The 67,837-nt window shown below is 49.3% G+C and overlaps 1 protein-coding gene across 1 annotated transcript; it reads left to right on the top strand.

Annotated features, from left to right (window-relative positions):
- The first annotated feature begins 20,449 nt into the window (after positions 1-20,449).
- Igfn1 (immunoglobulin like and fibronectin type III domain containing 1) lies at positions 20,450-49,808 on the top strand. The gene is given in 26 exon segments (XM_075988078.1): positions 20,450-20,482; positions 20,484-20,528; positions 20,531-20,564; positions 20,972-21,094; positions 23,008-23,147; positions 24,835-24,934; positions 26,248-26,292; positions 26,476-26,521; positions 27,080-27,257; positions 28,225-28,338; positions 29,755-29,923; positions 31,083-31,355; positions 32,239-34,256; positions 34,647-37,140; positions 37,616-37,740; positions 38,344-38,485; positions 38,821-39,120; positions 39,729-40,028; positions 40,534-40,707; positions 41,678-41,806; positions 43,641-43,943; positions 44,726-44,814; positions 46,751-46,946; positions 47,719-48,018; positions 48,691-49,017; positions 49,520-49,808. Coding segments are annotated over 26 exon segments (8,211 nt in total). The 3' UTR covers positions 49,534-49,808.
- Positions 49,809-67,837: the final 18,029 nt, after the last annotated feature.

The following is a 67,837-nucleotide window of genomic DNA, read 5'->3' as shown; positions in this document are numbered from 1 at the left end:
AATAGCAACAGACAAAGACAGTATCACCAAATGCAAGACTTGTGTAATCCAGCAGAAGCCACTGGGGAAGTTGAGGCAGTCAGCTGGAGTTCCTGATTGAGCTTTCTGTCCACGGATGAACGTTACCAGGCTGCACCTGCTTCTCTCCTGCCTGCGGGCACGTTTATGTCATGGGATAAACAATAGAAACCTCTCCTGGAAATAGTTTACATTCCAGCTGCTCACCAAGGGCTCAATGCTTTTACTCTCGGACTATTTGGACTATTTTGCTGTTCTCTTCCCTCCCCATTACAGTCTGAGGGGGCATCCCCAGACTTGGGTCTGAAGTGGGGGTAGGAGGGCATTCCTGCTTCCAAAATCAGCCTCTCGGGGAGATCAAACAACAATTTAGGAATAGAATGCACATCACACAAGAAGGCAGCCATAGATACTGTGAAAATGGCATGGTTGGTCTATGAGCCATAGTTTTCTGGTCCCTGAGAGAAGGGAATTAGGGAGGGAAACTGTTGTGGGCACTCTAGCAGCAGAAGTGGCGTGCCAGCAATTCCCATGTATGATGCTAAATGGATAACGTGTACCCTGGACCTGTACCAACGGAGGACACTGCCTCTCCTACACACTGGAGACCACGGGTGGACAGAAACTGATGGATAGGATGCTGTCTTGAGAAAGGATCCCTGTAGGTGTTGTGGCCACCATGTTCACCCCTGACCTGCTCAGACAGCTGGCAAACACCTTATGTTCCCTGCTGGAGCTCACAGCCTCACTACCCCTTTTTCTGGTGCCCTCAGAAAGAAAGTCCAAAGTAAAGCCTCACTGGGTTATGTGTGGCTGCAGAGGGGCTCAGTGTCTGGGGCCTGATGCTAAGCAACACTTAGGACGTCCTTGCTGGAGAGGAGCCTCGAGGAATCATATCAGATGTGCTGGACTTACTTTGATTCCTTTGGGACGCCTTCTCTCTTCTACTCTGAAGCATCTACATCCTGTCTCTTTCGTCTTCGCCTTCCAGCTCCTCCAGGGAGCTTTCCCAGATTGATCCCTTTCTGAAGTGTAGTAGGAGGAGCAGCAGGCTGCGTCCTGCTGCCCGGCTAGCTTACACCCGAAATAACCACACAGAAATTGTATTAATTAAATCACTGCTTGGCCCCTAAGCTCTAGCCTCTTATTGGCTAACTCTCACATCTTGATTCAACCCATTTCTAATAATCTGTATGTCACCACGAGGTTGTGGCTTACCGGGAAAGATTCAGCATGTCTGATCTGGCAGCTCCATGGCGGCTCTGCTCTGTTTGCTGCTTTCTTCCTCCCAGAATACAGTTCTGTCTTCTCTGCCCTTTCGGGCCAAGCAGTTTCTTTATTGATTAACCAATGAAAGCAACACAAATACAGAAGGACCTCCTACACCACTGAAGTCTTGACTGGGGTCACTGTATCTTCTCCCAACTTATCTTCCTAGTCATCCACCACTGCCATGGCTACCCTCCCTTGGGATCACTGTCTTCTCTGAATACTCTCCAGAGGAGTAAATTAGAACCCAGACACAGTGAAAACAAGGACACCAGCCCTTATTAGCACAACACATGGCACATGAGAGTTGCTCAGAAAATGTTTATTAAACCAGTGTCACTGGGTAACTGTCTCCATAGCTACCTTATGCATCCGTTATGTTCCATACACCCTCTCTAAGAAGTGTGAAGAAGCAGAAGCCATTCCCTTTTAGCATGGGAAAGGCTACTTGTTTTCTCTGAATGGGGTGGGTTAGAACTTCCTGCGTCCTTCAGGTTCCATTTGTAGTTAGGGTTCAAAGTTTCGTGTTCCAGCAACTTAAAAGAAGCCTTCAGCCTTACCTACTGCCACTGGAGGGACATGGGCCAAGCTTGTTTGGAGTCTAGAAGTTCTGGTGACATCCCTAGGACATAGCAATTGTCTCCCACAGGAAAAGAAGAACGTTCCAGATACTGTCATTTAAATTTTTCTAGTGCTCCCAGATTGAGGGGATGGGCAGAGATGACTATTGTAAAACTAGGGAGATAGGTTGACAGTGACATTGAGGACTTAGTGACCCATCATGTCCCTGTGTAATGACCACCTATAAAGGGGATGGGGGACTGTACCGGCACAGAATAAAGGCAATGCAGATATCAAAGAATATTTACCAGTTTATTGTTAAACTTACTGAACCAAAGTTCCAGCGTAGCACAGGTAGCGAGGAACAAAAGGGGCCGAGCCGCCTCTCCGCGCACTCTTTATTGGCCGGGATTCGCCTGAGGCAAACCCCGCCCTCTAAAGGGAGCTGATTTAACCCCTTTATCTCCCCCTTTTGTCTAAATAAGACACAACTAAACCAAATATAACTATAACAATAATAACAAATGATAAATATAACAAACAATATTGAGAGCAAAAGTTTTGCTAAAGAGTAACTACAATTAAATAATCTTCAACTCCATCAAAGATCTGAGAAGGGAGTAAATATTACTTAACAAAAAAGAGATATCCAAAATGTGCAACAAATGACAGAGACAACTGACTGCCTGGGCAATCACCCAAAATCTCGTTTGCAATGTTGAGTCAACCAACTTTGGCTAAGGCCTAACATAACTGACATACCATTCTCAAATGCAAGGAACTTTCTTAGGATTATCCTACCCTGTCTTGGCAAGATAAGACAATCCTGTTTATATCTTAGTCAGTAGTTGAGGTATGGGTTTTTCTTAACCCAAAGGCCAGTTCTGCCAGGAAGACAAGCTCCCAGTGGAGTGTCTTTGGTGCTCAACGTTCTCTCGGGAGTAGAGTGGTGTTGCCAGGAGTAAATTGTGTCTCAATGGCACATAATTTTAGGTTAGATTAAAGGCCATTTTCTACAGCTCTTCAAAGAGGCTGAAGATTATACTATCTATACTGAAAATAATCTCTATGTATCTAAAAAACCTGATTAACCTAAAAATAATATGACAAACATGTAATTCTCAATACCTATCTAATTTGAAAACTAAGGGAATAAACAATTGTGCAATGTATGAAGACAATGATCTTCACTTGTAAACAATGTCATTACTTATCAAATGTAAACAATGTTATTACATAAATAGGACCAGAGGTAGAAATGTACATTGTGATATGATAGATGTATCCATACAATATAAGCATACTCTTATACCAAAATAGAGGTAGGAACACTCACATTCAATATTCAATATATCAATATACAAGAAACAGTACCAACATAATTTTCTAAAAACAGTAAGTCACAAATACCAATCATCCTATCAACCCAGTTAATCCCCCTTTTTTTTTTTATATATATCCCCAATTCCATACAATATCTCCCCATCCCCTCACCCCTAAACCAACCACTAAAAGATGTCCCTAACCCTGTGGGCAAACTCTGTTGGGAGAGGGGACGTCGTCCTCTTAGATTGCTTCTAGCTGACATGGGGGCGACGTTCTTCTTAGGGGCCCCTGTGAAAGCAAACGATGTTAAAATTCCCAAATTAACCTTTGACTTAAGAAGACTATAACTAGTCTCTGTGTGTTTCGAGAAGGTCCGGCCAGAGCGTTGTCAAAAATGTGCATCATATGAAATTGTCTCTTGCAATTGGTACCAAAAAACAGATCCAAAATTAGTGCTTAAAAAAAAAATTCATGACGTCATAAAAACCAGATTGAGTTGGTGTTGTGGGGCCCCATCTTCATCCTGGAAACTTCAAAAATTACTGTAGGAAAATATGTTGCTTGTTATGGGAAATTTAAACATTAACAACAAGGACTTATACTGACATATAAAGAAAGACACAGATGTGAGGGAAGGCAAAGAAAGTTTATCAAGTATAAAATTATTCTTATTCTGTCCCATTTCATGGCTCCTGACCTGAGACAGAAACTTTGAAATATCTCTTATCAACAGGCTTGGAATTGAAGAAGGACTGAGCCATAGTCCAACTCCAAAACCAGCTCTACACATTTATAAAGAAGTGTTCAATAAAACATATAAATATACATAAATATATATAAAACCAATACTTACTATACGTATAGAATTTTATTGTTGATGTTTAATGGGTCATATCTATTTTCCATCCATCAGTAATTAAATATTCAGGGTCCCTCAAATTCTTTGGAGATGAATATTTTCCTGTGGAGATAAGAAAAGAACCCTGCCCCCATCCTATTAGTAATCCTTACCATCTGTATGTCGGTCATCCTTGTGAATGAATTGTTATTTATCTTTTCCAAGTGACTTCTCTTCCTCAAACCGAACCTTTATTAATTTTGACGGTATCCATAATTTTTCCTCACCTGTGGAGATAAGAGCAAAACCCCTTCCCCAACGCAGCACATCTCCTGGCTTCCATTGTGAGGTTAGTACATCCTTGAAATAAACTGGTTGATTTAGTTCAGCAGACTTTTCCATTATCCAATGTCTTTCTGCAGCCGTCGTTCCCTTCTCGTTAGCGTTGAGAAAATTCAAGGTTAACAAAGCATTATGTAACCTATTTCTAGGGGTGTTTTCCACCCCTTTCTGTTTGTTCAACATATCCTTTATAGTTCGATTTGATCTTTCTATGACTGCTTGACCTGTAGGATTGTATGGTATACCTGTAACATGCTTGATATTGTAATGATCAAAAAACCGTTTCATCTTCCTAGAGACATAAGCAGGACCATTATCTGTCTTTATTTGTGTAGGTATACCCATGATAGCCATGACTTCTAATAAATGAGTGATTACTGAATCAGCTTTTTCTGAACTTAAAGCAGTTGCCCACTGAAAGCCTGAATAAGTGTCGATGGTGTGATGAACATACTTCAATTTGCCAAATTCTGGAAAGTGGAACACATCCATCTGCCAGATTTCATTTCTATGAGTGCCCTTTGGATTAACTCCTGCTGGCAGTGGCGTTTGGTTATAGAAAGAGCAGGTAGGGCATTTCTTCACAATCTCCTTAGCCTGTTGCCATGTAATAGAAAACTCTTTCTTCAAACCTTTGCTATTAACATGATGTTTTTTATGAAATTCAGAGGCTTGAAGCACACTACCAATCAATAATTGATCAATTTCTGCATTACCTTGTGCTAGAGGACCTGGCAGACCCGTATGGGATCGGATGTGTGTTATGTACATAGGGCAAAGCCTGTTCCTGATCAAATCTTGAACCTGTATAAACAATGAGGTTAGTTCTGTATCATCAGGTATAAATTCAGCAGTTTCAATATGTAAAATAACTCTTTCTGCATATTGTGAATCAGTAACTATATTAATAGGTTCTTTAAAATCTCTTAGTACCATAAGAATGGCATATAATTCTGCCTTCTGGACAGAATCATAAGGACTTTGTTCCACCTTACCCAAGTCTTCTGATTTGTAACCTGCCTTCCCTGATTTATTGGCATCAGTATAGAATGTACGGGCTCCAGTTATTGGAGCATCACGGACTATTCGAGGAAGGATCCAAGAAGTTCTCTTTATGAAGTTGAGCCGCTTGCTTTTTGGATAGTTGTTATTAATGTCTCCCAAAAAATTAGCACAAGCTCTTTGCCATGGTTCATTATCTTCCCATAATTTCTTTAGTTCATCAGCAGTGAAAGGCACTATAATTTCTGCTGGGTCTATGCCTGCTAGTTGACGAAGTCTCAGCTTGCCTTTTATAATTAACTCAGAGACTTTTTCCACATAAGTTTTCAGTTTCTTACTTGGTTTATGTGGTAAAAAGATCCATTCCAAGATAATATCATCTCTCTGCATTAAAATTCCTGTAGGAGAAATTTTCGATGGTAATATGACGAGAATACAATCGAGCTCTGGATTCACTCTGTCCACATGTGCCTGTTGTAATTTCTCCTCAATCATTGTCAGTTCCTTTTCTGCTTCAGCTGTTAATTCTCTGGGACTGTTTAAATCTTTATCACCATCCAAGGTCTTGTTCAAATGAATTATTAGATCAGGTGTTATCCCAATAGTTGGTCGTAAACTGGAAATGTCTCCTAACAGTCTTTGAAAGTCATTAAGAGTCCGTAAGCGATCCCTCCGAATTTGTGCCTTCTGTGTCTTAATTTTTTGCAAACCTATTCTATAACCTAAATAATTAACAGAATCTCCCTTCTGAATCTTTTCAGGAGCAATTTGCAATCCCCATTTAGGTAACAGTATCTGTATTTCTTCAAACAGCCTGTTCAAGGTATCTATGTTTGAATCAGATAACAATATGTCGCCCATGTAATGGTATACAATAGATTTGGGAAATTTCTTGCGTATTATTTGCAATGGTTGGTTCACAAAATATTGGCACAGGGAGGGGCTATTTAACATACCCTGGGGGAGGACGGTCCAGTGGTACCTCCTCGAAGGTTGAGAATTGTTATAAGTAGGCACTGTGAAGGCAAATTTTTCTCTATCTTCTTTTTGCAAAGGTATAGTGAAAAAACAATCCTTCAAATCAATAACTATGAGAGGCCATCCTTTTGGTAATAAAGAGGGCAACGGAATTCCAGATTGCAGAGGGCCCATAGGTTGAATAACCTTGTTGATGGCCCTGAGATCTGTCACCATTCTCCATTTACCTGATTTTTTCTTAACCACAAATACAGGAGAATTCCAAGGGCTGGTAGATTCTTCTATATGTCCAGCATCTAGTTGCTCTTGTACCAGCTGTTCTAAAGCCTGTAGCTTTTCCTCAGCTAAAGGCCATTGCTTTGTCCATATTGGTTTCTCAGTCAACCATTTTAGAGGCAAGGCTGTTGGTATTTCTGAAGGGACATCAATTGCTTGTTCCTGCACAGCCCTAATGGCCGGTTTTGTCCTTTTGTAATAACTTTTAATATTCCTTTCAGAAATATGGGCTCTAGAAGTAGCAGGAATGTTAATTTGAGTATTCCATTGTTGTAATAGGTCACGACCCCATAAATTCATTGCAATATTGGCTACATAAGGCCTTAATTTTCCTATTTGTCCCTCAGGCCCTATACATTCAACCCATCTCGTGCTCTGCCTTACTCGAGATAGGGTTCCAATTCCCAGGAGCTGAACATTTACATTCTGAAGAGGCCAATATGGATGCCAAGATTCTGGGGTAATGATACTTACATCAGCACCTGTGTCCAGTAGGCCAGTAATAAAAATGCCATTTACACACACTCTCAGCTTAGGTCTTTGATCATTTATAGAAGTTTGCCAAAACACACGTAACTCATCTTTCTGATTACTATTGCTTGTAACAGTAGGCATGTGGCTTTCTAATTGTCCTGACGAGGCATGTTCTCTGCAGAAACTGGGAATGTCTGAACCATGTTTGCCATGGGGGCCTGAGAGGCCCCCCCTCTCACGTTTCCCGTCTGTATCAGGTTGCCTTGTCTATCTCTTGTAGACCTGCATTCATTCGTCCAATGTCTGCCCTTCCCACATCTTCTACATAAACCTGAAGGCTGATTCCTTCTATTCCTGTTATTTCTAGAAGACGCATTATTATTATTTGTGAAAACCCGTTGTTTACAATTCCTTTTCATATGACCCATTTTGCCACAATTAAAACATTTGGTATTCTGGTGTCTCCTTTTACCATTGGAAATTGCTTCTTCTACCCATGCTTCAGTGCCATAGTCAAATGTGTCAACATCTAGTGTATGCAAGACCCATTCTTCCAAGGACGCTGATCTGAACATTAAAGGCCTCAAGATCCTTTTGCATTCCACATTAGCATTTTCATAGGCCAAAGACTCAATTATTATACGTCTTGCTTCTGGGTCAGGTATCCCCATTTGTACAGCTTTAGTTAATCTTTGTAAAAAGTCACTGAAGGGTTCTCTCTGACCCTGTTTAACTGTGACAAATGATTCCATTCTCTGTCCTGGGTCTTGTACTCTGTCCCAAGCCCTTAAGGCTGCTGTAGTACACATAGAAAGTATGTTTTCATCCAAATTAGCTTGTTCCTGAGGGTCTGAAAAGAGCCCTTCACCTAGAATTTTATCTAGGGAAACGTCAATTCCCTTCGCCTTTTCCTGCTGTTCTAAAAGTCTAGCCTCTTGCCTGAATAAGCATTTCCATTTTAAGTGCGGTCCACTCTCAAGGACCGCGGAGCTCAGCTGGAGCCAGTCCAAGGGGGTTGCTTTGCTTGTTGTGGCCCAAGATTTTAGCATCTCTTTAACAAAAGGGGAGTGCATCCCAAAAGACATGATGGCCTGTTTAATTTCTTTGAGATCATTCATACGGACAGGCTCCCATGTATCTTCCTTGATGACCCTAGGGTTTCTGGAACCAACCACCTTTTCTGTTGTTACTACAGGAAAGGCATGTAGAGTTGTAGGTAGAGCTTTGTGAAAATTGTCCCGGAGGGATTTATCCACAGATGTAGTTAAAATTTGCCTCTCTACCCTTTGCTCTTCTTCATCAGAATTTAGAAATTCCTCAATCTTTTCAATTCTATTCACCATTGCTTTTTGTAATGTCTGAATCTCCTGCCCAGAATTATGTTCTAAAGCCTTCATTGAGGATTCTAGAGTATGAAATTTGTCCAGTAGAGATAACTTGTCATCTTTGGACATAATTTTTATGGCATAAACCGTGCCTTCTTGTATTGACAATCTTTCCGCCAATCTGTCATACGCTTTAGACAAAATTCGATTGTCACATTCAGCAGTTTTGATTCTCTCAGTTAACGTTTCAGTTCCTACAGAAAGGGACTGCTGAAACTTACGATCTAATTCAGCTGTTCCTTCTTCCATAGTAATGAATTTCTCCTTAACATCAGAAAGGGACTGCTGAAACTTACGATCTAATTCAGCTGTTCCTTCTTCCATAGTAATGAATTTCTCCTTAACATCAACCTGTACTTTTTTTAGATTTTGCTCAGTTAACCGAGTCATTTTAAACAAAGATTTGTTTTCTTCCTGGAGAACTTCAAACTGATTCTTGAGAAGATTGTTGTCACTCTCAATAGTTTTTAAACGTTCAACCTCTGCCTTAAGAGATTTGATCATTTTCCTATTATCAAACCAAATAGTGCTAAGGAAAATTAAGAATCCCAGGAATATCCATATATGTGGTGTGGTAGACACCTCTTGTAAGATCTCCCAAATGGTGCATTCAAAAGAACTATTGAAATAGGCTGCGGTCACGTTGTCAGACATTATTTAGAAAAGAAAAAGTTCTCTTACCTGTAATAACTGGTTCCTGCCAGTGGTGGCGAAAGAGCCCAGTTGAATCCACGTGTCCTAAATCTGAAATAAAAGGACTCAAAAACAAAATTGAAACAGACACCAAGCTGATAAGTATTTTTTGCCGGGGCTCTCAGGCCGCTGTCACGTGACCTGAGCGCTGGCGGCGGTGGGGGTGGTGGGAGGGGGAGCAGACACAGGCAGCGCGCGCGCCGGCAGGCGGTTGCGCACGGGAAATCTGGCCGCTCAGAATCTCAGCCGTTTCAGCGTGCGCCCAGAGAGACCGCTGCAGCGGCTCGGGGTGCAAGAGACTCCAATTCGGGGCCGGTTCTCGGCAAAGCCCCACGGGGGAGGCGCCAGATGTACCGGCACAGAATAAAGGCAATGCAGATATCAAAGAATATTTACCAGTTTATTGTTAAACTTACTGAACCAAAGTTCCAGCGTAGCACAGGTAGCGAGGAACAAAAGGGGCCGAGCCGCCTCTCCGCGCACTCTTTATTGGCCGGGATTCGCCTGAGGCAAACCCCGCCCTCTAAAGGGAGCTGATTTAACCCCTTTAGGGGACAAGAAGGAGACACGTGTCCTCAGTATGCTCTGACCACTTCTCACCAAGTCCATCTCTCATCCCTTTGGGAACCAGCTCTGATCTTTTTTTACCCTTCTTTTTGAGACCTGCCATCAATGCCCAGAAGTCCGTCCCTTGTGCAGCGCCAGGCTTGTTGCCAGGAGTTATGGCCTTTGATGAGAGGACCTATGAGGTATCCTTGGGGACAACCAGAATGAACCATTCTGGCAGCCCAGCCAGATTCTGGTTATGAGCAAAGCAAGCCTTGGTTACAATCAAAGCATGTTTATGGGGCATTAAAATAGATAGCAAACAAGAGCGTCGTTCTCTTTCCACCCCAGACCTCTCTCTGCCTCCTTGAGAGGCTCTTGGGACAGTGTCTTGATTTTGATTTTTCCAGGTTTTCTTTATCTTCAGAGTCTCCACACCTCCGTGCCATGGAAGACACCCCCCACCCTCTGCCCAATCCCGGATGATTCTTTTTTCTCCTTACCTTGCAGGTCATCCCTAGCAGACACGCTGAGCAATCGCCTCAGCACCCAGACAGCTCATTCATGGCCAGAGTAAGAGGCGCTAAATCTGTAGCCAGTCAATGACAGCTGCTGTGGCCAGTCAGTAGGGACAGTCTGCCTCAAGTTCTGAGTCAGCTGTGCTGGGCAGTGAGCTTAGCCCCAGCACCCATCGTCCTGCGGCGTCCATGCTCACAACCCTGCTCTGCCTCCCCTTGCTATTCCTCGGCGCTGTCATTTGGTAAGCATGTGATATGCTTACAGTGCACTGATCTCTGCCCCTAAGGATTATGCTTACAGTGCACTGAGCTCTGCCCCTAAGGATCCAATCTCCTGGTACCAGAACTGCCAGGCTACAGACAGAAGGTTGGTGTGGAACTTTGACCCCCAGGGCCTCTGGAGAGTACATCCCCCAACTGCACAGCTTTTAGGTTTCTGATGGAGTCTGTCCCCACCGTCCCAGTGAACCCGTGTGGCTCTTCTCAGCGGAGCAGCTGCACCCGTGTCAGGCGTGAGTTGTCATGTAGGAGAGCCCAGGCTCTACGTTCTCACTGTTGGGCCTCAGCCTTGTGACTTACTGCCCCGTCACACCTTCCTGTTGTTAACACGTGATTTTTCAGGCCACTGGCTAAGCATGTCTTCCTCACTGTCCTGACAAGTTTTGTGTCAACTTAACACAAGACAGGGCCATGTAGGAAGAGGTAATTTCAAGTGGGAAAATACCTGCATCCAATTGGACCATAGGCAAGCCTGTACGACATTTTCTTGATTAGTGTCTGATGTGGGAAGGCCCAGCCCACTGTGGGCAGTGCTACCCGAGCTGGGCTGTATAAGAAAGCAGGCTGAGCAGGCCATGTGGAACAGGGCAATAAGAAGCACTCTCCATGGTCTCTGCTTTAGTCCTTCCTTCCAGGTTCACGCCTTGGGTTCTTGCCTTACTCCTCTTCACGATGGACTGTGATTGGGGACTAAGCCAAACAAACCCATTTCTTCCCAAGCGTGCTTGTTCATGGTGTTTATTACAGCAATAGAAACCTAACTAAGACAATTCTCACCTCTCCTTTCCCTCTGCTCCTGTCTCTACCTCTATCTCATTCTCTGTCCCTTTGTTTCCAGTGGCTACAGCCCCATCCAGCTGACCCTAGCTGGCCTTCACTTGCTGTGGAGTCAGGCCAATTGAGCAGAAGGGAGGATGGGGGAAGAGTCTTTGGAGCCAAATGAGCACCAAGAAGATGCTCAGCTGCATCTTGCTTCACTACGGTGCTGAGTTAGGTTCAGTGCAGGAAATGCACCGTCGATCCTTGCCCCAGAGAACTGTCCATCAGTGGGTTAGACAACCCCTCCCAACAACTACTTAACTGTAGAACAAGAAGCCTGGCATGGCAGCAGAGCCTGTGGCCCGCACGTACACATCCAGCCCTGGGCTTGCTCACCACTTGCACCCATGCTGGTCGTCTCTCTCCTAGATCGTGTGGGTGAGTGACAGGCCTGCCCTACCTCCGTCTACCTTCCTTCCCTTCAGTCTGACTTCCATCCAGAAGCCGGAGAGCTCCTTTAGTGTTGTGCTGTGTCTCATCATCTTTCTGCTCAGAACCCTACAGTGACTTTCCATTCAGGGTCAAAGCCAAAGTCACTTTCATATCAGACCTACAGTCCAGCATGAGTGCCACCGCTTGCCGCTCCCATGAGCAACTCCTTCCATGTTGTCCTCTGACCTCACACAAGCACTGAAGCACACCTCCCAAAGTAATAAACAAGTAAGCAGATACATGTGGTTTTAAGTGCCCCGAGTGCCAGCATCACGTAAGGGTGGCACATCCCCTGTGAGGTGGGATTCTTATTTTGTTGGTAGGGAATTGAGAATGAGAGGAGGTGAAGGTAGGGAGAGCACCAGCTGATGATGCAGGATCATTGGGAGTGGAGCCAGGTGGACAGCCTTCTCCTCTCTAGACGGGGCCTTGACCATGTATAGAATGAGAGAGAGAGAGAGAGAGAGAGAGAGAGAGAGAGAGAGAGAGAGAGACAGAGACAGAGACAGAGACAGAGACAGACAGAGAAGAGAGACAAGAGAGAGACAGACAGACAGACAGACACACACACACACACACACACAGAGAGAGAGAGAGAGAGAGAGAGAGAGAGAGAGAGAGAGGCTCTCTCATGAGCAGAGGACTCCTGCTAGGGCCAGTTGTCAAAGGTGGGAAGTCCTTATTTGGCTCTGAACCCTTTGCTGCTCTGCTGCCCAGCTGCCCAGCCTGCCCCGGCTGATTCAGACCCCCACCATGTTCTCCTCTCTTAGGCTCCTTTTCCTGAAACACTCCTATCTCCCACCTCCCAGCATTTAATTCTGGAAAGTGCCCAGGGAATCCCCCAACTAACTTGGAGTGGCCCCAGGGACTACCTGTCTGTTAGATGCCTGTCCCTGGGACTGACAGGAGCCAGCTGAGTCTCACCAATGCCCATAATGGAAAAGGACTTTGGCGTCTGGTGGCTGATTTGTGCCTCTGATTGGAACTCACTTGACAGTGCGTCCACACAGTGGCTTCACAAAACTGAGAGTCTGAAGAACTGAAGAACCACGACTGTTTGTGGTTTCTTAGGCCATGAAGAACCAGCCAGTAAACAGGCCCCCTCCATAGCCTATGCTTCAGTTCCTGCCTCCTGGTTCCTGTCTTGAGCTCTTGCCCTGGCTTCCCTTCATAATAGACTGTGACTTTTAAGCCCAACAAACCCTTTGTTCCTCCATGTTGATTTTGGTCAGAATTTTAAGACAGCCAGAGAAACCTAACTAAGACAGAAATGCTCTTAGGTGCCAACCGTTCAAAAAACAAAACAAAACAAACAAAATGAATACCAAGAACTATTTTCAATTCAATAAACAAGAGCAGATCCTCTTTTCAGGGCTTTTACCTTAAAGTGAGAAGAGGAGCAATCGGCACTCGCCCTCATGTAATCATCACACATGGATAACATGGTTTGAATGGCAAGAGCATTGCTATGTTGCCCTGGCGATCAAAGTCCACACTGAAGATCTGAAAATGATCGGGCTAAGCAGAGACGATGCTGTGCAAGCATCTTGCCTGTGACCCATAGGGGAGAACAATTAAAGGAGGCACCAACAAGAGGCCGGAACACCGAATGCCTGGCACAGTTACACACAGCGCAGGCTTTAGGCACGCTAGCTTCCATCTCGGCTTCAGAGAGTAGCTGTTGGAGTCCATCACAGCAGCAACAGATGCTACCCACTGGTGACCTGACAGTGTCCCCTCAGGCAGCAGCTGTCTGCCTCTGCCATCACACATGGGAACTAGGGGCGATCAAGGAAGGGGCCTCCTGTCTTCCAGCTCTATGGGAAGGGTCCTAGCCTATCTCCCAAGGGCAAACTTTCCCAAGAACTAAAGGGGTGCAGTCCTCCCAGGCCAGCCCCCTGCTGAGTCCTCAGCCTAGCCCATCTCTGGTACCCAACACTAGCCAGAGCTCCAGGGCCAAGCCACTGACCGGAGATAGGGTTTCAGCTGATCTTTACAACCAGCTGCAGGCAGCTAGGCTGCTGGGAATCTGGGAAGTTGGTGCCAGAAGGGGAACAGCTGATGCTAAGGAAGAAGCCATACTCGGGACAGAGGCATTAGGTCATAGGATCTCTCCCCCATGATCCTGGGTCCCACCTGGCCAGCAGGGGTGAAGATCCCCAAGGACAACTCATGCCCCCTCTAGGCCTCAGCTTCTACACCAGGCCCATCAGGCCACAAGCTTGAAACCATCTCTGAGTGTGCGTTCAGGCTTAAGCACGGGAGTTGAGAGTCCTTGCCCTTGGTGCCCCCAGTCTGATATAGAAGACACCGCCTCTATCTTCAGGAGTGTCAAGCTAATGGATGGAGACAGGGCAATACCTGGGAGCTCTTTCTAAAGCAGTATATTTTATCTCTCTACTTATGCACCTCCCATCGCTCCCCAGCCGTTCTCAAGTGAACACCAAACGCCGCAGGAAAGTACAGAGGACACGTCAGCCTTGCTCCTGGAGCCCATAGGATGGGTGCTCTTGCTGGGCTCTTTCCTGTTTTGTCAAAGAACAGGGCGGGAGGCCCCTATATGGTGTCTGCTAAGCGAGTGGTTGACCAGGACTCTCTTCATAAAGGGAGCTCCTCAGTGTAGAGTGGGAAGGGGGAGGGTGGATAGCTTCTCCACATCCCGGGGCTCCGGCCTCGGGGAAACAGTAAGTGAAGACGGCCTGGGTGGAGGCTCTGTGGAGAAAAGTGTCATGGAAGGAGAGGTACTGTCTGTCCCTTGGGAAATTTTCAGGACCGAGGGAGACAGAGCATGCCTCTAGGACAGTCCTGAGACACAAAACTGCAGTCTTGTGGAAATGCCACTGAATGGGGGGGGGGGGTCATGTGGCAAGGCCAGCATTTCGGACAGGAGGGCGAATGAAGTCAAGGGAGAGGGCAGCTTGTTGAGCTGGAGAGCAAGTCAGGTGAGGAGGTGTCAGTGGGCAGGAAGGCTTTGAATGCTATAAAAAGCTTATATTAGTGGTATACGAGCTCCTTGTGTGGGCGGGAGAGCCAGGAAGAGAGAATCCCCGCCAGCCTACCCCAGACAGAGTCTGTTTCTAATAACAAGTGCTGTGATTTTATAGGAACCGGCAGAGGTCTCATGAAATGCCCAACTGTACATCAGCAATGATGTCCAGCCGAGCTGGCTAGTGTCCTGTGCAGCAGAAGGGGGACAGTTACCCCGTCAGTCTGATGGAGATGGAGGGAACAGGTTTCCAGAGTGATCTGACGCTTGGTGCCTCTCCCCAACCATGGACTTGAACCTGGCTGCTTAGCGCTTCTCCCTGCCATGTCCTGGTACTTGGCTCAGAAAAGGAGGGAGCTGCACTGGATCCACAGAATGCCACTCAAGGGTGCAGGGTTGGCTGAGGTCCAGACCCACTCACTAGCTGTGTGAGCTTTGTGTCTTAGCTTCCCCTTCTGTAAATGGGGTTAGCAATTATTTTACTTTAAGGGTTTGTTGTAAACAATTACATTGGCTAATAAGATTTTTAAGACTTTATTTGTATTTATGTGTGTATGTGTTGTATATCTGTACATCTATGTGAAGGAGAAGGTGACCAGAGACCAGAAAAGGGCATTGGATGCCTTAGAGCTGAAGTTATAGGTAGTTATGATCTCAGGTTGGGTACTGGGATTCCAACTCTGATCCTCTTCAAAAGCAGCAAACACTCTTAACCACTGAGCCTGTCTCTCCATCCCCTAGATAATATATTTAAAGACTCAAAAAACAGTCTAGCATATAGCAAGAGTTCTATAAAGGTCAAAAACTGTCCTTTTATTGTTGTTAGATGCCCCATGAGGCCCTGTCCAGCTCTGATCTTTGATGAGAACCTTCACTGAGCTAATAAACTGTACCTATAAGTGGCTTCACACCTCCTACAAACTACGCAGGGACCCTGTCCCAGCCTCTCCTTTTTGGGAGTGAAGAGAGTCCCCATTTACAGCCCTGAGGCCAGCAGGGCTTGCTTGGCGAGACCTTTCCAGTTTCTGTACTGCTGAAAGCGGCTTTGTAAGGGTGAAAGTGCCCTTGGGGGTCTCCGAGATCCCCATTCCTTTGAGGCTTCACTACCCTGAGGTTGTGAGATACACAGTCTGATGATGACCCATTGGCTGGATTGAGACCAGGAGGCGCAACTTCCTGAAATGGAGCTGGGAGTCTGGGAAGGGTGGATGGTTCTATGGAAGTAGTAGCCCTAAAACATCCTGGACAATGACCAAGGGAGGACAGGCGTGAGACACCGGGAAAGATGTCTTCATCAGGCCTCACAACTCAGATGTTCTGGGTGAAGGCTGTGGTGAGCAGAGTCTTGCGTATGGGCTCCCTGACGTCATCTTCTCGGGGAACACATGGTTTTCTACTTCTCATGAGAATCCAACAACTACCCTCCATGGTGTGTGTGTGGTGTGGTGTGTGGTATGGTGTATGTGGTGTATTGTGTTGTGTGGTGTGGCACGTGGCATGGCATATGTGTTGTGTTGTGCGGTGTGTGATATGGTGTATGTGGTGTATGATATGATGTATGTGGTGTGTTGTGTGGTATGGTGTATGTGTTGTATTGTGTGGTATGGTGTATGTGTGGTGTAGAGTGGTGTGTGGTATGGTGTATATGGTGTGTTGTGTGGTGTGTTGTAGTGTGATGTGTGGTATGGTGTATATGGTGTGTTGTGTGGTATGGTGTATGTGTGGTGTAGTGTGGTATGTGGTATGGTGTATATGGTGTGTTGTGTGGTGTAGTATGTGGTGGTGTAGTATATGTGTGTGTGTGTGTGTGTGTGGTACATGACATGCGGCGTACATGCTTCCAGGCCTTTTACTAGAACTTTGCTTTTTAAAAAAACCCATCTCCTTGGACCCATGGGGCTGAGAGGAAGATATGGAGCATCCTGGGTTGTCTCATCCAGCTGAGCAAAAACATTTTACACCACAGCATGGAGCAATAGTGGCCCGTGAATCAAGTTACATGGAATCACCTGCTTTTCAAGCCTGTGAAACTCAGGCAGCAAACCCAGGACTATTGGATGCTAGCACTGGGAAGTCAGAGACCCTATCAGCCATTCTATGCTGTGTGGAGGTTAGAGGGCCCCAGAGGGGAACCTTCATGGTGCCTGGGCCTCCTGCTGCTTACCATAACTGGGACGGGCTGGGCACTATGTCCTCTCCCTCCTGGCTGCCCCAACAGGGAACACTATCAATCTCTTGCACAGGGCCTCCTGCACAGTTGGAGGTTCTCACTTTGACATGGCTCACTAAATGTTACTGAGTATCATATTTGAGAATAGGCTATGAGGTCAGGGGCGTGACTTGACTCCTGTTGTTCCATGGAGACCCAAACTTCCCTTCTTACTGCAATGAGTGATGCCATGCACAGAACAGAAACACCCTTAACATGGCTACTCTTAAAACATAGGGCATAGATGTTAGCCTGTAGTAAAAATCAACTCATGGCCATCCCTAGACCTTGGAGAAGAGGGCATCACCTCCCCGAGAACCAGCAGACATCTGAAATACTATGGGTCGCTTGGAGGCCATGTTCATAGCCTCTCTCCCACCTCCTACCATAAGCAGGGATGCTTGGCGGCTCCATGACTGGCCTCCTGGAGACCAGATTCTGTATCTATCTTTTATCGTCCTCCAGTTCTTTCTTTATGCAGCCAGGGTAAACGTTGTTAGAACCCAGTTGGATTCCGTCATCACTCAACAGTCTTTCCCAGAAAAGTCAGAATCCTACAGCGGCTTCCAGACCCTATCTGTCCAAACTCAGCCAGGGCTGCCCTTTCTTAGCTTTCTATCCTCAGGCATACTTGGCTTGCTCTTTCAGAGACTGTTCACAGTTTGTAACTGGCTGGTCAACATCTCTCTGTCCCATTAGACTTCATGAGCAGAGGACCCGATGTTTGCTTAAGCTTGTATACCCAGGGCCTAACAGTACCTGAGTCTGGGGTTTAGCCTTTGGGTTCCGCACTTTAGTCTCTCTGGGTCTTGTGACTCAATCTCAAAGTTTGTTGACTGTTTAGTACCCTTATGGGATACAATTATCAAAAGGACAGTGGCTTTATGTATCAGTGAGACTTACTGTGTCAAGGGTCCCATGGGATGAGCTTAACTGAAAATTGGAGGCTGAGCATGTTGAAAACGCCCCCACTCAAAGGGGTCAGATAAATGAGGAATTGTGGAGCAAATGTACCCCAGCTGATCTGGTGAAGAGCTTAAGACTCTGCAAACATGAGCTGGACCAGTCGATGCCACGGGACCCTTCTATCTCTGGCCTCCCCCCAAGCTGGTCCCTTAGCCCTGGGGGCCTTGCCCTGCCAATCCTGGGCCAGAGGAGGAGGAGATGGGATGAGTGGGAGGGGCACAGAGAGCAAGCAAGGCTCCTGCCATGACCTACATCTGTTCCTGCTCTGCCTGTCCACCACCAGACGCCAGCCGGCTCAAAGTCTCTGGCAGCCAGCAGCAGCTGGAAAGAGGGAGGAAGGAGTGTGAGGAGGCTGGAGGCTGGTGGGCCATTCAGGTGAGTGAGCGTTGTGTCCCTGTACCTGGCCTTGCAGCTGGCCTGGGAAGGGCAGGGAGGGAGGCGCTGAACTCTGCTCAGGAAAGAGCAGACAGTAGTCATGAGACAAGCCCCAAAGATATCTGGTTGACTAACCACAGGCTGGGGTGCATTTTGAACACCTCTTAGGGGACCCCAGGACACCCTGGAGGAGGGAATTTCAGTGGGTTCTGTCTGTGTGGCTCTGCCCTGGGTCTGGTTTTCCCAGGCACTGCCTGGTGGAGAATGCACTATGATAACCAAGTTAAACAACTTGTTTTTAAAAAATTTATTTATTTTCATTTTATGTGCATTGGTGTTTTGTCATGGGTGTTGGCTCCCTGGAACTGGGGTCACAGACAGCTGTGAGCTGCCACATGGTTGCTGGGAATCGAACCCAGGTCCTCTGGAAGAACAGCCAGTGCTCTTCAGCACTGAGCCATCTCTCCAGCCCCTAAGTTAAAAATCTTACTAGCAGTTCAGAGTAGCAACCTTAAGGCCAAAGCAGTCGAAAGGAACCCTATTTGGTTCTTTCTTTCTCTTGAGAAGTTTGAGGTAGCAGGGACCTAGGCTGGCAGAATGGAGCAGGTTCTGGGGCAGCGTATGAGATCATGAGAAAGATCTGGGAAGAGTTAAGGGAGACGCAGCTCGGCCCCAAACTCAGTGTCTGGTTGGGATAGGCTGAAATGAGTGCATTTGTTGGTAATAGTATGGAGTCTTCCCAAATGTAGAAATAAATCATGGAGGGAAGAATTAATCCCCTGTCCCATCCCATCTAAATAAGTCTACATCCCTCTGTTCTCTAGGCAAACACTTCTCTCATTAGTCATTGGGTTTGTACTTCTTCTAGATTATTCCCAAAGTAGCAGGATACTGGACCTTTGAGGACCACAGGCTCCTATTTCTTTGCTTCTTACCTGGACCTGCAGGAGGCAAAGGTAAGGGGCTGGTATCTGGATTATTCTTGACATGTGACAAATAGCTTCAAGATCTACTGGAGCTAATGGTGATGGTGATAAGGAAGGTGGCTGTGCCAAACTCCACCTCTAGTGTGGCTGGGGCCAGTGCTTCCCTTTGTCAGATACTGACCTGAGGGAGGGAGGAATGGGAATCTTGGGGTATCTTCCCACACTTAGCCATCTGAGCCTGATTGTCCAAGTTGTCCCCTCTCCTGTCTACCCCTGTGACCCTTTTCAGTGCAGTGGCTATGGCTCCTGTGGTGTCTGTGACCGCTCCAGAACGCAGTTGGCACACTGTGGCATTCCTGCACATGGGGAGGCCATGACTGGGCTGGAGTGGGGGCCAGAAGTGGCAGCAAGTGGGCAGTTGTGGAAGAAAGCATATCAGTTGGAGTGTGGAATCTGCTCGGTCATGTGTGGTTCTGTACTGATGGCTGGGTTCTTTGGGCAGGAAGTACCTTGGACCACTTGGCCATGCATCAACCTCTCAGGAGGTGGGATTGATGGAGGATTCTCGCAAGTCTCCCTTTAACTCATTCATAGGTCTCATCCTTCCCCAGAGCCAACCCTGCTCCTTCCCTATGGACGGTAACCGATGGGTGCAGTAAAAGGAAGCTGAGGGGAGTGGATGGGGGGCCTGTTTGGAAGAAGAGGACACACTCCTGTTCATCTGACGCTGTAGTTCACAGGGAAGAGGATGGGTTTCTGATGATCTTATTGGCTTGGGGAGAGTGGATCTCCAGAGTCACTAAATCAGGGTCTTAGCTCCACAGACCTGGAGAGCTGAAGGATTCCACATTGGTTACGATGGGAGGTAAAAGGCTCTGGGACTCCAGTAAAAAACTCAAGAGCTTGGTGGGGAATCTGCTTTCCAAAGTTGAGGGGGCACTGCTGTTGAACGAGTCTCCTGAATGAGGTTGGTCTTACTCTCTGAATGGTGAAGAGCTTGGGTCCCACCAGGCCATCAGTACAGTGTGCAGTCCAGACACCATGGTTCTCTTTCCTCAGACACTGGGCAGCACCTACTTCTTCCCTGGAAACGTCCCCAGGAAATCGGTCTAATGGAGCTGTTTCTAGGGGGTGGGGAAAGTGATCATTTTCATTTGGGGTGTTAGACAAGCTCTTAGGGGCATCACCTATTCCCAACATCCATCTTAGATCCTGGCTGGAACCCGTGATGATGTAGCAGAGGTAGGCTGACATTAACCCAGGCCTTTCACGAGCAATTCATCTGCCACCCTCAGGAGATCAGTTTCCACCCTCAGAAGAGCAAGGAGAAGCTGGAAGTATGGCAGGTAAGAGAGCTAGCTGCCCCTCCACCCCTCACTGTTCTTCCTCACACGGGTAGAAGGCAGGGAGGAAGTCCAGCCCAGGGTTCTTTGAGAAAGCACCATCTCCGCTCCTTCAGTGTGGACTTTGCTCGGCTTTACTGAGCCTCCACACAAACTGACCTTCTGCTTTCTGAAGCGTGGCCCTTTCCTATGCTCCTTTCCCTGGTTTATCTCTACTGACATACCCAGAGTGTTCCAAGGGGCACACAACCAGAGAGGAACTACCAGATTCCCACTAGAAAGCTTAAAGGCATCCTTTGCAGACAACGGGTGGGAGGGAAAAGTCTGCCTCGACAGCTAGAGGAATGGGGGACCTGGTTACCTGACTGGGTGGGAGGAAGAACAAGATGGACTCCTCCTCCCCTCTCCAGGAAAGCCCCCTAAGAAGTCCTCCATCCCTGGGGTGAGCATCCGGCAGCTGGTGGATGAGATCCCCGAGGGCTGCAGCACACCAGATTTCAAGCAGAAACCTGTCACCTTGGCTCTCCCAGAGGGTGAGATTGTAGTGGATATTGCCGAGGGTGTCATGGTCCCTGCTCTCCCACTCTCCAGAAAGCACAAGGAAGAAGGCTTGGCCACCTAACCTTTCTATCCCTCCTACGTCCATTATCTGTGCCTCCATCCTTCCTATATTCAGTGGTGTATGTTTTCCTGCATCCCTAGGAGGGACAGAAGCCCGAGGAGACTATGGGGGAAAGGGAGCAAGGAAAGTTCACACTATGTAGGGGAACAAGGGCTGGCTGATACTAGCTGGGGAGCAGGCCCCCAGGTTCTTTTCTCTCCTTTTCCTGCCTCAAAGTCATCTACAGGAAGAGGCTATGTAAAAACCTCTTCTCCCAGGGCAGAGAGGGCGACTGTCAGTAAAGTCCCTGCTATGCAATCCTGAGGACCTGAGCTTGGGTTCCTAGGACCTACATAAAAAGCTGGACACTGAGCCGGGCAGTGGTGGCACACGCCTTTAATCCCAGTACTTGGGAGACAGATCTCTGTGAGTTCGAGGCCAGCCTGGTCTACAGAGTGAGTTCCAGGACAGCCAGGCCTGTTACACAGAGAAACCCTGTCTGGACGCTGGGTTGCACACAACTGTGCCTGTGGTCCCCATATTGGAAAGGAAAAGTGAGCAGGATTCCAGGGCCTTGTTGGACAGTCAGTCTGGCCAACTGATAAGTTTAAGGTCTTCAGACCCTGTCCCAAAAAATTAGATGGAAGGGCTGGAGAGATGGCTCAGCAGTTAAGACTACTGGCTGCTCTTCTAAAGGACCAAGGTTTGATTCTCAGGACCTACATGGCAGCTGATATCTGTAAGATCTGTTCCAGAGGATCCAATGCCCTCTCCTGGTCTCTGAGGGCATCACACACACATGGTGCACAGACATACATGAAGGCAGAACACCCGCACACATAAAAGTGAAGGAAAAATGCTGAAAAAAAAGTGGAATATGAGCAAGGAAGACACCTTGGCTTCTGGTCTCTAGACACACATACACATATGTATATACACATGACTGTGAATGCATGTGTGAACACACACACTCACACATACACTCACCACACACACACGCGCGCACATCACACACACACACACACACACACACACACACACACACACACACACACACACACCTTTTCTTCCAACCTAAAGAGTCACATGTCTAGTGGTCCACAGGCTAGGCTCAGGAGTGCCATTTTAAAAGGCCACACACACAGTAGCACCCAGGGAAGTGGTGTTCCTTCCCTGGCCATAAATCCTTGCCGTAAATTTTAGTTAACGTTCTGGTATAAGAAAAATAATGGTATGGTATTTTACTTTTCTAAATCTGAAACAAAGTCAAGAGACACAAGAGAGGGCCCTGGGACCTTCAGATTCTTCTGCTGAGATGTCCCTAGCAGGAGGCAGCCGGGCTTTGTGAGAGTGAAGTAGCTCCCACACCATCTGGCCCTGCATGGAACTGCAGGTCTCTTCTGAAGCTGGAGTCCTACATCTCAGGACCAGCTCCACTGAGTACCAAACCTTGCCAAGTTTGCCTTGCCCATCCTCTTAGCAACCTAACCCACAAATTCACACACACTTCCTTGGTTTGGGAGACTTCTTAGCCTCCTGATGCACCCACTCTCAAAGGAATCTGCCTCCCACTCCAGCCTTGCTTACTTCCCTCACCACAGACCACACAGCCACATCCTTCTCTTAGGGACACCAGGCCTCTGCATGGCCAGTAATGCTTCTGGATACCTGGAAACTGTTTCTACCTGACATCATGAGTCCTGAGTCAAGGGGATCAAAGTTGGGTACTTCTGAATCAAAGTCGGATTCAGAATAGGGAGCTGGGATGCCTGCAACAGGGAGGATGTTTAAATCTAAACAACACCTATTCCCACTCTACCCCCAAGCTGCTTCCTCCTGCCACAGGAAAGAATGCCATTTTTCGGGCGGTGGTCTGTGGGGAACCCAGGCCTGAAGTGCACTGGCAAAGCACCAAAGGGGACCTCCGCAACTCCAGCAAGTACAGGATCTCCTCTGCCCCTGGCGGCGAGGAACACGTGCTGCAGGTGAGCGCTGCAGCCATTCCCACCCAGGGTTCATAGATCACTTCTTAGTACTTTGAATTCTTTTTTTCTTTAAAAGTTTCTTTTTATTTATATAGCAGCCTCAATTCCCCCTCCTTCCCCTTCGACCACCCCACCTCCTCCCATCCTCTCCTCAGAGGGGGTAAGACCTCCCTTGGGAGAGTCAAGAAAGTCTGGCATACCAAGTTGAGGCAGAACCAAGCACCTCCCCCTTGTATCAAAAATGCACAAGATATCCTACCATAGGGAATGGGCTCCAAAAATACAGTTCATGAATTCAGGATAAGTCCTGTCCCACTGCCAAGCACCCCTCCCCCAACCCTCAACAGATCAAGCACATAACTGTCACCGACATTCAGAGGGCCTAGTTTGGTCCCAGGCAGGTTCCCCAGTTGCCAGTCCAGAGTCTGTGAGCTCCCACGGTCCCTTAAGTTCTTAAGAGCGTCCAGTCCCCAGGGGAGGAAGAGATCATTCCTCAGTTGGGTCTATTCGACTTTGACCCATGCTTCAAGGTCTCCCGAGTCAGGAGATGCCCTGGTAGGTTTACTGAAACCTCTGCTAGCACACCTGAACCACACCTGGGTCACAGTTGCAGGCTCCTTACCTTGACTTTGGAAAGCTAGCTTCTTGCCTCTTTTTGCCTCTATTTCCTCACCTATGGAACAGCAGAATCACAGTCCATAGTCTAAGGAGTTGTAAAAATGAAAAGTTCATATAAAGGGGTTAGCCAGTGTCCCACCTTAAACCGAGCACAGTCCTGATATCAGCACAGTTCCACTCACAGCTTTTGATCCTATGTTGCTGGAAAAGCAATGTGCATCGAGCAGAAACGACACACTGAGTTTTTAATTTTTCAGTTAGATCTTTTCATGGGTTAGAAATACACAGGTGCGAGCCACCCACTCTGAGCAACGACAGCAACCTGCAGCCTCCATCAGTCAGAGAATAACTGTATTCTATAGCATATTGCGTTCACCGAATTACATGAAGCATTTACCCCCCCCCCCCTTTTTTAAATGGTCTTAATCATCTTGCCCAACCACAGGCTCAGGGAAGCGCTAGTTCATGTTAAGGCTAGGGCGAAATTTGTAGGTTAGCTGTACTAAATGCATTTTCAACTGATATTATTTTCAGCTTACAGGAGGTATACTGGAATGTGTCCATCTTGTCACCAAACAAGCAGCATCTGCCCTCTCAATCAATTAGGGTTAATATTAGTGACATTGGAGACACTAACTGTGAAACACAAGTGTCAGGCCCTGGGCCAAACATTTATCACAGAGGACATGAGTTAATCATGACCATTCACTACTTTTTGAGCTACTATTATCCCCATCTCACAAGCTCAGAAATTAAAATTCATAGAGATCAGGGAACTTGCCCAAGGTCCCATAGCTAGTAATGCGGGACAGAGACAGTCTCCAGTGCCAGGTTCATCTGACACACAAAGCAAGCTCTTCCTGCGACTCATATTGCCTCCAATGGCAAGAACATCCTCTCTCTACCCTGATCCAGAATTTGTTCTGATGTCTGCATTTCCTGATGAAGACTGTGAGCTCCATGGGGAAAGAGTACATCTTCATACTTCATACTTCCAACACACAACCGTGTGTAGTGCACGGAGGAAGGGAGTGTTAGCCCTATTCCCTTGCCCTTGGCCTCTCCACAGATCAACAAGCTGACTGGAGAGGACTCAGATCTGTACCGCTGCAGAGCCGTGAATGCCTACGGAGAAGCCACGTGCTCAGTGAGGCTCACCGTCATCGAAGGTGGGCTTGTCCCTTGAGCCCATCAGCCTGCAGGGCATCAGCTTTCTCCAGAGAACGCTCACAGAGGACCCGCAGGGTGGCGGGAGGAGAGGGAGCACCCGGAGGCTGTGCTGCTATTTTCCCCACCGCTTGCTGGAGCCCTGGCTCCACCCAGCGGCACTCAGTTTGTAAATTCCTGAAAGGCACGCCTTCAGCCACACCCTGTGGGAGTTGCTCTGAACAGGGCCACACCCCAGGTGTTGGTTTCTAGTCCTGCGTCTTCTACTCGGTCATTTTCTTTTCCCTCCTGGGTCTCAGTTTTCCCACTCTACACCAGATATTTTGTATGGGTCTACATCAGAGGGAACAAACAGGCAGCCTGAAGACTAAGTCCTATCTCACAGATGATTTTTGTTTTGTTTGCATGCTGTTTGAAGACCCTTGCACTTTTTGGTTTGTAATAACTGGAAGGTTGATACCTCTTGAGGAAGCAAACCTAGGCTCTCAAGTAAGCTGACATATTCATCTTGCCTCTAAGTACCAGAACAACCCAAGAGAAGTCCAAGAAGTAAAGATATGGAATTGCTTCACAGAGTAAGAAATTCTGAGATTAAAGTCCAGGGCTCACTCTACCGCTCTGACTGTCCTAGGAGAGCAGACTCTTTTTGTCTCACTGCTCTGCATCCTTAGCAGGCTGACTGAGCACTGCAGATCCAAATTTAATCCACACTTGAATAGGAAGAGAGGGAAAGGGGTGGGGGCAAGGACGCTTGCCTCTCTCCTCAAGGAAGCGAAAGCTCCAGACTCAAAAACTAGGCACGTTGGTGTACATGTCATCGTCTAGAACTATGCCACATGGTAACTGTGATTTGCACGAGGAAAGCATGTTGAGTTTCCCCAGACCTTCCTTTGGAAGCAGGTGGCAAAGAAGAGGATTACAAATGGCCAAGGGATTAGTCAAAAAGCAGAGTCTGATGTGTTTGGCAGTTCGGGTCCCATCATCTGAACTGGCAACTCTCAGCTGCTCTTTGGATGCCCTTGAATTTGCTGTGGTTGCCAGTGGCAACTTCCTGTATCCCTGCCACTTCCCTGTAGACATGTGAGTTTCCGCCTTGTCCAATGATTCTCACAGTGAAGCTTTGATGTATCAAAGCTCATGGAAGGCCCTCACTCTCATCTCTCCCTTCTGCTGAGATGTTGTGTCTTAAAGGACAGAACAGGTGGGAGCCAGGGCTTTGGGACTTGGCTCATTTCCCAGAGAGACCATCCAAGTGTCTTGCTTCTCTCCCTGTCTGTGCACACCACCTCTCTCCTCTCCTCCTTGGATGGTCCAGTGGGTTTTCGGAAGAACCGAAAAAGGCAAATGGAACCTCAGGAGGGTACGTAGATTGGTCAAAACACGCCCCTGTGGCCTTTGCATGCTGCTCCCCATCTGGTATAACCACACACACCTTGTGGGCATTAACGATTTATGGAAAAATAAATCTCAGATCACCAGCCCTGGACCAGATAGCCTGCTTTGAACCCTACTTGGAACTCAAGACGTATTCCTTATTTTCTAGACCTCAAGCAAGAGCTGATAGACTTTCGGAAGATGCTGAAAAAGAGGTGGGTGTTGGGCTGCCTGGAGGATTTGGAAGCTCACAGGGTACTCACTTCAGCTCCTTCCATAAGCAAACTGGGTTCACCCTCCACTTCTGATAAAAGGAAGGAACCAGACTGCCACTAGTAGAAGGGGGGCCTGAAGAGCACAGATCTGGGCATTCTGGATCTGGCCACTTTAAAGCTTTGTACCCTTGAGTCAATATTCTTTTCCCTCAGCCCCCTTTGCAAATGGAAGGTACTGCATGAACAGTGATTAAAAAATATGAGCTAAAGCAGTAGAACAATTCAGTCCTAACCACACTGCCACCCAAAGACATCCTACTCAGAAATCAACACCACCGGTTGTTAGGAGCCCAGAGTCTCCTATAAGCTGAGCCACAGGGTAAGGCTTGCCTTATCCAATGTCTAGGTCCTTCCATAGTCTACCCCAGAGATTTCAGCCTCTGGGCCTGCTCTTCAAGTATACACAGGACAGCTTCCCTAGACCACCCAGATTGCCAGGGTCAGCTGGTCAATACCTGGGACTCCTCTAGCCTCTGACGCACCAGCCTTGATCCCCAGGACCCCATCTCCAGCCCCTGATAAAAAGACGGAGTCTGCGCAGGTGTGGCAGCTGCTCATGACTGCAGACCGTAAGGACTATGAGAAGATCTGTATGCAGTACGGCATCGTTGACTTCCGCGGCATGCTGCGCAAGCTGCAGGAGATGAAGAAGGAACAGGAAGACAGAATGGCACAGGTATTCTGACCCTGCTCCCACCTCCTGCCCAGAACACAAGGCCTGGAGGACCCTCACACACCAGGAGCTGGCTTTGGAAGCTCAGAATGGTAGACAATCATGTAGCCCCACTGAGAGGTTCTGCTAAAGATCCAGCCTTCTAAGCTAGATCTGGGTTTGATACCAGGGTCTGATACTTACTACACTCTGGACTTTAGAAAAGTTAGGGCTTTGTTATCTTTATTTACTCGTATGTATAACAGTGTTTATAGCAAAATCTACCTTGTAGGGTTGAGAGGATAAATGAGAGAATGTACTTATATCAATTAGCCTCGAGCCTAACACATAGTAAGATTCTAACGAATGCCCCATCACTGCTGTCTTCATTATTATTATTGCCAGACATGGGGCCTTATTTCTTGAGGACTCTAATACTCTGATTCCAGTATCTTATAAACTACACAGGAAGTTCCTTCTTGCGTCTAACTTGACATAAGTCTGTTATTTCCTTCTGGGGTTGGAAAACAACTTATTTTCATTGTTCTGTACGTAGCATTTTGAAGGTGGCTTCTCCAGCCTCTCAACTAGGGTCTTAGCTTTTCTTTCAATCCTTCTTACCTGTATCAACCAGGGCCTAGCACATGGCTTTGCCTAGTGATGGCCCCATAAAGTCTATCAGCAGGTGGGCCAGATGGATGGACAACCAGAGCCTAGTACCTGGCTTTGTCTGGTGAGGGTCACCTAATGGCTATCAGCAGGTAGACCAGATGGATGGATACCCAGAGCCCTCTCCTGATTTCCTTCCTCGCCTGACTTTTTATCTTTGAATTTTCTTCCTTGAGGGTCTAAGTATCCTCACTTGAGAACCAAAAATTCCTGCTCTTCAGGGCCATTTTGTAGGCCAGGACTGAGACCAGACCTGCAGAGATTTGCAGTGCCCCATAGAGACTGCTTTGGAGCCCCCCTCATAGGTTTGTCTGCCCTCTAGTATGTCCACGCCATTGCCAACTTGAGACACATCAGGGTCACCAAGGAAGGGGTCGCCACGTTTGACCTGGAGCTGGATCTCAAGGACTTTGGGAGCAAGATTTACCTGTACAAGGTGAGGCTAGAGGACCTGATGGGGTTGTGAGTCCTGGGAGGGAAATGATGGATCCCATAAAACCATGTAGAAGACCAAGGGGTAAGCACTCACCCGTGAGGTTTCCGGTTGGAGTTAGGTCACACTTTGCGTTGGACAGTCTCCAGACACCTCTTACCTCTCCTTGAGCCAGACTTGTCACTCTATACAGTGTCTAATGCAGAGTGGGGTAAAGACAGAGAAGCCAGTACAGGTATGTAGGATTGGGGGATGCAACGCCTATGGTCCTTCTGCAGCCAAACTCACCCTGGATTCCTACTAGTCAGGATACTTTCCCTCCAGGGCTGAGCAGCTCTACCCCTCCAGAGCTTCCTAGTGCGGCTCTAGGTATAGCCTGGCTTTCTCATAAGTCAGGATACCTTTGCAGCTCCAGGGCTGTAACACTCACACTCGCTTAAACCTCAGACTACATATCTTTCCTGGGCTTCAGTCTCCTCATCCACAAAGTAAGGGATCAGAAGAGCTGTCTTATAGAATACCGCAATGCCCAAATGACACTGTGCACCCTTGTCTGGCCTGCGACCTCGCTTCTCCCACCTTTCTCTCTTCTTCCCTGATGCCCTGTTCCTGCTCCTTGGCCTTGTCCCTGTTCCTTCTCTGTAACCGCCCCCTGTGCCTAGCGTGCTCACCTCTGACATCCATGTGGTTAGTTTTCCTCATCCCCCTAAGTGCTTCTGCTGTGTTCCCAGCTCCTCCCTGGTGCTTCTGAGCCCCTTACCCTCTTAGCTTGCTTTGTTCTCTTAGTTCTGTTTTTCCGTATACAAACCACTTACTTATTTACGGTGCTTATAATTTGTCTTTCTCTCCCATGGGGTTTTAGCTCCCCAGGGCAGGAATCTTTGTTCTTTTTATTAGAATGTCTCAAGTACCTGAAATAGTGCCTGGTACACAGCAGGCGTCTGATAAGTGTTAGCTATTGCTAATTCTCAGCGAGTAGAAAAACTGTGTATGGCTAAGCAAGGATGAGCACATGTATAAATGACTATGTTTTGTGCAGCCATGAAGATATTTTCCAAACATTCCCCTCGGTGAATGAAAGAACTGGTCCCAGGTCATAGGGTCAGCTCTCCCGCTAACACACAGGGCTGTAAAGCAACCCAGCACAATCTGGACCAGCAATCTCAGATGTCTCCGCATCCACTCATGGAAAGAGGCCTGGACATTCTTAGAACATACATTTCCACCTACTTCATGACCCATGCCTCCACATCCAGGCTCTGCTCTGTGCCCCGATCCTGCAACCCACACATCTCTTATGGATCATGTTGTCTTTGACTCTGACCAGTAGAGAAAACTGTTGGCGGCTCGCCAGAGTGAGGCTAGGCTAGGAGGATCTTTGTACCCATGGAGGCCCTGAACCATCCTTTCTGACTTCAGGATGGTGAGATGATCCCCTATGGCTTCGATAACCAGACCAAGCACTGTCTGAGACGACTGGGAAAACGCTACCACTTCCAGATCCAGGACCTGCGGCCCGAGGATGCTGGCCTTTACCAGGTCATGGTGGAGGATGCTGTGGTCTTCTCCACAGAGCTAGAGGCCAGCAGTGAGTATTCTTTGCCACAGAAATTTGCACAGAGGAGAGGAGAAGGCCCATACTGGTGCTCTGGAGGGGGGTGGTACATGTGACGTGGCTGCCTTGCAAGGGCAACTAGGAGGAAGATGCACTCAGATGTGTCTGCTTTGGTACCCAGCGGGGCTCTACAGAATGGGTCAGGGGTACAGGCATACATGACATTTCCCACAGACCTTCTGTCACAGCCGAATTTTTTTCAAACCAGACCCAGGTCATGGCCTTTTGTGATAGCATCACCCCTTCTGATAAATGTCCTCCTTTCTCACAACTCCCGAGCAAGGATTTCCACCTGGGCTCGCCAGACTTGTGCAGCTCAGGTTGCTTCCATTCCTGCTTCCTGTGTTCCTTTTCCACCTGGGAGTGCCCCTCCTTGAACTCTGTCCTGTGCCCACGAGGACCTGTGTCTGCTTCATTTATAGAGCACACAACCAGGGGCCTCTTGGAAGGATAAGAGGAGGCCAGAGGAGGAAGCTTTGGGCAGGTCATAAAGAATAGAGCTGAACCAAGGATGGAGAACAAGAAAAGGGCATCCAGCAGGCCTGGGAGGTTGGGATGGGCTTCAAAAGCCCAGTAACAATGTGCCACGGGCAGAAGAACATGGGCGTGAAGTGTCCGACTCTTAGGATGGGACAAGTCATTTTTTTCATTTTTGGGCCTAGCTCATTCTAGGCAAATGCCAGTCCCTCAGCTCTTCATTCTATTTTGAGACAGGATCTCTCCAAAGCAGTCCAGGCTGGTCACAAACCCCCTATGTTGCAGATTGGCCTTGAACTGGGTAGTGCCCCTGCCACAGCCTCTCCAGTAGCTGGGATTGTCAATGAATAATAGTATATCAGTGAATAACCTAGATCGGCACATTCCATAAGCATCAGTCTCCTCGTTTGTAAGAAAGGAATTTAAGATCACCCAGTTATCATAATATGATTACAGTGCCATGTTTTATGTGTGTATGGGCATACTGATGCCTTCAGTAAGGATCTGGTGGCGGTTGCAGAAGCTGGGGTAAGGGAGTAACCCAGCCAAGGTGACAAACTGGTGTGAACTAGATTTCTTAATTCCTAGCCCTGGTGCTCAGACCTCCCTGTGTTGGGTTGCAAAGCTAATGCCCCCCCTCTTGTTTCCATGGCAGCCATTCCCCCGAGAGTGGTGGTCCCTTTGGCAGAGGCCCGCTGTGAGGAACAGGGTGATGCTGTCTTTGAATGCACACTCTCCAATCCGTGTCCCAATGCTGCCTGGCATTTCCAGCACCGAACACTGAGGCTCAGTGACAGATATGAAGTCTCTGTGTCCCCTGATGGGCTAACCCACCGGCTGGTTGTGAAGGGGGCCAGTTGCTCAGATATGGGCCTCTACTCGCTGAACACAGGACTCCACGCCTCCAGCGCCTGGCTGGTGGTTGAAGGTGAGTAGCCACACTTCTGAATTCCCTGGCCTTTGCTGGGGACCCAACAAGGTCTCAGACTGCGGACAGGAGATTTCCTCTGCTTTGTCATTTGCTTCTGCATGCTCCTCTCACTCAGAGAGAACGAGGAAAGCTCCTTTGATTAACTCTTGATCTAGAACAACACAGCCTCTTCATGCCCAACCAAACCCAGCTGTGTGTTTGCTATTAGATCTTTTAGGGTTACCCTGGGGCCTCAGATACAGGATGACCTCCAGGTCATGGGATAGTGCTTGTGACAGTGATCTAGTTGTGATGTGGATGAGAAGCTCCTGGACCAGGAGATACCCTAGTCCCCCTAAGCATTATCATCTGGGAGCAACGACCCCAGGAGACTGTGAATTGGTATAGGTGAGGGAGAGGGTAGGACGAGTGGGTCTTCAAAACTAGGGAATCTGGACTGCTCTTCAGTCTTGAAAGGGAGGGGGGAGGGGAATGGGGGAGGGAGAGAGGAGGGGGAGGAGGGAAATGGGAAACAGGTAGGAGGGATTTTTTTCAACAATAAAATAAATAAATAAATAGAAACAAAACAAAACAAACAAACAAACAAAAAACCCACAACAGCCCGAGAAGTTGACAGCTTGACATATGTGTCAAAACCACATGACCCATGTGGCAGCATGGGGTGGGCTGCAGATAACAGGCCTGGGGGAGGAGGTGGCAGGATGCTATCTACCAAACTGCTGGGGCAGCCTTGTCTTTTCCTCCCATGGGCAGCTTCTCCACTGGGGAGGGTAGGGACTAGGCAAAGCCGTCATATTAGACAAGGACCTCCTTTAACAAGGCCTTTTCTCTTGTCTCTCTATGGGCTAATGACCTCTGTGTAACTAACACCTCACCGAAGGTGGGAAGGATAAAGGCCCACAGACCACAGATACTGACCACCGACTGCAAACTCCAGACGCTCTGGCCTCAGAAGCAGAAGACTCTGGGGGCATCAGCGACAAGGGAGGGCAAAGCAGAGAGCTGGGCTCCCTCAAGGAGACTAGTGGGGCACAGCTCACAGCAGGCCCAGATAGGGGTGCCTTTGACAAGCAGGTGGGAGGTGAAGGATTAGCTGATTCAGCCTGGGGCCCTGGCCAGAACACAAAAGGCTTTCTGGAAAGAGACCCAGGCAGGGTCGCTTTTCCTGGGGACAGTCAGTCCCACAGAGAGGGAGACTGTGGTGGTCGCCCCCCTGAAAGGGGAGGGGACACAGAATTGGGTGTGGGCTTTGTGGAAAGACAACAAGATCATGGGAGAAGTGACAATGGGAATAGCAGATGGGGGACAGCGGGAGGTTGGGAGGCCGGCTCCAGTCACCCTCAGGATGGGAGGCTTGAGAGCAACAGAGAAGGAAGCAAGCCCAGAGAGGGTTCTGGCAGTGAGCTGGACATCCATGTCCAGGGACAGCTCCGTGACCCTCACGTGGGAGCTGGGGTAGGCCAGACGGTGTTGTGGGGATCCCACTCTGATGCTGAGGGGTTTCCACTGAAAAAGGAAGGGACAAAAATGTGGGGTGATCATATGGATGAGATGGAAGGAAGGGGTTACCTGAGCAGGGAGAAAGGAGCAGAGGCAGGATGGACTAGTGGGGCCTGCCTGGGGGACGTGAGAAGCCACAGTAGGCCAGGAAGTTCTTGCGACCCTGAGTTTCCTAGAGGAAAAGGTCACAGCCCCGAGGTGGGCATGGACCGTGAGTGCTGGGGCATTCAGGCAGGTGGAGATACCAGCCATGGAGAAGCTGGGGTGTATAGGGAGGCAGGGGGGTATCCAGGACAGACAACGGCTGGCAATGACACCCAGAAACCGTCACTATCTGGAGCCAGGAAACTTCTGGGGTGTAGGAGTGGTGAGGCCAAGGATGAGGGCTCTTTGCAAGGGGCAGGCGGTCATGGTTTTGTGGAGAAAGGCTATGAAACTGTCCCCGAGGGTCTAGAAGATCCCAGGGACTGGAGAGGTGGCCTCCAAGAGCTCCAGGGAAGCAATGGTCAAGGCACAGCTGGAGCCTTGGGCAGGACGGAGGAAAGCTCCAGAAATCTCCAGTTTCCTCAGGACTGGATGGTGGGTCAGAGGGACACAGGGGATCCAGGCAGAACGGAGTATGAAAAGGTGGGTCCTCAGGATGACACGTGGCCTAATCTCAGAAGAACTGGGGCCCACTTTGGGTCCAGAGTGCTGGGGTCTGGTGGGAAGGAAGGGAGCATGGGTGGTTCCCAAGTAGCTGGACTGATGGTGTCTAGTCAGAAGGTAGATGCTGGAAACCACAGGCTTGTTACATCTCCAGGCCTGGGTGTCCAGGGCTCTGGGGGAACAATGGGGGACATGGAAGGATTAGGAGACCCAGGAGCCGTAGGATCCAAACCAGATTTCTGGAATGGGTTAGAGAGATCCAGAGAAAAGGGGTCCAGAGGAGGGATGGACTGCAAGGAGGGCTTGGGTGGTCCAGGGTGGGCAGAGTCTAGGTACCAGGACAGTTCCAGGTACTCTGAAGGCATGGGTTTTAGGAATGGAGCTGCCTATCATGACAGTTCAGGCGTGCTAGGTGGAACAGGAGCTGGCCTTGGCATCGATTGCAGAGCTACCTGTGAGACACCTGCGGAGACAGAGTCTGGGGAATGGGGTACTCACAGGCGCAGTTCTGGGGTGTCTAGGGGACTGTGGTCTGGAAACAAAGATCAGTGTAGTCCTGTAGGAAAGATGTCTGGGAGAGATGCCAGCCTCAGAAATGGCTCCGGTGGCCTTCGTGGAGCTCAGCACTGGGACATATTTCAAGGTCAGGGTCAAGCAGGCCCTGGTGGAGAACACTGCTTGGATGGTGACTTAGGGAGTCCTAGGATGGTGGGCTTTGTGGGCGGAGATGGTGTGAAGTCCCCTGGCACAGTGGGGGCTGTGGGTGGAGGTGGTGTGAAGGCCCCAGGGACAGTGGGATCTCTGGGTGGAGATGGTGTGAAGGCCCCTGGGACAGTGGGATCTCTGGGTGTGAAGGCCCCAGGGACAGTGGGGTCTGTGGGTGGAGATGGTGTGAAGGCCCCTGGGACAGTGGGATCTCTGGGTGTGAAGGCCCCAGGGACAGTGGGGTCTGTGGGCGGAGATGGTGTGAAGGCCCCTGGGACAGTGGGATCTCTGGGTGGAGGTGGTGTGAAGGCCCCTGGGACAGTGGGATCTATGGGTAGAGAAGGTGTGAAGGCCCCTGGGACAGTGGGGTCTGTGGGTGGAGGTGGTGTGAAGGCCCCAGGGACAGTGGGATCTCTGGATGGAGACAGTGTGAAGGCCCCTGGGACAGTGGGAAACGTTGGGGACAGACACACGGAAGAAGAATCAGGGAACTTTGGAAGAATACATTCTTTGGGTCACCCTGGAGATTATGAGGGCTTCAAAGTCCTGGGAGCATCTAGAGAAGGAGACTTTGAAGATGACACTGGGGTTCCATTACCCATGGAACCAGGATCTCTGGTGAGAGGAAACAAGGAAGGAGATGGGGAAAGGATCAGGATCAGAGGTGCCAGGACCTCTGGAGCTGGGTCTGGGAATTTGGACAAGGCCAGGCACCCTGAGGCACTATCTCCTCAGGCTGAGGCTGGCTCTGAAGGCCACTGGGTTCACGTGCCTGGCAATGAATTTGGTTACAGGGATGGATCGGGAATTCCAGAGCCTTGGGGGCCTGGGGACAGAATAGCTTATGGAGATGGGTCAAGGGGTCTTGGTTTTGAGAGAACAGAACTAGATGGTGAAGCAATATTTAGAGATGGCTCAGAAGGCCTCAGAGGAATGGGACCAGCAGGTGGGGCCAATTATAAAAATGCAGCCGGGGGCTCTGGGGCCGTGGGATCAGGGTGCCAGGTAGATTATAGGAACGATATTGGGTGTTCTGGACTTGCGGGGTCAGGGAGTGAGGCAGGTTATAAGGATGACTTCCAGGGTCATAGGGTCAGGGAACTCAGGAGTATAGCAGGTCACAAGAATTGTTTAGGAGTTTCTGAAATTATTTCATCAAGGGACTCGGCCAGTTATCGAGGTGGTTCAGAACATTCTGGAGAGATTTTGTCATGGAATGAAGCAGATTTAAAGGATGGTTTGAGGGAAACAGGAAGAGCAGAATCCAAGAATGAGGTTGGCGATAGCGGAAGCTCAGTGGGGCCTGGGAAGAGGAGACCAGAGAGTAAAATGCACTATGCAGATGGTTCAGAAAGGCAGGGAGGGCCAGGGCCACTGGCTGCACCCTGCGAATGTGAATCCATGGGTCTTGGGTCAGGATTCGGGGTAGCAGCAGAGGTAGGCACGAGCTCCAAGAATGAAGCAGAAAAGGGCAGAGGGATGGGGCTTGCAGATGAGACAAGGCCTGGGGTAGGCTCTGGGGTGACTGGGGTGACTGGGGTGCTGGATACCACAGGTGGCATCGCACACAGGGACGATGCTATGGGCCATGGGAAACTGGGGACACCAGGGAGGTCATGTATCTTTTCAGGTGGGCAGAATATCAACAACAGTCTTGGGGGCTGTGAACTCTCAGGAATCCCTGAAGACTTGGGTGCTATTGTTTCTGTGGGGAAATCAAGTATCAGGGAATGGAAAGATGGTTCTGTGTTTCTGGGATCTCCTAAAAATAGTGGGACTCCCAGTGGGGAGGGAGGATCTGTAGACCAAGCAGGAGCTTTGGGGACTCCTAGGAGAGGTGGAGGGACAGTGGGGGCTGAGGGTGGGTCCGAGGTAGCTACTCTGGAGTCAGGAAATGATTCAGACTTTAGTAAATTAGGCTTGGGGACAACAGGCAGGTGTAGAGTTGCTGGCCAGGGGGAAGCAACACCTCAGGGATGTGGAGACTCCCTGAAAAGCAGGAGGAGGGGAACCAGTTCTCGGGGCTTGTCAGGGCCAGGTCAGGTGATAGACAACAGCTCTGCTCCTGGGAGAGAGACCAAGTCAATGTTGGGACCTGACAGTGGACAAGATATGGGCCACATTCGGGCTCCAGGCTGGGAAGACCAGGTTCAAGGCAGCTTCGGGACTTCTAGCTCACTGGGGGAGAATTACACAATTTCCAGGCAAACCCAGGAGGAACAAGGAGTCTCTAAAGGCAGGGGATACGCAACAGGCCAGGAGGCTGCTGCTGCATGTGAAGGTCCGTGCTCTTTGGAGAGCAGAGGCTCGGGTTATAGAAGGGGCGGGGTTAGTTGGACAGAGGACTCAAGTGTCCTAGGCGGAAGGAATTCTCCTATGGGTGGAGATGGTGTCATTTCAATACCCCAGGGGCCCCAGGATGAACTGGATAGTCCATTAGGCAGAAGGGACTTCAGACATGTATCAGGAGGAATCCAGGAGCCAGGTTGTCAACTAGCAACAGGACAGGGAGATGGACGAGGGTCCCTCCAGGAGTGGGGGTCCTGGGAGGCTAAGAATGGCAAAGTCCAAGGATCCAGGGCCTCAAAGAAGTATGACGGGCATGGGGGGAAAGGCCCTGGTGGGTTAGGCAGGAGGTCTGGTCCCTGCGGAAGCAGGTATCAGGCACAATTTGGAACTGAAGTTGAATCAGCCAAGAGAGGGGCTATAGAGAGGTCCAGAGGCCTGGGACATTGGACTAGCATTGAGGACAGAGGATCTCTGGGAGAAGCTTGGAGTGAAGATGGGAGGCCAGACCCCCACAGGCATCTTGGCAGCAGGAGAGATACCCAAGAGGGCAGGTCGGATGTCTGTGGCCAGCGACAAGACGCTACCCAGAGCCCCAGATCCAGATACAAGCCTGGCCCTGGCTCTTCTACAGAGGCCCGAGGTAGGTACCCCAGCTGGTGGTTCTCTTAGGGTGGAGCCAGAGGGCAAGGTTGCTTGGTACTGGGCTTCCCATGTGCCATTTCTCCCTTCAGCACAGGAACTCGTCCCAACCACAGTCTCCATTTCCTAGAACCCCTTGCAAATTCAGACAGCAGCCTCTCCTTTCCCTCCCCATGCAAAAGGAATCCAAGTTGAGTGACACTCAAAGTTAATCTTGGAACCCTTTGTCCAAAGTCCCAGAGAATTAGCCTGCCTCTGTGACTCAGAATTCCTATCTGTGGGACCCAGGGGTGGGGGATGCTCTTCATCTACCTTACAATTATCTCTGCATCAGCGTCAGCCCAGGTACTGGGGAAAACAGGAGACTGGGCACTGGTTCAGGCTGAGCCCCGTGGGCAGGACCATGGAGGCCTTCCAGAATTCAATGCAGGCCAGGGCGTAAGAGGCTGGACTTTGGGGACTTTGTGTCTCTCCAGGCTCCATGGACCACTTCTCTCAGGGTCTGGTTGATACAGAGGTGCAGCTGGGAGAAGCTGCTGTACTTTCCTGTACCCTCACTAGTGACCTGGGACCTGGCACCTGGTTCAAGGATGGAGTCAAGGTACTGACGCCTCATCCCTCCATCTTTTCTTTCCTAACTAATGTGGGTGGGGGCAAGGAGCGTGGCAGAGCAGAGACGCAGAAGGAAGAGACTAGGTAGGGTTTTCACTCTCCAATTACTAACATTTCTACTCCGAGAGGTGTTTAAACAGCTGGAGTGTGGTGTGTTCAAAATAAACACATTATAAATGTGTTACTTGTTCCAGCCTTGACCCAGCCCCTGCTGGCCTCCCCCCAGCCCAAATGCCCCTCTCATGAATTCCACACACCCTTGAAGGCTTTGCACAAGTGCATCGTCTCATCCTGACCAGCTGGGCTTACTGGTCTCCTAGAGTAGCCTCTCTGCCCCACCAACACGGTACAGTGATGTCAGTGAACTCTGACCCCTGATCCCTGCTCTGCTGTTACCTCGGACGAGTTCCTCAGCTATAAAATGGAACTTCTAACAGCACTGATCTCGAAAGGTGCTCTGGAGAGTTAGAGGGGGTGCAAGGCACAGCAGCCAGTGGTGATGATCATTTAGTGCCCAGGGCAGCTGTTAGGAGGTTAGGAGCAAACTGGACAGGGTGGGAGCGGCTGTCTCCATGGTGATCCTTGTCTCCAGCTCCCTGCTGGCGATGGAGTCGTGTTTGAACAAGATGGGCTCACACACAGGCTGATCCTCACCCACGTGGAGGGGACCCAGGCTGGGAGATACACGTTTGTGGCCGGCAGACAGCACACTGAGGCCAGCCTGGCTGTGCAGGGTGAGGCCCAGCCCTTCCCTGCCCCATAGTCACTGCATCAGCTTAAAATGACCCTCTGTGGAAGCCTGGAATTTGTGACTTGTCTCCAATATCCTCAGATTTTTTTTTTTTAATGAAGCCAACCCAAGTCTTTCCCAACCCAATATCTTATCTCCTTCTTTACCAGGAAGTTCTTGGTGAGGTCTGACCCTGGTCCCTCCTGCTGCAGACAGCCCATTCCCTTTGCTAGTGCTCATGAGGTGGGGTAGGGAATTCCTTCTCTGGGCTCTTTCCGAGATTCCCAGGGTCCCAGGGCTTGGTTTTCTCTGATTCTTTTGTTCTGTTTTTTTTTCCAGATCCCCCCACCATTGCCCCAGATGTGACAGAGACACTGAGAGAGCCCCTGGTGTTCAAGGCTGGGAAGCCAGTGGTTGTGAAGATCCCCTTCCAGAGCCACCTCCCTGTTCAGGCTGTGTGGAGGAAGGACGGGGATGAGGTGGTGGGCAGCAACCGCAGGGGCATCCAGGTGGCTCTGGGGGATGGCTACACGCGACTGTGCCTCCCCAGTGCGAGCCGGAAGGACAGTGGTCTGTACAGCGTGACACTGAGCAGCGAGGGAGGCTGCGTGCGGGCTGAGTTCACCCTGCAAGTTATAGGTGCTAACCCTGCCTGTTCTCCACCTGAGGCCACAGGGCTCTGTGGTCCCAGGCCCTCCCCGGTACTTGGTGCAGGCCTGGGGGTGGCCCTGCTATCCTGACCCTCATTTGCATGGTAGTTAAGATTCAAACCTCTGCTTGCTTACATTGCTGTCCCCAGATAGCCCAGGAAGAATAGTTTAGATAAGCCAGTGCCAGGTTGGTGGAGTTCCTTGTTGAGCCTCTGTGAGCTCTCATATTCCAAGTTCTGGGGAAGATGCTCGGTGGAATAATGGCCTCCAGCTTGTACCAGTAAAGTTGGATCGCCTATAACAGAGTGCTAAGCAGGAGCCTGTGCTGCTCACTGAATGGGGCTGGGTACAGGTTGAAGGTTCCATGGTATCTCCTAGGGCAGGACTGGGGAAATAGAGACCAGGGACACCGTGAGACATTTGGAACCTCCTCGTGAGCTGGCTCCTCACCTCTGCCTCTGGCTATGTCAGAAACCATGCATATTCTGGGGAGTCCACCCCTTTGCAGACTTATCCACCAAGGAGGGGTTAGTAACATGCCCCCCCCCCAGTTTCTCTGACTCCTTTTTCCTTCTCTTCCTCTCCATGGGTCCTCAGACAAGCCTCAGCCCCCGCAGGGACCCCTGGAGGTACAGGATTGCCACAGAGCAGGCGTCTGTCTCTGCTGGCGGCCCCCAAAGGATGACGGGGGCCAAGCCATACAACACTACGTGGTGGAGAAGCGACAGGCTGGAAGGAGCACTTGGCTGAAGGTGGGCGAACCCCCGCCGGACAGTACCAGCTTCACCGACACCAGCGTGGAGCAGGGCAGGAAGTATGCCTTCCGTGTACGGACTGTGACCTCAGAAGGAGCTGGGGATGCCCTGGAATCTGAGGAGGTGTTGGTGGCTCCTGAGGGTGAGAGACCAGGCGGCACTTGGACAGAGGACTCCCTTGCCCTCTCTACTGTGCCCAGAATACAGGCTGAGGGGTTGCCAGTTGTGCTTGGGGGCGGGAGGGCTTGAGGCCTTCGTAGAGCACAGTAGATACTCTTTACTACAGCTGATTTTGGGATCTAGTAGCCTTTTAGAGCTCTTTCAAATTGAGACACACAGCCACCCCCGCCCCCCAGGACTGCATATTAACCAACATCTCTATCACACACCCCTGTACTGGAACAAGCTATCAGTGGGTGAGGTTAGGAATCTCGTAAGTGGCTCTAGACTCCAAGACCAGAGAGCGTGCTGTTTCATCGTCTCTCTCCCGGAGCAGCCAGAACAGTGTCCTAGGGAAAGCTGGCTCAGCACTGGAACTCCTGGAGAGTGGCTGTACCACCAGACTCCCCATGCCTTCTCCAGCACTATGACCTTCCATGGGCTGGTGCTTGCCTCAATCTCTGCTCATTGGCACCCTCTGCCGTCAGCTCTCCCAGGGCCCCCGTCTGCCCCAGACATCTTGTCGGCCTCCAGCAAGAGCATCACTCTAACATGGGTGGCACCGCGGGGCCCCGGCAGTGCCCACATCTTGGGTTACCTGGTTGAGAAACGCAAGAAGGGGAGCAACACCTGGATGACTGTGAACGAGCAGCCTGTGGCAGGTGAGATGACCTGGGGGCCTCTTCTCACTGACCCCAAGTTGCCTTAAAGCCCCTCCTGGTTCCAGACGGGATCCCTCTGCATTGCTGGTGCAGATCAGTTTAACGCAGTTGCTTTTCAGCTAGGGTGGTTTTGTCTCCATAGGGGACATTTAGTGATGTCTAGAGCTATCTATGATAGTCACAGTTGGGGGGAGAATATATAGTCCTGACAACTTGTATGAAGAGGCCAAGGATGCTACTGAACATCCCACCCCCAAACCCCAGAGAATCATCCAGAAAAGTCTCTCAACAGTGCCGAGCTTGGGATCCTCTGGGGTAGAAGTCTCAGACTGGAATCCAAGGTGAAGTTGTCCTCCCTGGCCCCTTCACTTCAGGCCTTGGCCATGGGCAGCCCACTTCCTCTGCAGAGCTCAGCTTCCTCACTGATAACACAGATGGACGTGCCCTGACCTTGTAGTTAGCATCCCAGAAACTAGCTGCTCCCTGAGATAAGGAAGAACCTGGAAAAGACTTAGGGTGGGACAGGTGTGAAGGACGTTTCCAGAACCCTGTGCTTGTCTGTGTTCTGTGTGTACCAAGACCGGGCTAGGAATAGATTGTCAGGAGTCCTGCAATGTCCATGATGAGTAGGAGTTAAAACCCCTTGGAGCGCATGTCTTCACATCTCTAGAGCACCATTTAGTATTTATGTATTACAAGTCTGAAGCAGCTTGAATCAGAAACAACAAAACAACATCAAGGATCACCCAGCAAGGCTGTGGCAGGGACCGACAGGACGGGGATGAAAACTCCCTGACCACTGCTCTGTTCACCTTGGAAGCAGCTCTGTCACACCTGGCTGGTGCAATGCTACGCAGGAGGGTTGTCTTAGACCCCATGCTTGGTCCTCTTCTGAATTTGGAGGTGCTGAGCTACGGCCCCATTTCCTCATCCCACCATGGGTGACTAAAATGGGGTGTGGTCTCTGCAGAAAGGAGGTGCACCGTGGTGGATCTGCGGCAGGGCTGCCAGTATGAGTTCCGGGTTAGGGCTGTGGCTCCCTCAGGCCCCGGAGAGCCTGGGCCTCCGTCGGATGCTGTGTTTGCTCGAGATCCCAAGAGTAAGTAAGGAACCAATCGAGGATATGGGGGAGGGGTGTGCAAGGTATAGCTCTGAAACTGTGAGACAGAAGTTCACAGGGCAGAGGCAGTCCAGAGGGAGACGGTGAAGAGGGCTGGGAGTCAGGGTCGAAAGTCCACTAGGATGAGATGTATCTTAAAGGGTCTAAACTGAATTCAGATAGGTCCAGAGGCCAGACACGAGGACTTTCCAAGATCATGGTATCTGCTGTGTGATATAGAGAAGGTCAGTTTCCGAGTTAGCCCAAAGGTGTCCCCCACCCACTAGTGGGTGGTCTCATGCCTGGGAAATGGGTGGCAGGAAGCTTCCGTTTTCTACCGAATTCATGCTGTTCACCCCTTGTAAGTTGGCAAGCATTGCTCCAAGAGCTAGGTGCCCCATCCCAGTCTCTGTCTTCGGTGGACAGACAGCTTCCACCCTATCTGTGGTCTCAGTAGCATCAGAGATGCCAAGAAACATTCTCTGGACAACAGAAATACCAAAGGGTCTGACATTAAAGACAGGTATGAGGCCAACCTCTCACGCGTCCATCCCCACAAGAAAGACACCTTGGTTCAATCCCTTCAGCTTCAAGTAGAGAATACTTCTCATGAAACCCTTATTAAAAGCTGTGCTCCAAGACACAGAGTTTAGAAGGTTTAGCTGTGCACCTCATAGAAGTCACCAAGGCAACAACAACACACTGGAGGCACTTGTGGAATCAGCTGTGTGACTGACTCTTGGCACAACTCCAATAACCATAGACTATTCTGTAAGCTTACAAGGGATGGGGAGGCAAGCTAGCCCATGCACTTTTCCTTGCAAACAGACCAGATCTATCTTGTTTCACCACTGATCACTGGCTCTCTCACTAGTTGTGGGGAATGCAGCTGCCACAGCAGTTGGCCGTATCTTCCAGACCTACCATGAGCAAAGGCTGTAGACAGGAAATGTCACTTGGGATCATTCTTATAGAATCTCAGGCCCTATGTAGTGAGGCACACCTGCAAGCCTCACACTAAGGAGCTGGATAGGTGACACACATTTTAGATAGACAGATACATACAAACATACGTACATACATACATACACATATGCAGACAGGTAAAAGGAAAGGAGGAAGAAAGAAAGAAAGAAAGAAAGAAAGAAAGAAAGAAAGAAAGAAAGAAAAGAATGAATATTTTGGGCTTCACCTCAGAACTCCCAAATTAAATGTTTTTTAATGAAGTCCCCCAATGATTTGAGTACATATTCAAGGCTGAGAAGCACTCCCCCAGACCAGTAGTTTTAAACATCACCACATGCTTAGAAATACTAGGGCTTCCTTACCAATCCTGGTGCCTCTGATGTACCCAGGCTAAATAGATAGAGGGCTGGTATCTCACAGAGAGTTTAATGTACATCCACCCTGGACAGCCAGAACACCACGCCACAGTGTTATATTCAAACCACACACATGCCATGTCTTTTTCTTGTCCCAGGGGCCCCATGGGTAGGCAGAGCTGCTGCTGTTCCCGTTTAACAAACGAAGAACAAGAAAGCCTTGCTGGTGTTGCTCCTAGCTAAGAATCACAACTCAGCTACAGACATAGAACTCCAGACCCCAGAAACAACAGAGCACAAAAGATTATCAACTAAAATGCCAGCTTTCCAGGATAGTTAGGGGTTGGCAAGTTGGTGGGTGAGCAAAGGAGTTAGCTAGGGACTCACATGCAGAGCTGGGATACCATGCCAGTTCTAGGGGTTTCTGCAGAAACCCCTGAGTAAGAGAAATCCCAAGCCCCTGGCAGGAAGACTCCCCGGGGAAGCTGACACATTCCTGAAATCTTGACCAGGACCTCCAGGGCCTGTTCGGGATCTGCGGGTCACAGACACATCTAACACCAGCGTCACCCTGAGCTGGACGAGGCCAGACACCCAGGATGATGATGAAGCCCAGGGGTTTATCGTGGAGTTGTGTGGCTCAGACAACCTTCAGTGGAGCCCATGCCATGTGGGCACTGTGGCAGGCACCTCCTTTACAGTCAAGGGGCTACGGCCCCAAGAAGGCTACTTACTGCGGGTGACCGCAGTTAATGATGGGGGCCATGGGCAAGCCACTTGCCTGGACTCATTGGTTCACGCCATGCCTGCTGCTGGTGAGTGTCACCTCCTTCTCCACCCTTCCTGAGAGGCACTGCTGTTCAGCCATCAGCTGCCTTCTTAATAGAGGGATGGCACTGAGCCCTGTGCCAAGTGCACCCCTCTCAGGACTGCTTTCTCATTGCAGCCCCATCCTACATAGTTAATATTTTTGATCCCTAGTTTTCAGAGATGGAAACAAAGGTCCAAGATGCTTTGCCCAAGACATCACCATTGTTATGACGCAGGGCTAGAATTGAAAGCAAGTGGCTCCGAGGCATGGGTGTTACTTAGAGGCGGCACATGCCCAAGCTCCCTGTTTTTGCGAGTTGATCGTGTTTCCCTTTGGGCCTTAATTGCTAGAAGTAAATCCTCTGTCTTTCTGAGCTGTACTAACTTGCCCTAGCGGTCACAGAGGCAATAAAAAGGCAATTGCAATGGAAAGCTCAGAGCTCCCGAGTCCAGGATCTTAGACTCTTGTCCTGGCTCTGTCCCTGACTTGATGTGACCAGGAAGGTCATTCTCTGACCTAGGCTAATGGTATCTCAGACAACAATGTAGTTGTCCCCAGGATCCTCGCTCCAAATACCCTGCAGACTAACCCTGGTGGCAGCCTTGTCTGTACTTCTGACCCTCTCAAAAGACTGCCCCTGTCAGCTCCTGGTGTTTCTCCCCCATGTGCCCTGCCAAGCCTTCTCTATCTGGCCCTTACACTGGCTCAGCCTTCTGTCTACATGCTGGGTGACCTGAACTGGAAGCCACTGTGGAGAGAGGTGACAAGCCATTTTGTGTGTTCTAGTCTTTCCCAAGTTCCTCATGGACTCCAGTACAATGGATACACTGACCGTCAAAGCTGGGGACAGCATTCGAGTTCCTGTCTCCTTTGAAGTGAGTATACCTGGAAGGGTGTGTGGTGGGGCGTGGGGGCCCCAGAGGAACCAGAAAACTAGACAGTCTTGGGGATACCTTTCTTCCTCATTCTTCTTTAGCCCTAGTCACAGTCGTGGGCTTGTGTGGGAAATCAGGCCCAGTGTAACGAGGGTAGGAAACCTCCAAGAAAAGGGTTCTTGGAGCCACAGCTGGCATCAGCTTCTTGGACGCCATTCTACTTTCCTGTACAGGATACACTCCCCTCTAGTGGTAGCTTCGGATACTGCACCTCCACATTAGCGCACCCCTCCCCTCCCCATCATTCATCTTAGTCTGGGGCCTACCCGAGCCCAATGTATTTTTATGCACATGATCCTAAGCCAATATCAGCAGCACCTGTCTGTACGTACAGTAACTAGTGTAGTAGTTAAAAACACAAACTGCTCTGTGTCATCATCCGTCACTAGTTTGACTCCGGACAATATCTTATACCTCGGTGTTTAAATTTCCTCATCTCTCAAACAGTGTGGAGATGTTTCATCCCCCACCCCCTGAGCTGACCAAAAGGCTGAGACAGTGATAGCAGTAACCCGGGCCTGTTCTCTGTGCTTTCCATGTGGTGCTAACTCACAGCCCGAACACTTAGGATCCTGATCCCTCTCTGAGATCAGATATACAACGTGGAGAAATCAGGCCAGGCCTCCCTGCAGTTTGGCCCTTTAGACAATGTGGACAGTTCTTGCTGTGAGTACACAGATCTCAAGAGGAAAGGGAAAGCAAGCTGGTCCCCAAAGACGAAAACGCAGACCATCTCCTGGGGAGGATTTCTCTAGAGCGTTGCCTCCTCAAGCTGACCCTGGTGGAGACTGACTTGGTGGCTGACTCTCCTGCTCTCATTTTAAACTGTCTCTCCTAAATGTCCCCACAACTGTAAGGCCCACCGTGCTGCCTCTGGCATACAGTATCACCCCTCTTAATGCCTTTCCCACCGGAATCCTTGATCGTGACCCTTGTGACGAGGGTCTCTCTCAATTAAGCTCAAGGGCAATGTCATGTCAGCTCCCTCCCTGAACCTGCCATCTCCTCTCCTTGACCGTCATCACAGTTCAAGGCGAGGCTGCATCTTCTACTTTCTGCAGCCTTCCTCTCTCTTGCAGCAATTTCCAATTCATCCCCTAGCTTGCTTGGGCACCGGGGAGGGAGGACCCCTTCCCAGTTAGTCTCCTCTCACTTCCACCCCGTAGCCCATGTGGATCCAGAGCTGCCGTACTGTCCTGGGAACACCTAACATGGCAGCGTGCTCAGAGAGAAATCTAGATGTCTGCGTGTGTGGGACTGAGGGTCAGCACAGTGTCACGGAGTCTCCGGGCTAAGCTTCCCTTCCTATCCCATCATCTCACGCACCTAAGGTGCTAACCCCACACTTCACCACCTCCCCGATAGCCTATTCCTAACCAGATACTTGTTCACTTCCAAGTGCTCGGGCACATCCCTCCTGCCTAGCATCCTCTTCCTGACCTTCTATGTTAGGCCCAGCCTACCTGCTTTCGGTTTTACAAGATTTCCTCCATAAAGAACAAGGATGGGGAGGAAGGAATCACATAGGACAGGAGCAAGCGAGGCTAGTGGCCTTGAGGGAAGAAAGAAAATAAGATCTCTCTCTCTCTCTCTCTCTCTCTCTCTCTCTCTCTCTCTCGTGTGTGTGTGTGTGTGTGTGTGTGTGTGTGTGTGAGAGAGAGAGAGAGAGAGAGAGAGAGAGAGAGAGAGAGAGAGAATGCATGTGATATGAAAGCAGGAAGAGGCTGATATCAGGAAGATACAGTGATAAATATGCAATAAAATGTCACAATGAAACTCATTATTTTATATGTAACTAAACAATTTATTTGAATAGACACCTTAAAAAAACAAAGAAACTTTCTCTTCTCAATGTGTCTTTGCTCTTATTTCTCAGGCTGCCCCGATGCCTGAGGTGACCTGGCTGAAGGATGGCTTACCCTTGTCCAAAAGAAGTGTGACCACTGTGAAGGATGGCCTTGCCCAACTTCTGATTCCTGCAGCTAGCCTCTCGGACCGTGGCCAATACACTGTGATGCTCAGAAACCTACAGGGGAAGGAGGCCGCCTACAGCTTCTCCATCAGTGTGGCAGGTGAGGCCAGCTCAGCTGTGGACTCTCACCAAGGCTGCAGCTGACCTGGGCACAGGACGTTGTCCTGAGCATGCGAAGTGATCACACGGCTGACCGGCTGTGTCAAAGGCACAGCAAGCAGGACAGGAGGAGAGTCCCAGAAAGCCCCTGTTGTTCTTATCCATACACGTGGGGACGCCACATCCTTGCTTCTTCCCTGCTCTTCTTTTGGGTTCCAAGAATGAATGTGGGTCCCACCATTGCATCACTGAAGGACCCCATGGGAAGACCATGACCCTTGTGCAAGTTAAGGTTGTCCCTTCCTGGAGTGACTCTCATTCCCCAGCCCTGACTAGCCTCTCATTTTATAAAAAAGAAAAAAAGAAAGAAAGAAAAAAATGTGAGCTAATAAGTATTATAATAAGTATTCTTTGGAAGTCATCTGTGGTGGTGAGTACTTATAGTCCCAGGCTTGGGAAACTGAGGTAGAATCCAGAGTTAAGGATAGACTGAGTTATGGTGGGTGAAACCCTGCCTCGAAAGAAAAAAAAAAGATTATTCTTTGGGGGAGATTTTCCACCCTATAGAGAAAATTGTATACCCAGACTTAGCTCCCTCTGGCCTCTCACCTGCCTGGCAGCACTGCATTCTGCAGAAACCCCCAGAGAACTTGGGGGCCTGTAGAAGACTTAGCAGAATTTCTGTGGCTCCTCTGAAACATAAGGTCTCTGTCTCTCTGTCTGTCTGTCTCTGTCTGTCTGTCTGTCTGTCTGTCTGTCTTTCTCTCTGGCAGCATGCCCACAGGCACCGGGACCCGTCTCCCTGCAGGAGAATGTGCCCGGGACAGTGACAGTCCAATGGGAACCCTCTCCGGATGAGGCTCAGGGCATCCCCTTGTACTATACAGTGCTGATGCGCTCCTCGGCTCACGGATCCTGGTGTGAGGTGGCCAACCGTGTCCACACCAACCGCTTCACCCTCCTGGGGGTCCTCCCTGGCCATGAGTACCACTTCCGGGTGTTGGCCAAGAATGAGCTGGGAGCCAGCAAACCTTCAGACACCAGTCAACCCTGGTGTATCCCCAAGCAGAGAGGTAAGGATCCCCCCAAAAGGGAGGAGCTTAGCCGTCTGCCTCTATGCTTAGGGTAGTTGGCTGGGTGGAACCAGGGCATTTCAGTCTAGTCAGAAAGGTAGTGGTCCTCCTGCTACCTGCCCAATGCCTACTTGTACAGATGCCCACCGCATTGGATTCAGGATGGGCCCCACCCCCATTGGCAGAGTCAGGCCATGGGTACTGGAATGTCTAGAGACCTGTGGGTAAATTCTCAAAAAGAAACTGTGAACGATAAGTTAAAAATAGAAGTTCATATTTCTCTAAAAACAAAGTCTATTTTATAAATAATTTTTATAATCTTTAAAGATATAGATCTTTAAAGAGGTCACTAGAAAAATAAGAATACAAAGCTAGCTGTATCATTTCACTTCTCAAAAATGCAAAAATATCTGGAACATTCTACACCAAAATGTTGGTTCTAGTCATCTATATGTATGTTCTGATTTGTACACAATAAATTTAAAAGGTTCTAATAATTTAAAAAAATCAAAGCATAACTTTAGGAAAAGGATAAAAAGAGTGTCGGTTTGTACGGATGAGGTGCGGGAACTCTCAGCTTCTGGGCCATCGGCAGACGGCAGACTCTCTGGGTCCCAGTCAGGCCTTCCTTGCTCTTTAACCATCCTTCCTTCTGTCCTGAATTCACCACAGAGAAGTTCACAGTGAAGGCTCCAACATACCGGGAACCCAACCTGAGCCAGAAGCCCCGCTTCCTGGTGGGTCTGCGGGCTCACTTGCTGCCCCAGGGCTGCGAGTGCCGCATGACCTGCGCCGTGCAGGGCTCGCCGCGGCCCCGCATCACCTGGTTCAAGAACAACCAAAGCTTGGACAGAAACCCCGCGCTGTACAGCACTGACATGCTGGGTGTGTGCTCCCTCGTTATCCCCAGTGTGTCCCTTAAGGACAGTGGCGAGTACAAGGCTGTGGCCGAGAACCCACTGGGTCAGGCCGTCAGCACAGCCACCCTCATTGTGACAGGTAATAATGGCTGCCCTGGCAGGGGAGCGCATGGGCATGGGAACAGAAAGGGCCCCCTCTCCTCTAGATGACTCAGGTGGTACACCATGAGACTCGGATTCCTCCCTGCTTCTATGCGTATTCTATCATGTATTTAAGCCGACCATCACAGAACCTCCTGGGGTTTGATTTGCCCATTTGTAAAATGAGATATTGACTACATTATGGGCACATACTACCCAGCTAATTGTCCCCACGTGGCCTGGCACATGTCTCGGGATGGGATTTAAGATACTTGCTCTGCAAATGCTTTTGCACCTGTGTCAGACAGGTATTTAAAAGAGGACGCCGAGCCTCTGATATATGGGCTCCTTTCAGCAAAGCAAATAATACATGCTGATAAGAAAATGCTTTGGTGGCACTGGGTCATCCCATCACACCCAGAATTGCAGTCTTCACAATGGGACAGGTGTGGCAGGGACACCGCACTTCAGGATCATCTGACATATTCCCTGTCTTACAGAATACAACTCCTAGCCCCACTTGACCTGGAATCCTAGCCTTGCCCCACCCCACAGCCCTGAGATGGATGTCAGCTCTCTGAAGCTTTACTCCTGATGTCCACACTGGCCTGGGGAGCCAGTCCAGAGCGACAGTGGATGTTCCTGTGTGAGACAGGAACAAGAGGGCTTCTGGTGAGATGTGACTAGAAGGGCCAAAGTCGATGGGGAAGTAGAAGAAGGGTAGGGGGTGTGGTATTGAGTGGAATCACTCTGGATGGAGTGCCAGAGAAAGTGGTCCACGGGGTGGAAGCTGAGCTCACTCTGACCACAGGAAAGTCATGGAGGATGGAGGCCTCGGTGAGGGCATCAAGGATTTGTGTATGGAATTCTTTCTGTTCTTCAATAAAGCAGCAGACTAAGAACGGTGAGTTCTTTGCAGAGTGACTTGGGGATGGTAGGTTGGAGGAAGAATCCCCAAAACAAAGGCCTCTGAAGGGAGGATGGGTGGGCTCTGGCTGGGGGTGGGGGGTGAATCAGAATAGCGCTTGCCTGCAGCAGGGCATAAGAACTCCTTTTTCCTGGCCCGTACTTCCCATATGCCACTGTCCTGCAAAAACTCTGGCATCGGCAGGATATAAGCCTCCCTAAAAGTGTGTATAGAGACTATGAGCCACTTGTCCCTCCCTGGAGCCAGGAACAGGCTGGACTGAGACGAATTCTCCTGCAGTCTACTCTGGGGGTTCCTGTCAGCAGGGATGGGGAAATTATCAAGTGCACAAAGATTTGTTTTTCACACAAGGCTCCATGAAGCCTTCTCAGTTTTCCCATAGTTTCACTGCCCCGTGCCACAGGTAGGATGGGATCATCTCTGTGTGAGCCACCACTACCAAAACCTACAGGTATACCTATATGCCCGCATACCTATACCTGCACCCTCCTGGAGGGATGGTCCTGTGTCTCTGGACACCCGAGAAATGAAATGTTCTGGAGTTTGCAGGGGCCGGAGTACCGCACACCGTGGTCCCGGTCTGCCCTCTATGTGCTAGACCCCAGTTTGCGAACTTCGGGCAAGGGGCTGGAGGTTGAGAACAAAGACGCAGAGACAGACCGGCACGCAGACCTTTTAACACTGATACCAAAGCCCCTCTTTATTAGCACCACGTAGGCTTAAATACACTGCAGTCAATGGCCAACAGGTGGAAATCCCATCCTCTGATCCTCTAAGCTAGGCACAGCTTCTAGCACAACTTTAATTAGAAGGTTCTAGGAGGGAAGAACAGCTGAAGACCAGGACTCAGTCCCAACACCGGAGGAAGGAGTGAACCCTGGAGAAGGTCAAGCCCGCCTTCTCCCAGGATGTTTCAACCGGGTCCGATAGATTACCCGACAAGAGAGCACCCAATCTGCTCGGCCTACCCTCTCTCTAATCATGGGGTCCCCTTCACCTAAATTCGTGGTAGACTTGAGCAGAAGAAACAGAAGTCGTCGATCAAGGGGCTGGGAGTGGGTGTTGAAAGGAACTGACAGTGTGTGGTTGAGTTGACGGTTCCACTGGGGATGTCCCCCACGGGCGGGAATGCCAGAATGCCTTTGTACAGACAGGCTGTGATCCATTCCTGCCCTCACCGAGGAAGCTACCTCTGCCTTGTGATTGTGACAGTCCAAGAAAGAAGGAAATTCTGGGAATTTGAGTTCAGGCTCCATGTTTGCGCTGCGAGCACTTTATCTACCAAGTCATCTCCACAGCACCCGAAAAAAATTCACTAAAAGGCATTCCATTTCATACGACATAGAGAGCCAACCTAGAAATACCCCCAAGGACACATCACCGTCAGATGGACAATCTTCGGTTATATATCTTGTAATAACAGAAGTAATACCACATCGTACCTCTCAAACTGACCCCCAGTTCTGTGGCGTCCCTGCTCAGGCATCAAGTATTGCATGGATTTTCCTGAGGAGTCTGTTTCTATTCATCCTGGATAGAGAGGGCAACCGCTAGCCAAAGAAACGGTTCTGTCCCAATTCTAGTTTGGTGAACAAAAACTAGATAGGGTTGCCTACAGGAGCATGATCACAGTACTGATGAAGAGCCCCCCATCACTAACTCCTGGGGATGGGGATTCATGGATCTCTGTGCCTGTGTGTTTCATGCCTGTTGTGAGCCCTTCTGTCCTTCCATGAGAGAATGTTAGTGTCCAGCCCTGTGAGGGTTTTATGAGAGTAATCACAGCCGTTCGATTTCCATATGACCATGGCTATGCCAGGCCCAAAGGACTCAGTTCCATAACACAGACTACTAAAAGGATTTAACAGGAAGTCTGGATGAGAGTATCTAACTAAAAATAGTTTATATTTCCAGAATCACCAGAAATCAACTAGAAAGTATCACTTTAAAAAATATTGCTACTTTAGGTAGCAACAAATACATGAAATACCCTGGACTAAATAGAAGAAAAGATGAACAAAATCCACATGGAGAAACAATAAGCCATGAATACATGGATATACTATGGATGGGAAAGTAATATTATAAAGGCAGTGGGATCACCTAGGAAGATAACTAATCACTTTGGGAATCAATATCTCATCCACAGCTGAGTGCGGGAGTGGCATTGACGATGATAATCTTGTTATAAAACGGGAGTGCGAGAGGCTTGGGCTCCAGGTTCACGGCCCAGCCTTTCTGGCTCTTATTCCAGTCCATGTTTGTCCTCCAGTCTGGTTACCCATGCAGTATTTACTCTCTGCTCCGAGCACTGGTCGCTGCTCCTTGCCTTAACCTCTTCCTCCTAGTGTCTCAGCTGAGACAGGGCCACCATGCACCCGAGACATGAGACAGGGTGGAATTAGGTAAACCAGGCATGTGTCTTTCATGTTTTCAAGTTCTTGAGAAATCCCTGTGTAGGGCAGAGGTGAGTAGCTACGGTACAGTGCAGGGTAGACAGAAATTGGTGGGGTCTCAGACGGGCCGAGGGGGACAGGCTATTGCTACACAACCCTAGCTTAGAACAACCTCAACCTCTCATTTGGTCTCCTCTCTGCTGTTGCCATCTTCAACAGTTATACATTTCTTTTCAACTGAGAGGGACCCTGTGGTTTCACTGTGCACTGATGGGCAAGCTGAGTGTGGAGTGGAGGTACCATCATGCAGTCACTCCAAGCAACGCGCATACTAGTAACATCACACTAATGTCACCACTGAGGTCAGAGAACAACTTTTGGAAGTGGATTCTCTGCTTCCACCATCTGGGTCCCAGTGGTCAAACTCAGGTCATCAGGCTTGTCCCAAGCATCCTACCCACTGCATCATCCTGCCAGTCCCTCGACATTAGCTTTGTTCATAGTCCTGAACTCATCCAGCGCTGGCTGTTAGGAAAAGCCTGGTGTGGTGGCGCACATGCAAAATTACAAGAGAACGGCAAATCTGAGATTAGCCTAGACTGTACAGCAAGACGTGACATCTAAATAGAAGGGCTGGGGTACAGATCAATGGTGAGATGTCTGCTGAGCATGGCTCAGGACTGTGGTTCACATCCCAGAACTGCAAAAGCAAACAAAACCCACACCGTTGAATAGCTACTGTTGGTGTCTGAGCACCTGGAAAGAGGCCGTGTGTGCTGGAGAGCTCTTAGGCACAGAGTCCACTGTGGATCCAGTCTTGGGTTTCTGAGGGCTCATAATAGTGTCCACCCATCCAAAGGCTTCTCTGACAAAGCCATCCTTTGTGACCTTAGGGAGGCTGTTGTGGGCCTACCCAACCTCCTTCAGCCAGCCCCTGGCTTTGAGTGTCTTTATTCCACTCACAGTGATCTCTTTGCTGTCCCCTGCACATAGCATTCACCTTCCAGATACGCCCTTGGCTCATGCGTCCCCTTTATTGTCAAGAAGCTAATGGTATCTTCTCCCTGAGGCCTCTCCTGGCTACCCCATCTAAAATGGCAGCTTTCTTCCCAGCAACCCCCTTGGTCTTTTGCTGTTGTCTTTTATATCCATCGCTCTATTTCCAGGCCACAAATAGTGCCTGGCACACAGTAAACAGCCAGATAGTTGACAGATAATTAGCGTGGGAGTGGTTAAATTATAAGCCCAGAGTCAAGCTGATGTCTCAGTTCACCAGCTGTGAAAGAGACTAAGCAAGAGACTGAGACTGGACTCCTTATTGGTGAATGGGGACACAAAACTGCTTCTTTCAAAGAACTGTAAAAATTTAAAGTGCTAAAAATGGCTGCCTGCGGCTGACAGGAGGAGGTGGTGTCTGTTGTAACTAAATGACCAGGTACAGCTCCTTCCTTCCTTCCTTTTTTTTAAAAGTTTATTTATTTTAATTTATCTGTATACCTGCTTTGCCTGCATGCATGCATGTGTGCTGTGTGCATCCCTGTTATACCCCTAGAACGAGGGTTACAGATGGCTGTGAGCCACCAAGTGGGTGCTGGGAATGGAACCTGAGTCCTCTGCAAGATAGCTCTCAACCAGAGTCATCTCTCAATGTTCCCCAGGACCTTTCTTAAGCGGAAAGCGACCTCCTGGTTTGCTAGGTTTAGAACTGTAGCTTGAAGCTCTGGAACAAGGAGCCTCAGATGATATGGCCCTGCTGTGGTTGCAGCTTTTGAAGCCACGGGGATGTCCAACCACCTCATCTCCTCCAAATGGCTGCTGGTATTCTGGGCTAAAATAAATCTGCTGGCCCGGCTAGCCATCACTCTAGGAGAGGAAGGGCTGGGATAGATAGTTTAATGTGTATGGGTGTTTTCTTGCATGTATTTCTGTGTGTCACATGCGTGCCCGGTGCCTATAGAAGCCAGAAAGGGGCATCAAATCCCCCAGAACTGGAGTTACGAAATGTTGCAAGCTATCATGTGGGCACTAGGAATCAAACCCAGGTCCTTTGGAAGAGCAGCCGGTCCTCTTAACCAAAGACCAGACACAGTGCAGTTCAGGGCTGCCCTGATGCAGGCATCGAGCTCCTGTCTGGAATGCCTGACCACCAGCCTCTAGGAGATCCAGCCTCTACTCCAACCCCTGTCTAGAGGAGTACGACAGGCCCAGGAGAGGGGCTGGGGGCTGGAACAGAGATGGCCAATGGGTAGCTGTTGCTCTTGCACTCCAGAGGCCCTCAGGGATGGTCCTAGAATGCCTTCCGGCTACACCTTGTGGATGAGTATTGGGTAAAACTAGGGCCTCCCCTGGCCCTGCTGTGCTGCCCTGTCCGTGCGAACGCTGGCCATGAGACTGTTCTGATAGGCCAAGGAGTCTTCATGCTCAGGCTCCCTTCTGTCCTCGTGGCTGTCTGCCCAGTTTCAAAGCCTCCAGGCTTCCCAAACTGACTCCTTACTTTGTAGATTGCATAAAAGGGGGTGGGTAAAGAATACTTGTGTGCCAGGCACCATTTAGTTGCTGAGGAAACACACTTTAGCCTGTGCCCTAGAGTGCCCTGACCTCGGGGTACCCTGACCAATGGCCAAGCAGTTTCAGGTCTTTGGGTGGGCACTTGCTTAGATAAGCACAGGGGGGCATGAAGCACCACCGAGACATTAAACTCAGGTTAGGGAATCAAGAAAGGCTTCCTGAACGAGGTAACAGCTGATTACAATCTTGGAGGACACATTCATTGGTCAAGACGAATCTTCCAGTCTGGGTCCTGATCAATCTTCCAGTTGATTGGGTAGGTGGGCTGTGTGAGCTGTGTAGGCAGAAGGTAGTGCCTTGGGCCACAGATAATACCTGAACCTGGACCAAGACCTGAGGTCTGGGCGACTTTGTCAAGTTCCTCCTGCAGTCTGTGCCTGTTTGTTTGTCTGGAGTCGTACACACGGTTCCTTCCTGCTTGCCCTCTGTTGCAGATCCTGTGGATCAGATTCTGATCCTGGGACTGGACCTTGCTCCCGCCAACATTTTGTGAATCTATCTCCCTCCTGCCCAGAGCTGGCATGACCTTACCTGCTGCTCTGTAAACAGGCACCTTCCCCAGGATCTGGCGACCATTAAGGCATGCAGGAGGGGCTGGCGAGATGGCTCAAAGGTTAAGAGCATTGTCTGCTCTTCTAAAGGTTCTGAGTTCAATTCCTAGCAACCACATGGTGGCTCACAACCATCTGTAATGGGGTCTGGTGCCCTCTTCTGGCCTGCAGGCATACATACAGACAGAATATTGTATACATAATAAATAAATAAATATTTTTAAAAAGGCATGCAGGAATTGGTCTTGGGAACCACTCAGCAGCAACCTCTCCCCCACCTTTATGTGACATGGGAGGTACAAATCATACCTTCAGGAGAGGAGGGCAACACAAGGGCGGGAAAATGGGAGATGCTGCATGGAACCATTACTGGGTGGTAATCATTGGGGGCAGGAATCTAACAGAGCCTGGCACAGCTGTTCTGGCGCTGATTTTTGTTGTTGTTTGTTTTGTTTTGTGAATGTCCCAAGCAGCCCCAGGTCCTGCAAGGCACAATAGCAGCCAGCCTTCTCCTTGTGAGACTAGGAATGTCTTCACCTAGGGGGACAGTTCCAAAGTCTACTCTAGGGACTGATGCTATGCCACCACGTGACACAGGAAGCAAAACAAGTCCTGGCCAAAGTTTGAAGGGCAGCCTTGAGGGAATAGGTGAGAGCGCCCTCTGGTGGCCAAGAAGGAACCGTCGCGTCACAGGAGCAAGCAATGGCTCTTAAGGCAGCTTCCAGCAGAGAGAGCCAAGGTTTTAGGAGAAATGCCAGGTGTCCTTCCTGGAAGAGGAAGCTGCAAGAAGAAGACCGATTCCCTGAGCACTGACCTACAGTCTGATGGCCCACTTTAAACATCACCTTTTAAGACCCTAGGGGTCCATTCAGTCCTCTGTGGGTACTGAGGATGGGGGTTGCAGATCGCCTACTGCTGGGGCAGCAGCTGGGGTCCTCAACCCTCCCAAGTCCACATCTAGGCGTGAGCTAAGAGCACCCATGGAAACAACATAGTATAACTCCCTCAAAGAACAAAGTCCAGAGAGGGAAAGGGCCTTGCCTGGAGTCCCACAGGGAGTAGTGGTAGGGCACCCCCCCCCCCATCTGGTTCTGGATTTGTAGTTTTATATCCCACAGGTACCTCTAGCCCAGGACTCTCAGGATGCCTTGGTTAATCCTGGCTCCGCCATTCCTGGTCTCATCAACTTGGACAACTTAGTTAACATTGTTTTTTTTCTTTTTTCTTTATTTAATTTATTTATTTATTAAGGATTTCTGCCTCCTCCCCGCAACCGCCTCCCATTTCCCTCCCCCTCCCCCGATCACTTAGTTAACATTGTTGAGCCCAGTTCCTCATCTGCAAAATTAAAGTCCTTGTCAAGAGCTTTAAATATTTGAAGAAAGAAATTGAAGAAGTCACCAGAAAATGGAAAGCTCTCCCATGCTCTTAGGAAGGTAGAATTAACATAGTAAAAATGGCAATATTACCAAAAGCAATCTACAGATTCAATGCAATGCCCATCAAAATCCCAGCAAAATTCTTCACAGACCTAGAAAGAACAGTACTCAACTTCATATGGAAAAGCAAAAAAACCCAGGATAGCAAAAAAAAAAAAATCCTGTACAATAAAGAAATTTCTGTAGGCATCACAATTCCTGACTTCAAACTCTATCATAGAGCTACAGTACTGAAAACAGCCTGGTATTGGCATATAAACAGACAAGAGGACGAATGGAACTGATTCAAAAACCCAGATATCAATCTATACATCTATGAACACCTGATTTTTGACAAAAAAGCAAAAAATATAAAATGGGGGGGGGAAGCATATTTAACAAGTGGTGCTGGCATAACTGGATATCAACATGTAGAAGAATGAAAACAGATCCATATCTATCGCCATGCACAAAACTCAAGTCCAAATGGATCAAAGACCTCAACATAAAACAAACCACACTGAACCTCATAGAAGAAAAAGTGGGAAGTACACTTGAACACATTGGCACAGGAGATCACTTGCTAAATATAACCCCAGTAGCACAGACACTGAGAGAAACAATTAATAAATGGGACCTCCTGAAACTGAAAAGCTTCTGTAAAGCAAAGGACATGGTCAACAAGACAAAATGGCAGCCTACAGAATGGAAAAAGATCTTCACCAATTCTACATTGGACAGAAGGTTGATCTCTAAAATATACAAAGAACTCAAGAAATTGGTTATCAAAAGAACAAATAGTCCAATAAAACAAAATGGGATACAGACCTAAACAGAAAACTCTCAACAGAGGAAAAAACATGGCTAAAAGACACTTAAGGAAATGCTCAACATCCTTAGCCATCAGAGAAATGCAAATCAAAACAACTCTGAGATTCCCTTCTACACCTGTAAGAATGGCCAAAATCAAAAACACTGATGACAATTTATGCTGGAGAGGTTGTGGGGAAAAGGGAACACTTCTGCATTGCTGGTGGGAATGCAAGCTGGTCCAGCCCCTTTGGATATTAGTATGGCAATTTCTCACAAATTAGAAAACAACCTTCCTCAAGACCCAGCTATACCACTTTTGGGTATATATCCAAAGGATGCTCAATTGTACCACAAGGACATGTGCTCAATCATGTTCATAGCAGCATTGTTTGCCATAGCCAGAACCTGGAAACAACCTAAATGCCCCTTGACCGAAGAATGGATAAGGAAAATATGGTACATTTACACAATGGAGTACTACACATCAGGAAAAAAAATAACATCTTGAATTTTGCAGGCAAATGGATGGATGTGGAAAACATCATATTGAGTGAGATAACCCAGACCCAGAAAGATAATTATCATATGTACTCATTCATAAGTGGCTTTTAGACATAAAACAAAGGAAGGCAGCCTACAATTCACAATCCAAGAGAACCTAGACAACAATGAGGACCCTAAGAGAGACATACATGGATCAAATCTACATGGGAAGTAGAAAAAGACAAGGCCTCCTGAGTAAGTTGGAAGCATGGGGACCATGGGAGAGGGTAGATGGGGAGGGAAGAGGGAGGGGACTGGAGAAAATATATATAGCTCAATAAAAACAATAAAAAAGTCTTTGTCAAATCAATGCCGCCTTTCTGTCAAGGTAGTATTGTTACTTCTAAATCTCATGTATCACCAGTACCACCCCCCACTTCCTGAGGTGGGGAGAAGCCAGTGTGGCCCCACTTTCTACCAATGGAGGCACCTCAGGAGGTGGAGCTGGTGTAAGGTTGCCAGACCAGGGCACCAGCATCACGAAGTCCATACAACAGAGGGAGGGTGCAGTGGGGCACAAGCTGTGGGCAGACCTGGAAGGGGCCAGAACCTTGGGCTTCCTAAGACACTCTTGTCTACCACAGGCTGTTCCAGATATACCACTAGGGGGTGGTATAGGCCTTGCAGTTGGGCTAGAGAGGTCCTTGATGCCTAGGGGTTGGGGAGGGAGGTGTAGGAGAGGCAGGTGTCTCTACAGTCAGTTCTCTCTCTGGGGAGACCGTAAGCTGTGCCAGGCAGCCCTGTTTCTGGCCTGGAAAGAGATGTCTCCTTTCTGTCGGCTTTCCCTTGCCCTCTACCTGAGCAGCCGCTCATTTTAGGGTCTTCTGGAGGTTGGAGCTTGGTCCTGAATGTCCACCAGACGGGACTGAATGCAGGGCAGAGGACAAGTTCTTTGACAGTCCAGTGCCACTTCTTCCTGCTCTTCCCCCCTCCCCAACCCTGCAATACACCTTCTTAGACCTCCAAAGCCTCCCCTGAAACCCCTCTCTCTGCTTCCTCTCCTCAGGGATCCGAGGCAGATTACAGGCTTCCTTCTCTATCCGTGCTGATCACTGGGGAGCAGAACACAGGACTGTCCTACATATCCTCTCCTTATCTGTTTGAGTCCCAGAACTGGAGGGAGGGTCTCTCTGGAGGCCAGGGAGGGCCCCTCCTGGGGCCCAGTAAGAGAGAAGTTTCCTCAGAACCTCAGTTCAGATGACCAGGACAAGACTGAAGAGTCCAATCAAGAGACAAGATGACAGTAGAGATGTCCGGTGACAGTGAAAAGGAAACCAGGCCCACCAGACGCTCTGGCTAGGGGCTGGCAGGGGGCTCTCGGTATGGACATTCCCGCTGGAAGATGGAGTTGGGTCTGTTCTTCCCTCCTTGCCTGCCTCAGCCTGGGGAATCTGGTGGGGCTGGCCAGGAGCAACGAGAGACATCTCAGGGCGCGGCCTCAGCCGCTGGCAGTTCTGTCACACTCCAAGGACGCGATGTCCTGGGTGAGGTGCCTGAGATGTGGGGCGCAGGCTGGTGAGGGAGGGGCCCAAGGGAGAGGCCAGGAGCAGCTCTTCCACAGCCGTCCTTGCGAAGCAGCTGAGCTGGGAGCTGCAGACCCACAGGGATGGACGAGGGTGCTGTCTGCTCAGGACGGTCTTCTCGGACCTGTCAGCAAGGCCTACTATCTCCTGTCTTCCTTCGCTCTTCCTAGCGAAGTCCCAGACTCCACCAGTCAGGGCTAGGTCCAACCATCCAGTACGCTCTCCTAGGCAGTTCTCAATGGGTCCCTCCTGCCTGTGCGGACCTCCCCCAAGTCAGGAAACCCAGCCCCACCCCACTGCTCCCAGTCCCAGGAAGCAACAGCCAGGGCCTGTCCTCTAGTTTTCAGTTCTCCTACCACCACGCTTAGAGAATCTACTCATGTTCCGGTTGAGGAGAGAACCCCCATGCACAGAGCAATCAGGTGCCCCTCACACCGGTGTCCTGTGCCATCTCTGATGCCAGCATCAGCTGGGGCAGCCAGTCTCGGTCCCCAAACTGGAGTAAAGTGTGTTGACCTGGAAATTGTGAGCCAGGAGATGTGGGGCAGTGATGAACAGAGACAACCTGCCATGTGCGCACAGAGATGGCCCCTAGAGGGCCAGTCTAGTCTCTGTCCATTTCTTATGGTGTTGCTCCTGGTGACAGTGGAGGAAGCGCCCCAGTGTTGCTGAGAGGACAGTTTTCAGTCCTGTGCTGGGAACTGTGTGCTTGCCTTTTAGTGATCAAGGATCTGGTCCCCATTGCTCATCTTGGCAACATTGCAGTCCCTGCCCAATCCATTGAGCAACCCAGGGGCTAGGAACCCCTCTGGGTCCTTCTGTACCTTCCCTGGTGGGTCTTCCCATGCAAGTGGGTAGTGTTGGCCTCTATCTAGGAGCTGGGGGTCCATGAACTCCTTTGTTCCTTACCAGTGGGCTGTATCATGTAGGTGGGCAATGAAGGCCTCCTAGGATCTGGGAAGGCTACGCCCTATACTGTTATAGGACAACTCATAAGGGGACGGATGGAAGGCCCAGCGAGGTCTCATCACAGCAATTGTGAGAGGCTAGGGACGGGAGAAGATGGTTTTGTTTCAGGGAAGACAAAGTAGGGGAGATCTCACCTGTTGCAGCTAATACAGGTGTAGTGTGGCTGTTTTCTATTGGCTCTAGCTGGTAGACCACCCACCTGAAACCTGGCATCCTCCAGGGAGGTGTCGCCCAGGAGCTCTCCTATGGTGCAGCTAAGAAGGACCACCCCCTAGCCTGGCCAGGTCTAGCAGGGCCTGGACTCCCAGGAAAATGTACATTGTTAGATCTCCCCCTCCCCTGTCCTGGGGAGGTTTCAGAGGGAGGCTGGTATGGGGGTTCCCAGATAAGAGCTGGGAACCCCCACATCACCCCCTGCATGCGCGCACAAACACACACACACACACACACACACACACACACACACACACTGCCTGCGTCAGGGGAGCTGTCCGCGCTTGCACCGGGCTTCCCAAGCGATGAGACATGGCTCCCAGCCTGCCTCCCCAAGCCGCTGGCAGTTTACACCCTGTCATCTGGGGTGGCTCTAGCTTACTATGTGCTCCCAGATCCCCTCTCTACAACCGGACCATGACTGCTCCCGACTTTCCCTATGGGCGATGTATCCAGGTCCTTTTTGTCTGTAGGAGGGAGGGCAGTGATGACATACTGGGAGAGGAATCTCTCTCTCTCTCTCTCTCTCTTCCCCTGAGGGGGTGGGAATGAGCACAGAATGGGACAGGGGACAAGAGTAAAGTTAGACTGGACCAGCTAGGAGGCAGTGCTGGTGTGGACACATGGGTATGAAGGCCTGAGCAGAGATCCTGACAAAGATGTGTACGCACGGTTGGGTGTGACGGGCCTTGCCTTCTAGATGAGGCATCCATCTTGTCCCTCCCAGGGAGCCACACCCATCTCTCAATGCTGCTCTAGTCCTGTCTCCTTAGGCTTTTGTAAAGAGGCACGTAGGTGCCTGGTGGCCCCAATTCGTAACTTCCCTCTTTCTGAGCCTGCCTCCTTCTGAGTCAGCTTTGGAAAGGCATCAAGATGCAGCCTTCCTACAGCAGAATGCACAGGCCTGAAGTGTACATGCTAATGCGCTTTGGTAAATGTAAAAAAACCAAGACAAGGCATATCCCTACCACATGCCTCCCTGGGGTAGTAACTTGTAGCCAGGGCCTGTGTGATGGACACCCTTGTGTCTCTCCAAACATCTGGCATGGGGTATCAGCATAGGAAAAGGCTTTCCTCAGCTGACTTGCCTTCCTTGTACACAGGGGCTTCTCACACTCCGAGAAGGGGCTTTGGGTGCCCAGACATGGTACCACTCCGGCGAGCTCCTAGGGCACAGGCTGGATCACTTTCATGGCCTCCGAGATCCTTTCCTTTGGGTTTCTATGACTTACGGCTTCCCTCCTCTTAGATGCTCTGCTGAGTGAACAGAATCCAGGAAGGCAGGGAGCTGAGACTTCTGTCTGCACTGGAGGCTGACAGCCAAGCCTTGATTCTGAGCCCAGCCCAGGGAACATGGAGGCTCTGACACATGCTAAGTTCATTGCTATGTTCCGAATCTCAGTCTCAGCAGGGTTTGGAGCAAGACATTTGTTTCTCCTCCAATCAGAGGATGAAGCAGTTAAAAAGAAATGACTTCCATTTTTTTTAAATAAGCCTTGATTTTTTTATTAAAATTTTGTGTTTATATTGTTTCCTGATTCTATACTTGTGTCTTTGACAATTTCACAATGTTTTGTTCACAATGTTTTAACTTTTCTTCTTTTCTGATCCTCAATATGAAAGCACATTTGACCCTGCCACAGACACATTTAACACATGGGCCGACCTTAGACCCCGTCAGTGATATTTTTTTGTTTTAGACAATCTCACAAGAACTTTAGGTCTCCACAAGAACCCCTTGAAGTCTGCCTCAGCACACACCACAGGCACCCTAACCTTCTTTGTATAACAGTAAACAATTCTGCCAGGGCTTCAGAGCAGCCTGGATTTGGGAGAGGCTGCACAGCAGGGAAGCCTACAACAGAATGTCAATTGACGGAGAGAGTCCTGAATGCCTCTAAACACTGCTTCCTCCCCTGGAAGGGAAATGAAGTGACTTCCTCCCCCCCTTCAAACTATCTTCATACCTAAACCAAAGCAATTAAAGGTGGAGCCACCCAGGGGGAAGGGGCCTTGAGGAGCTCACAGTCTCACAGCGTGGCTCCCTAGGAGTGTCTCTGCCCCCTGGAGCTCTAGGTGGCTCTATTGGGACCTGTGAGCTCCAAGACACACACTTTGGAAACCACTCTTGCTAAAAGCATGGAACATGGTGGGTAGGCTCTTCCCTGAATGTCAGCAAAGGGGCAAGCGACCCAGTCTGCACTGAGTGCCCACAAGTTTCAGAAGGCTTTGGATTCACGCTCTCACTAGTCCTCGTGACCATCTGCGCGCAGGTGTTCCCACGATGTTTCATAGATGATGAAGCGTCTCCGAAGACAGAGAGGAATGCGCCCCGCATGACAAGGCTGCTAGAGACAGAAACCCAGCTCTCCCAGGAATGTATGCTCATGACGAGGACTCTGACTGGAGAGGAAAGCTGCTTCAGCCGGGAATGACTGTGGCGTTAGGAAGGTGACATCACTGAACAGTCACTCAGCAAGCATTCCAGACATGAAGTGGGAGGGCAGTGTCATGGCGGCATGGTTGACTATGACCAGTGACTGTCACCACCAGGAGGCCTAACCACTGCATTTTCTTCTCCCCAGGACTTGTAGCCGGTGGAGACTCACCTCCCTTTACAAAGGCTGTGGCAAGGCAGACTGGTTTGCTGTATTGGGGAGGGAAGATGGAGGCCTAATTCTATGAAGATTTTATGCCACATGATTGGTGGGTGGCTAGATTCCTGGGTGGGATCCAAGGGCCTAGTAGAAGCCACCTGGAGCTGCTGGGGGTGAAGGAGACGCTTCTGACACCAGAGTCTGGATCTCATATGTTTTATTCTCATGGATAGTTTTACTCTCATCTGTTTACAGTTTAGGGTTCCTGGACAAGGAGAGATAAAGAACTCCTTGGGCTCTCTGGGTTCTCTAGGCCTCATGCTCTTCCAGACTCAGGCGAGGCCTCATGCACACCAACCAAGTTGGCTCCCTCTGAAAATCAAGCTTGCGAGGCCAGGGATTTTGAATCTCGCTTGCCATGCCTTCTTGGGCCCTTCAATGGGCTACCTCTCTACAAAGATACTAAGCAGAGTCGTAGGGAGAGTGTTTGGCTTGTTCTTGTGGCCCTAGTTCTTCCAGAGATGGAGGTCCAGGAGACCTTGTCTCTGACCTTTGAGTCACTTCCCTGCACAGGAGGGGACCTGTTGAGAGCACAGTTGCTGGGAAGGGGGCCTGTAATTGACTTTTCTTACACTAGGAAGCCTAGGGCTGCACCTTGCTGTGGCAGGCAGGACCAGAGAGCAGAGGGCAGGCAGGGAGGTAAGAACGGTTTATTTGGGGGATCAGAGAGAAGTGGAAGAAGGGTCTTCCTGCCACTGTAGAGGTAAGCAAGGGGAGACCACATTTATAAATGATTAATGAATGAATAAATTTTTCATTGTGCTTCTTTTGTCTACACCAACCTCCCTTGGTTTCTTTGCATTAAAAATCTGTGCTGCATAGGACTGTACCAGACATTACCAAAAAGTCTGGATCTCAGACATTGCATGGGAGGAAAATGACATAAAATATTGCAGTAATCTAAATGAAGTACATATTAAAATATTATCAAATATTATTTTTCGTTTGTTTTTCTAGACAGGGTTTCTCTGTGAAATTTCCCTGAAACTCAAGTTACAGATAGTTGTGAGCTGCCGTGTTGGTGCTGGGCATCAAATCCAGGTCCTCTGTAAGAGCAGCCAGTGTTCTGAACCACTGAGCAATCCCTCCAGCCCCATCAAATACTATTTTGACATACTAACTTAAATAAAAGTTATTGAGTTTTAAGTTTACCAGCTATTTCTTTGCATGTAGTGGCTGAAAAATTTCAAATTATATGCAGGACTCGCATTCCATTTCTTTTGGGTCACCTTCAAGCATGATCAGATGACCATCGGCCAAGAAGTGGGGCTGGACTTGCCGCTAGTCACAGCCTGTCAAAGCCAGTGGATGCCTGAGAGCCCAGGGAGGAAGGCTGGGTGTGCCAGGTCCCAAGATGCACCCAGTCCGAGGAGGGCTAGGAGGGGGGCTGTACAGCAAATGCAATAGTCAGAAAAGGGGCCTCTGGTGCAAGTTACTACCGCGCCCTGTGTCAGCTCCATGACAGACAGACATGTGCGGTGCATAATCTTACATCCATTTTACGCTGAGGCTTTCAGCGGTTGATACAATCCCCTGGGTCACAGGAATAGTGAGTGTCAAAGCAATGGTATGAATCAAACTTCTTGGGCTCCGAGGCCTGGGTTCTTGATCTCCAGCATGTCCCGTGAGGTAGTTTCAGAGTCTCGGAGGTGGAAGTGAGATCTGGGACTTTCATCTCTAAAGAGAAAGAAACGAGTTTCATCGATCAAAGCAATGATGCTCACTGGGGCTCTTCTGGGTCCCTCTGCTTGTCTGGGTCTAGAGTTCCCATCCTGCCACTTGAACTGGGAAGAGCTGAACAGCTTTTCTGAGATTGTGTAGGTCGAGCTGGAGTTCAAGGCCAAGACTCCTGTACTACAATAGAGGTGCTTTCCAGATAGTGACCAGATGCACCCAGGACATCAACACCCAGGCCCAGTGAGGCAGCTGGTTCAAAACTAAAGCTTTGGGTTGTGGGTCCTGAGGCCCTGGGCTCTGGGGAAGACGGGCCATTTTATTGCCACTTGCTATGTAATTAATGACTTAATGACCTTTTGGAAGGCACAAGGAGCAGGAGAGCCATTTATGACCTCGAGAGCATGACCCCAATTGAGAGCTGAGTCTCTATGCCCTGCAGGTCCCGTGGGGAGAGTCATCACTATGGCCTGTGCCTGCTGCTGCCCCTTCAGGCCTCAGCTCTCCTAGTCAGGCCTGGAGACCTCCTGCAGCCAGTGCATGGGTACTGGAAGCTGGTCCCAGGGCTCAGACCCAGTCTGGAGGGCCTTGCAATGTTGCATGAGATACTGGACACTACATCTTATCGGCTGGCACCAATCCCTGCTCCGATTCCTCTCTGGTCTTGACATTATGGGTTAGTTCTGAAGTTGTCTTCACACACACAGTTACAGGGTCCCACCTTTGAGGCTTTGATATGAACCCCCCTACAGCTGAGATGTGCCCCTCCTCAGAGCTCTGGTCAACTACTGACTTGGAGGACAGGTCTTCACCGTACCAGTTGTTTTCTCCGATGCATTCAAGTTCCCAGAATACTTTATGCTTCTGTCTAGAAGGTTCTTTACCTTTTTTTTTCTATTTGACCTCATTTTTTCCATGCGCACAATGGATCCATACTCCTTATATCTAGAATGGGTAAAGAGGAAACAAAACACGTAGGGTCTGGCCAAGATGTGCCCCCCACCGACCTGTCCTGTCAACAAGACCCAGCCCAAACCCCACAAGCTTCAAAAGCTTCCCACCCATTCTGTCATCAGAGGCCCAACAGGGTTCCGTCCACAGTGTCCTTATTTTCACCATTTTTTACTATTACTAAGTAATGACTTTGACAGTTTATGTCAAAAATGGTACATGTTACTGTAAACAGTCAAGCGACTCCAAAATATGCAAAGAAAGTAATAAATCACCCCAAATCCTGCCATCAGAGTAAAAATATATAAATATTACCTGACGATCAGTTCTGACATGTCTCCAAATATACAGGTAGAATGGTGGATGGGTAAATAATTTTATGATTTTGTGATAATGTAATACATACATTTTAAATGGTATGAACGTATTATTTATTTGTACTCACATATGAGAGAAGAAAAAGGAAACTTGAAAGCCTTCTTCAGTCTTTGATAAATATTTCATAATCACCAAGAGGCGTGTGTTTTTTATAAGATCTATGAAAAAGAAAATTTATTTTTTAAAAAATTGTATTTTTAAATATGTTTTCCTGTTAGACGGTTTGGCTACGAAGAGAGAGGAAATGACCGGCTCCTTACACTTCATCCCAGGCCCCCTCTCCCACCTCCTGACTTTCGTTGTTCACATGATTTTCATTTTCTCAGAAGTAAAGCTGTGTGGTTAGATGGAGGGGAGGCTCACCCCCAGCCTTTCTTCTCCAGCTCCTCTAGTCCAATGTTCATGGTCAAACCATTCAGGGTTCACGGAATGCAAACGCCGGCCATGTTCCACCGCCGAGTCCCACCACACCCCAGTGGGCGTGTTTTAAGATGGGCTCCCAGGATGCGAGGCTCTGTTGTCTGTAAAGAGGAGCATTACTGACCTGAACCAGCTTTTCTCCACCCTGTTCTGGGGACATTGCTCTGTCTTCTGGCATGGGATGAGAGTAAGTCTGAGTTGAGCCTGGGGTTTTCCTCTTGTAACCATTTGACTTTCTGCCTTGACACCTGAGAAATTCCATGTGCCTTAAAGTCCAGTATCTCAGCTGTGTCTCTGTGTTGATCTCGCTCCAATTTCCTCTGTTCTAACTTCTACCCCTTTCTGTGCACACTCAGTTCTTTCTTAAAGGGGGATCTTAATTATACCCTGAATATATTTTCTGATTCGTTTGCATGCCTTTAGAGATATTAATTATTCTTATATTACCTTATTTTCATATGTTTTTGTCCAAACCTACCATGTTTTCTCCAGTGGCTTTAGTCTCTCCCTCGTCTCCTCCACATTGAGGATAATGGCCTCAAGGCCTTCTGTTATGCCATGTTATTCCAGGCCTCTTACGTATGTCATTTCTAAATCTCCGTGGACATCTGACTTATATATCTAATTATTAGGTGCCTATTTGCATTTGGTTTTCCATTAGTATTCCTTCCCCTGTAACCTGTCATCACCTCCTTCAGTTTTATAATGACCTAGTCTAAGTCAGGCCCCACTTGGCCACACGAGATTCTAGTGGGGAGCCAGTGTCTGGCTTTCTCGTGGGTCCCCGTCCCTAGTGGGTTCTTCACACTGCTCTTC

This window comes from Microtus pennsylvanicus, chromosome 10 (genome assembly GCF_037038515.1).
Source record: "Microtus pennsylvanicus isolate mMicPen1 chromosome 10, mMicPen1.hap1, whole genome shotgun sequence".
NCBI lineage: Eukaryota > Metazoa > Chordata > Mammalia > Rodentia > Cricetidae > Microtus > Microtus pennsylvanicus.
The sequence above is the reverse complement of the archived record's forward strand: the minus strand, read 5'-3'. Positions and strand labels throughout refer to the sequence as shown.